Source organism: Pezoporus occidentalis, unplaced genomic scaffold, assembly GCF_034315485.1.
Source record: "Pezoporus occidentalis ecotype Australia unplaced genomic scaffold, CSIRO_AGI_Poc_V1 ctg42, whole genome shotgun sequence".
In the NCBI taxonomy this organism is placed as follows: domain Eukaryota; kingdom Metazoa; phylum Chordata; class Aves; order Psittaciformes; family Psittacidae; genus Pezoporus; species Pezoporus occidentalis.
In genome coordinates, this window is record NW_026915747.1 from 3,164,619 (window position 1) to 3,235,337 (window position 70,719).

A 70,719-nucleotide genomic window follows, 5' to 3' on the forward strand; every position below is an offset into this window, starting at 1 on the left:
GGAGATGGGGCAATACAAACGTCAGTGACAGAGGCTGGACACAAATGGCATTAGCAGTCAACTGGCTTCACATCTTACTGAATAAGCTGCTGGATAAGGTAACTTCCAAGCCATCAGACCATAACCTTCAGTACTCAAGTGCACCAAAAGAGAGAGGGTCCTTGTTTCTTCTTTGTCACTTTTAAAAAGAAAGAGAGGCTGAGTTGCTGCTGAGGAGTCCCACTGGGCCTTGAAAACACACAGAGCAATGGTGTCCAGAGAGGTGTCAAATGGCTTGTCTTGAAAATCAGAGACTGACAGATGTCCGTCAAGAATAAACAAACAAAACCAAACAGCAGATAACTAGGCGTCCTGGATATTACACGGAGAAGTTTGCTGTGCAGTTTCAGAAGAACCAATCAGTTGTGGAAGTACCTTTCAACACAGGTTGAAATTCCCCCTGTCAGATTCCTAAATGCAGCAAAACTTGAGGCCCAACAGGTATTCTGTTCTTTCCTTAACCAGTCATTACGGTTTGAATGCTGTGCTCAGTTTTTCACAATTAATTAAATAAATGCTAAACCTATGCAGCTGTAAAGAAACACTTGATAAAAATCACAGCTGAGAAGGTGAATGACTAATCCAAAGTAAACAGTAATTTGCATAAATTAAGAAATAAATACAGGGAGACATATTATTCACCGAAGAGTACTTCCCCTTGGAGCATTCTACAGCTAATTGCAAATCAGTGCAATGTCATTCCACAGTTTTCATTTTTGGCCCCAGCTGTGCTATTAAGCAATCTATCTGAATACAATGATGTCTTCAAGTGACAAAAAAATTAGGATGAGGCAAAGGTTATGGAAAAGGTATACAGCAATTTAAGAAGAAATATTGATGTGAATTTTTACTGCTGTAGAGGGGGCATGGGTTGGTTTCTCAGCTGATCAATATGCTCATAAATCATCTAGCTACTGACATAAAACATTTGCCAGTGATCCTAAGGTATTCAAGCTGAATATGACAAATTACAGATGGGTTTCACAGCAGTGAGCAGCTGGTGATAAAATGGTAGGTGATGTTCAATACTGATAAATAAAGTGATATATGTAGGAAAAAACCAATCCTAACTTCACAGCTATGGAAAACACCAAAACACCATTGATACCAACACCACCATCACCACCCCTACCATGAAACCTTAATTACATGCAGAATATATCCTGTCTTACAGGAACTCAGTAGACTTGGGAGGGGGGGGGGAAGCTACCATAATGACTAAATTTCAAAACTTTTCTGAAGCTATCTAACTTGCAGAAAAATATTATTGTCTGTAAATGATACAGTCACATACAGCCTGCTCTGCATAGAAGTGATTTGGACTGGAGGCTCAGGAATATTTTCCTTTAAAATCTGACTATATTAAGAGCACAGTTTTTAACAGTGCTGTCATGGAGACATGAATTAAGTGAGACTAATAATAGACTTAAACAAAATCTATTTTACAAAAGCAATTGAAGCTCCATCAACATTGGTGGATCACAGATTTGGGATGTCAATGCAATTGGTACTACAGAACTGACTTAATTCCCAAGTTTATAGAAGGGTAACCCGGAATGTGCAGCAACTCATCCAGTAAGGCCAGTGCTCTCAACCTCGAAGAGTTACCTTGTGCAGTGTCCTGACCCAAGAGGAGAGTCCCAACTACAGACTCACTGCTCCAAGGATGACTGACTTGACTGATCCTTCAGCTGGGATCCATACTTACCACAGGAACATTCATGTCTGGAGTGAACATCCTCCGGCTGGGTCTTCCCTGCAGACTGGCACAGGGGCATATTAACACGCATGGAACTGTTACAAAAAATACAAGGAAAGTGCCCACAGTTGTCTTTTTCTTCCTTCCAATTTTGATCAGTTAAATAACTAATAACAAAACCTCTCTTCTGTCCAGTATACAAGAAGCAGGGTCTGCACAGAGCATAAAGCTTTATTATTTTGTAATATAGTGCTAAACTGTGATTTTTCCATAAGAACTGAGGAATGAGATTGCAGATTTCTAAAAGTTCCGTGTTGTCAACAGTTCAGTACTCAGTAGTACTGGTTAAAAGCAGGCATGTAATTGTCAGCATTATCAGGTAGGGAACAGAGAACAGGACAGAACATCACTAGACCACTGCATAAATTAATGAAGCATTCATATTTGAATACTGTATGCAGTTCAAGTGATTTCCACCCAAAGAATAATGAAATAGACCTGAATTCTTCAAACTGAAAAAAAAGAAAATAAAATAAAAATCAGGAGGCAATAACATAGAGGTTCGTAAAGCATAGGGAGTGTGAGAAAAGTACTGGAGAAAAGGAAACTGTTCATTGTCCCTTTCAACATAATATGTAGAGGACAACTAGAGCTAGGTGAATGGCATCCTGATTGGTGACAGGCTTAGAGCAGACAGATACTTCACACATCACCTGATTGAACTGTGGAGTCACTTGAAAATTTGAGAATTTTATGTAAGTTCAGTAAAAGTCTTACGTAAATTTGTATAAGAAAAACCCTTCCAGAGATATTAAACACACACAAGAAAAAATAATTCATCATGTTCTAAAGAACAACTTCCCCATTGAAGTTGGGGAATATTACTTTATGCTTGTCCTGACTATTTGCAGATGTACCTGATGAAGACAGTACAAGCTAGACGAACCTTTGATTTGACTCAGTACAAACTCCCACATGTCCTTATACAAAGTTAGGGAAGCCAGAGGTGACTGGGTAGAAATGTGAAAAAGGTAGGGGTGCAAAGAAACTCTGTTGACAATGTGCATTGAATTCCTGGCTAACTCATCAAGATTGATTTTGGAGTGCTCTATAAGGAGGGATGGGATTTACAAGGGAAAGATGTAACTATTCTTACCTCTGTCTGTGATTGTAATTTCCCAGATGTTTAGTGGTGGACCTGACATTGCTAGGTTAACAGTTGTACTTCACGGTCTTAAAGATATTTCCCTACCTAAATGATTCTATAACAATGTTTTTTGCTCTCGAGCTCCTTAGCCCCAATTTCTCAGGTACCAGCCAGCTGGGCTGCAAGAACAGGAGAGGAAATACAGTGTTGTGTGGCAAGAGAATGTGTACCTCTAGCTCCAGCCCCACAGTCCTCCCCCAGGATGCACTTGATTTGGAGATGGCATAAAGGGAAGTGGCTTGCTTCATCATGTGATAAATGCCTGAAGGAGGAACATCTTTATCCTGGCAACCATGGAAAAGTAGATACTGTCACAAAATATCCAGTCTGCATCCTGCCCTGACTTATATCAATGGTGAACTAAAGCATTTAGGAGAACTAGCAAGGATGACAGCAAAAGATCATAATGTCCTGATCCAGAACCCATCAAAATTTGCCTAGTGAAGAACAGACTGATTTCTCATGATGTTTACTCACTGAACAAAACCTATAATTACCCACATTCCAAAAGCTGTCCTGTGTGTCTCATAGTCTAAAAACTTGTTTTCTACTTACCTGGAAATGAATCACTGGACTTCACAAGAGAATTAAGAGCTTTTGTGCTTCTGGGAAGTGAAACTCAGTAGTGTGCATATACTGCCAACCAAAAAATAGCACAAAAGACAAATGGAATCCATATTTGACTGGAATTTACTACTTATTAGTACAGATGACTTACAGATCAGAGTACTTTCCTTGGGCGGGACAAAGTCTGTTTTCTTTGTGAAAAAAACTAAGTGAGCTGTGAATGATGTTTCTGGCAGGCACAGTGGTTGTTATTGTCAAGTAGTGGTTCACAGGACAGATAAGTCACAAGAAAAAGTTTCTTGCAATGTTCATTCTTTGTCTCCCTTTGTCTCATACTTCACACACGAACACACACACACACCCTTCACAAAAATTCGCAACTGTCAGATTAAACATGGGATGGGAATTGTGCTTGTGAACTGTATTACAATGAACATTCTTTAAGTGGCCTCCCAATTTGCTGGAGTTTTTCAGAATTCCATAAGGTTGCCTATTACATTTAAAACCAGTTTCTTTACAGACCTTATGATATAGATGCTACCCTGTATGCCAAGTCTTACACAAACCTATATCCAGGAAAGACTTGATGCAATGGTTCTTCATTTCTGTGAGCTGGAACCAAAATATTAGAGTATTTAATGGAGTAAGATAATGAAACCTTTTGAGAATCTAAACCAAATTAGCCTCTGGTGTTTTGAGTCTTATACAAGAAACATAGAAGGTGAGTTACATTCTTTAAACATTACTTTTCTCTTGTAACGGTGACGGAGTATGACTAAGATGGAGTACAGCAGAGCATCCATTCAGGAATCACAGAGTTCTGTTTCATCTGAGGCAGTGACACAATGGCAGCAATTTTTTACAGCTATTTCGCATGATACCAAATGTCTCTGCAGCAAGCAGATAAGGACGAGTGATTAACAGCCCTCACAAGTTCATTTACATTAACTTTTTAATCTTTTCCATGGAGCAGATCTTAGTCTGCAATATCAGCTTGTGCAGACTAGGTTGTATATATACAGTTCCAGATTGGCTGTGTCCACAGCCCCTGAAGGGAGGGAAGACACCCTGCAGCAGAAGCTGTACCCATGCTTTGTCTCAGATGGGAAAAGTTAGTTTGCTCCAAATGAAAGCCTTGGACTGAGCTAATATGTATGTAATATGGATGATCAGAACCCTGAAGTAAACTGGAACAATAAAGTTTCACTCTAGGGACTCCGACATATTTTTTTAGACGAAGAAAATAACAGAATATCAGAGTTTTGTATTCCCCAGAGACTGAGGGTCATTTCACAATGCCTCTTCAGGCTTGATTTCCTGAAAGCTAGCCCTGTATCACATTTAAGTGCCTGATAAGGCCTTTGTAGCAACTGGAACACATTTACCTCAGCATCCTGTTGGTGTTTGTCTCTCCAAAGTATTGATTTAATCAGTTCCAGCTGGCTGTGATTGAAAGAACTGCCTCCTTGGAGGCATTTCACCTCACACGATACAAGAAAACATAGGAGGACAAGAGAGAAAGAGACAAACCCATTAATAATTTCACTCATGCAAGAAGAGATCTCCAAATCCATTTCTGGAGTACAGAAAGACAGAAGAACAAAGCTTTCTGAACTTCTGCTTAGACCTCATAGCAGCCTTCCAGTATCTGAAGGGGGCCTATAGGGATGCTGGGGAGGGACTCTTCATTAGGGACTGTAGTAATAGGACAAGGGGTAATGGGTTAAAACTTAAACAGGGGAAGTTTAGATTGGATATAAGGAGGAAATTCTTTCCTGTTAGGGTGGTGAGGCACTGGAATGGGTTGCCCAGGGAGGTTGTGAATGCTCCATCCCTGGCAGTGTTCAAGGCCAGGTTGGACAAAGGCTTGGGTGATATGATTTAGTGTGAGGTGTCCCTGCCCATGGCAGGGGGGTTGGAACTAGATGATCTTAAGGTCCTTTCCAACCCTAACGATTCTATGATTCTACCCTTACAGAAGAAAAGTCAGAAGATTGCTTGCTCATCAGTGAGGAACTAACACATGCTTCAGCTGTGAAGGCATAGGTTCTTGATTTGTCCCTGGCCTTTGTTGGATTTTGGGCATGCCACAAAGGCCTAATTTCCAACCCCCTCCCCCCGACCAAGGTATCCAATTCAAGAACTTGTGAGCTCATTTTCATGTGGAAGACAGATGTTGCTGCAGTGGAGCAGCTCCCAGGAATAAAAATTAGCAAACAAAATTAAAAGACAATGCAGCAAGATGGCATCTGAAGATTTTGCATTAATAGTTGAAGGACATAAAGTCAAGCAGAAATAAAATGTTGTTTGGATTTGGGTGCGGTTTTCACTGCAGTCCTTTTACTGCGAAGACCTGTTGCAGCACTTCTGGGAAGTGGGGATGGTGTGTGATAAGCTGGCCAGCAATAGCTAGCTGTTTGGTGAACATTCTCCTGGCAGTAGAAGCAGATGAAGCCTGAGCACCTTGGAGCTTACAAATAAAGGTGATCTGTAGCACACCATTAAACAGCTAGAAGTGTTTCTCTAGGATGAGACTTGAGGGTCACAAAGCACCATAGAAGTCAGCTACCTGAAAACAGGCCAAAGGATTTGAGTCAGGCTAGATATTTATGACAATTTTCTGCTCATCATCAACTCACAGAAACTAAAGAAACACAGGAAGGCAACCTCAGCTTGAATCATAAAAAACAGCCCACAGTTTCTGAAAGAAGGGACCCCAAATGAGGTAACTCGTTTGTCTCATACCTTAAATAAGCCAAGACAGAGCAGATTTGGTAAATGCAACTCAAAGAACACACAAATCCAGAAAAAAAAGCTGAAGTTTTGTTTATATAGCAAGGTGAAGACAGATTCCAGATTGCTTATCCTCACTAGTGCTGTGATCAAAATTATCTATTTTGCCTTTCAGTAAATCTTACTAGATTAAGCATATTCCCACACAAATACAGTTAAGTGACTTTCAGGACTCGGATACAAAGCCATTGTAGAGCATGGACAGAAAAATCTTGCATGGTCTAGAAGTATTCTGAGATATTCAGCCACTCATGGTTGTAAGGTTCATCAGTGTAACCTCAGTAGGGCACAGAAAAGAAACTGGGTAGATAAAGAGTACATCAACGTAAGAAGCAGAACATTTAAGGGTTTTTATGATGTTGGTATCTGCAGACATACAATCATGTCTTCCAGGGTAAACTGGGAACAGCCTAGTCTGAAGGCACTCAGCTGGCCAGGGTCTTGCAGATAAAGAATCAGATGAAGGAAGATATTCTGGATTTCACAAAGAATCTGAATAGAGAACAGGAGAGGATAAAGCCACCATAGAGGAAGCTGACTGCCATGAAATCCAACACTGCAAGAGAGGAAGAGATTCATTATCTTAAGTAACTAAAGTAGGAATTCTACTTCTAAAAGTAAAGGGGAACTGACAGGAATGCAAAAAAATGAGAGAATCAGCTCTGTCAAGTTCCAGTACTTTCAAAGGGGAAAATGAACATAAAAAGGTTGTATATGGCTGTTGTGTAACTCAGTGTTTCTCCATTGACTGAATCACACCTCTGCTGTCCCTCCCCAGTGTTGGGACTTTAGGACTGATATTATTGAAGAACTTAAAAAATATATTACAGGCTTTTTCCACACCCTCTCTAACTCATGCTCTGCACTTAGAAGCTGAGAAGATGACTTGCTGGTGACCGAACAAAACATGAAGGCCCATAGGGAAGAAGCCCATATGCACACTTACGTGGCTATTGGTTCAAAACCAAGAGTTTTTTAACTATATTGCCTACAATATGAAAACATCCAAAACCTTCCAGCACTCATGTGGAGACAGCAATGTGGAACATGATCCCATCCAAAGCTGATTTTGAAAACTGGACCCTTAGAAGTTAGATAGGAATTTACACAGCTTTAAAGGAGAATGATTTGGGTTTCGTGAGTCAGGAAATATATCTTACAAAGTCCACCTGTTGAAAGATGCAGTCTAAAGAAATTATCACCTGCTTTTCAGTAGATAAACTGTCCTGGTTTTGTTGTATCAGGTATATATTAAGAAGTCATTTAGTCCAATGTGCTGGCTCACATATGTCTGACTTTGTAGTTCAAGGCATGAAATCAGCAGTAAACTAACCCTTCCAAAGAAGTCATTATTTCTCTTCCTATTTATTTCTCTGAAGTAGTTTATTGTAAGTCCAGAAGAGAAATGAGTCAGGAACACAGCATGCAGACCACTGGACTAGACCTGCTGTGGCTGTTACTATGGCTTAGTGTGGTGATTCAAGCTTAACTACTCATTAGGGTGTGGTGGTTCAAGCATGCCACTCAACTATAACTTGCTGTCAAGGAAATGTATCCATGACTGCAAATCATAGAGTCATAGAATGGTTTGGGTTGGAAAAGACCTTAAGATCAAATAGTTCCAACCCCACTGCCATGGGCAGGGGCACCTGTGAGAGACTGATGTGAAATCAGACTCCACTGTCCATTGTCTCAAAGATTGGCATGAGAAGATGAAATGGGATTCCACTGACCATTGTCTCAGAGATAGGTGGGAGGAGTTGAGATAAGACTCCAATGTCTATTGCCTGGGAGAAGGGTGTGAGGAGCTGAACCTGGACTCCACCATCATTGCCTGAGAGATGGGTGGGAAGAGCTAAGACTCTTCCATCCATTATCTTGAGGATTGGTGTGAGGAAAATTGCTGTCCATTTTGCCAAGAATTGCTGCAGGCATGTGCAGTTGAAGAGCTGTCCACTAGACCGGGGAAACTGGCCCTCCAGGAATATGTGATGTTAAGAACAGAGGTACTCTCCCACCCCAGACTCAGTATAAAAGGGAGAAAAAAAACATCAGCATGAGCTCACCTTCAAAGGTACAACTCCAGGAGGACACTTGCACAAGGACACCCTCCACGAGGACACCCACCTCCGATGACTATTACGGACTCTTGGGGACACTCTGCTCTGATACCAACTACAGATCCTGAAGGACTCCCATCACCTCTGACAATGCCTACGGATCCCAGGGACACCGCTGGATCTACAGTGGTGACTATCTATCTGTCTCTGCACCCTCAATTCTTGCTTCATTTCTATCTTTTTTCTGATTTGTCCCATTGCTATATCTCTTTCCTTTACAATAATTTCCTTTTTTATAATAATTGACTTTTTGTAATAAACCAACTGATTGATTACAGTACTTGATCTCATTTGTGTCTTAATTTCACTCTTGGGATCAGGAAGGAAATGGGTCTGACACTGGGGTTTTCTCCAGTCGGACCCTGACAACACCTCACACAAGACCATGTCACCTAAGGCTCTGTCCAGCCTAGCCTTGAACCCTGACACGGATGGAGCATTTATGACTTCTTTGGGCAACTTGTTCCAGTGCCTCACCACCCTCACAGTAAAGAGCTTCTTCCTTACAGCTAACCTGAATAAAGACATCCAAAATGCTGCAGCAGCATCAGTCTGATTTCCCACACCAGACCCCTTGCTGGTGTAGCAAGTGAAAATAAGCCCCTAAATAAGAGGAGGAAAACTGCTTTATGTGGTGACTTTAAATGTTACTTTCAGGTTTGTGCAATGCACGAGACAGCACTGAAAGTCTTTTGAAGAGATTGCTACAAAGCATCTATCAGTGCTTTTGCTATATTTCAATGATATTCTGATATATGCTAGTATCTCAGAAGAACTGGTGCTCTGTGATAATACTACAAATGTACATATGAAATGAAAACCAAATAACTGTGGGTTATCTCAAAAGAGGGTGATTGGACTTTGCCCATAATAAGCAAGAGAGGAATTTTCTTCAAGAAAAGAATGAAGGCTCTACAGAAATAGGCAGGTCTATAGGCAATCACATAGGGGATTTTTGCATTTGGCTGTTATTACAGAACATTTACTTGTGCATCAGTCAATACTGGAAAACTGCTGCGTAGTTTGGGTGAGAAAAGAAAACATTTCAGTGGTCAGCAGATTGAAATGAATACTTTTATAGTTGGGAAAGATTCTCAGACCTTCTTTCAGGATTGACCTACCAATGTTTAAAACACCCTGTGGAAAACACAAACAAACAAACCAACCCCTTTATTTTTGCAGCTGTAATGTCACAAGGACAGTAGTGTTGGGTAGCTTAGTAATGCCAAACTAACTTCTCTAGAAAAGGCACTATGGCACCATGTGAGTGGAACTCCTTCTAGTGCATTAGATGTATAGCGTGGTCCAGTCACTATTTGAGAGAGTGGGAAGAGTTGGTCTCAGGTAGAGCAGGAATTTTGTATCTGAAGTAGTGTATTAGAAACAGGACTTTTAAAGATCAGCTTGAAAGTCAATCAGAAAAGCTAGAAGCAATTTTTCTCACTACCTAAATAAAATGAACAGACCTGAGCCAAAGTATGGAAATTCTATTAGGGATTATTTGCAAACATTGCCATAAGCAGGAATATCTTAATGGGAAGCATTTAGACTACATTGTCCATGCTCCTTCAAAAGCAAGTACCCAAGCAGAATGAAATATGCTTGGAAAGTATCTGTGTCTCTCCAGTGGCCATCATGGAAACCTAAAGTACTGCCTTTGAATGAACACTTTACTTTCAGACAATTAGTTTAAGTGATACGTCTGCTATAATCACTATTCAAGCTTTCATTTAAAACAACACAAAAGTCATGAGGACTATGGCTGGTCATATTCTCTTTGATATTTCTAGCACTGCAGCCAGCAAGAGAAGATGGACTGCAAGATATTCAGCATCAGTGCAGCTGAAACAGGATCTTATCATTGAAAGCATTCAGCTTCAGTACAGCTGTTGCTGCTTCAGAACCTCATACAAGCTTGTCATCGGAGGTGGTGTTTTTTCTTAACTATACTTAGGTTTTCAGATCCTGCCACACCGCTATCATTTTATTTCATTGTTAATCTGACGACATACTCAAAAGTTGATCTTAAGACTTCGCTTCAAAAAAAAAAGCACACTGTACAAATCAACCTTTCCTGCAGAAAAGACTTTTCCACTTGAGGAAACTGAAGAGAGTAATGTTATGATGCTCTCTCAGTTGAATGGCTGAATATCTTGTTTCTGGATGCAGTCTGGAGGGTAATGAAGGAAAAGCAGATGTCTGAATAGATCAGTGCTTCTACCTGACAGCCAAAGCAAGTAAGTAAATGCTTCAGGAAGTGTGCCTTGCCACCTCTGCTTTTGGAGCTGTAGCACTGCTGGAATAAGAATGTATCCAATAGATGTGTAGTCTACACAACGAAGCTTTGATATCAGAGGAGTCAAGCAGGATTCGTTCTCTTCAGGTCACCTCAAAAACCTTGTGTTTCAACACAACACATATGTCTCTTACAGATTATTTGTCTCCTATAAATTGCTCTTTGAAAATTTTGAAACAAAAAAACACACTCAGATGGAAAGTATTTTTTTATTGATCAGCTTCTTGTTCCAGACCCTCACTCCCCACCCATATTCTTGATCCCATATGAGCAATTCCACATGGTTTCAGGATTTGTTAATAATCATCTTTTAGTTGACTTTCTTCCTTTCTTTGTTGCACAACAGGAAGTAAGGATGTTTGAAGGGAGTATTTAGGGAAATAAAGGCCAAACGTGATAATCAGTACAGCATGTAATATTATTTTGAATAATTGAGTATAAATACTGATATAATGGAAAAAAAATACTTCAATTATTTCAACTAAACTGTTTCCTTCTAGGCTGGATTTCCACATGACAGTTTTAAATAGCTATCAAACCAAAGACATGTACCTCCTCAGACAAATAAGAAAGTTATCTCCAAGTCAAATACAAATGCAAACACAGAAAGCAGTTGTTAGATATATTTAAGGAATATGGTCTGTCATGGTGAATTCATCAGAATGGCATCAGAAAACAAAGGAAACTGCAAAGAATGATAATGTAAAGAAGCTGAGAAAACTTCCTCCGTTCTTAATTTCTCAGACACTTTTGCTTATGGTTTAAAAACAAAAGTTACAAATAAGAAAATCTGAAATACTTGTTCTATAGGTACACAGGGTACTATGACAATACTCATTTATAGAATATTGTATGTATAATATCGATTTAGAAGAAAATGTGAACCTGATTCTCTAAGTGATCTAAGACATTTTTTGGTTTTAAATATTAGGAAATAAGGAATCATAATTCATGTTCTTTTGGACATGTTAGAATAAGTCTAACTTGCTATATGCTTCCCTCACAACAATAATCTCACAGTAATTAGTAGAAACTACCAACATGAGAGATGACCATTTAGACAAGATTTGCAAGTTACACCAAAATACAACCTGATGTCGACAATATACTAAGGACCTTCAAAATGTGTTGTTAAATTCAATGCAAGGAATGCACACTCTTCATTCTAGGGAAAAACAGAGGAGGAAAGAACATTGGCTTTTTTTTCTCTTAAGTGTGAGAGAGTTCATTGCATTCATACATTGCTGGACTTAAATAATACATGTAACCATTTGTTTACAGCTTGTTGACTTGCCTGTCACAGTCCAAACAGCACTCGTATGAACAAATTAACAAATCCAAGATACTTTATTCTGAATGGTATCTCCTGACAAGGGAAAAGCCAAAGACTGCCTCCAAGCAAAGATGGTAGCACTTTGTCAACCTCATGACTTGTATTAACTTCTGCAAAGCTGCATCTTTTTCCCTCCTTTGAACAAGGAATTTTCAGAGCATCTCTACTCTCTTTGGAGTTCTAGGTTACTCCCACTATTCAAGGTTGTCTCCAAAAGGGTATTCTAAAAATATTAAAGAGCTCAGGGTCTATCAAATCATACACCCATGGACTGCATTAATTATTGATTTTTTTACAGTCTGGGAATAGGTGCTTTTCAAAGGGCTGTGGGAGTGAAAAGAAACACTGGAATAGCTGAGCAGACATGTCTAATGCGTGAAAGCACAGAGAGAACTAATCTGTCTGCAAATGTCAAAGAGAAAGCCGGGGGCAGGTGCTAGTAATATGAATCTCTGTCCTGGTTTCAGCTGGGATAGAGTTAATTTTCTTCCTAGTGGCTGGTGCGGTGCTGTATTTTTGACTTTATTCTGAGAATAACGCTGATAACACACTGATGTTTTAGTTGTTGCTCAGTAGCACTTACCCTGATCTAGGACTTTCAGTCTCTCACACTCCGCCAGTGAGGAGGGGCACAAGAAGCCGGGACAGAGCAGAGACAGGACACGTGACCCAAACTAGCCAAAGGGGTGTTCCATACCACAGCACGTCATGCCCAGTATAGAAACTGGGCAGAGTTGGCTGGGATGGACCAATTGCTGCTTAGGAAAAGGCTGGGCATCAGTCAGTGGGTTGTGAGCAGTTGTATTGTGCATCACTTGGATTTTTTCTATTTTCTTTGGATTTTATTCCTCTCTCATACAGACTCCTTTTCTTCATTATTATTATGATTATTATATTTTTCTGTATTTCAAATATTAAACTGTTCTTATCTCAACCCACAGGTTTTATCTTTTTCTGATCCTCCTCCCCATCCCACCAGGGAGAAGAGGAGAGCAGCAAGTGAGCAACTGCATGGTACTTGCTGCTGGGGTTAAACCATGACAATGTCATGCTCAGCAAATCTGAGATTGTTCCAGGGCTCTTGAAGGTTGTCTTCTTAATTTGTAAACTTCTTACTTCTACTGGCTGTTTGTGTCCTTTTGCCCTCTCTCTTTGGCAGCAAGGCAGCTACCTCTGATGCCAGACTGCACTGTGGTGCAATAGAAAAGAGAGCAAGAAGAGAAGGACCACAGGAGCAAGAGATGTTTTCAGTGAGGACAAGGAAAGGGGAGAGATGATAGCACAAAATTAACTCAGATGAAGTTTGCTAGTACAAAATTCTCTCAGACATCGCTTCTGTTCTTTAAAGAGGCCAGTGGTATGTTTTCAGGATTAACAACTCAAACAACTCACAAAGGTGTTTTAAAATATACATTGGATGGATACCTGTGTGCCATAGCCTTTGCTGGGTTTCCATCGCTATATGTCTGACCACGGAAACCTGAAGAAACAAGTTCAAATGTCAGTTGGCATTTTGGTTTCATTAAGATTCACATATTTATTCTCACATTAACTGATTTGGATTATTGTTCCATTCAGAATAGATAAGTTTATTTTTTAATACGTGAAATCATGTCTCAAAATGTTTGGCTACATTAAATGGAATCCAGAAAAATGGCCAAAGGAAAATAAAACTTAAAAAGAATACAAAGTTGTGCCTCTAAGCCAATGCTATTTAAAACAAAATAAATAAATTAAATATGTATTTTCCCATTTCCATCCTCTGTAAAGCAAGTAACACCAAGCCATTCTAATTCAAAAGCACAACTACTGGTAGAAAAATGCAATGGAATTCAGTATAATGCATACTAAGTGTCAGAAAACTCTTGCAGCTGGAAAGAAAGCAGCCTTCATGATGGTTAAGTATGCTGATCTTTTTATAATAGATACTGTTGTTACTGGAATCTTGGGTTTGAGTAACAAAATATAAGTTAATAACACCATGATGCTGCTTGGTATTTTTAACAGTGACATATTTTCACTATGCCATTACAAGATTATCTCTCATTTATTTAGACATTTTGTATAATCCAAATTGTCACAAATTATGGACTAATCTTGGGTTTAATATTCCCTTCAAATTTACGTGGATTGTTTTTCTTAACATCTGAGGTTCAAACATAACAGGATCCCAGGGTAAGAATTATCGCCCTTGGGGACATCATCTTCAAGAAAGTTTTATCATCTTCTGATTTGAAAAAGCTAGAGCTTGAGAAAATATCTTTGTCATAGGAAATAAACATTTAAGTATGCAAAAATCCTTAGTAGCAATGCTATTACTGTTACATTAAAAATCTTACACAATTACAGCAGTGATTTAGACCCACCTAGGTTTGTCCCATCTCTGACGCTAGTTTGTACCAATCTGCCTCAGAGGAAGGTTTTGGGAACCCTCTCCTGCTCAGCCAACAGAGATGGACTACATTATCCCAAAAATATAAAGCATGGCATAATTCATGAAGCATGAGGCTAATATTTTCTATACAACAAACACTAATCACATATTCTGATATTCTTGATACAAAGTTTCTCATCATTTTTCTGTATCCCTACAAATTCTGAATCAGAACAAAACTTGTGACAAAAAATTCCACAATTAAAGAAAATACTGTGACCCGAAAGTTCTTTAGTCAGTTTTCAGTATTCCGACATTTTCATTTAATACACAGACCCATTCTCTCCTACCGTAAGGTAGAAGGGCATTCCCAGACTTCCATCTCTGAACCCTTTCTGTATTTTACATGTCTTTGTCATACCCTTCAATTTGTTAAAAGGAAAATATGAACAAGGAAAATGCATCCAGATTACATGAATCACAACACACTGATTGATTCACCTTGAGCGGGCTTGTTACAAGTTTTTAAGTGGAGAAGAAACCAGAACTTGCATTATGCAAGTGCTTGCACAGAGAGCTACACTTCCAATTCAAGACTGCAAATTCAAGCACCCTCCTTTTTAGTGTCAGGCTTCCAAATCTGAAGCTATTGTTAACTGGCAGGTATTTCTAGACAACAAAGAACATCTGTCATAGGAATCACTATGTTTACAATGAACTGGGAAGGGAAGTTTGGGTGGGGGGGTTTGAGGCAATTTGGCAATGCTCAGATTGAGTCTTCTCTCAGCTTAAGTCCTTTTAGACCTTTTGGTTTTAAACTAGTCAATCCACTCCTCCTCACCATAAACCCCACAGCCATAGTTCACCCTGAACTCACTAACTTCTACACTTCCAGGGCTTTACTTCCAGGGTTTGGAGATTTTGATTCCATGAGCTCAAATCATAACAATATCCTCACTGTACTTCTGTAATGAGCGAAGTACTACTGTCCCATTTGCAGAGGTGAAGAATGAACAGTAGGGCTCTGCTGGAAACACTACAATGACAGCATTGTGTGCCTGCTTGCCAAGGATTGTTTTTAACTAATTACCTCATGTACCGACAGCAAGGTAAATAGAGATGTGGCATGCAGAATTTGGCGTGTGATGGAAAATTCACCCAGGAAGCAGAGAAAACAGCCAGCCACACAAGTTGTCCTTGCCCTAGCTAATTAAATGCTAGTTGAGGTATGAGTCCATTATCTATGAGGAAAGCTGAGCATATCCAGCTCACATGCAGACTTCTGCATTCAGTCAGGTGAATCACACTTTGATTTCCCAATGAAAATGCACTTCACGTGGAGTGCTCTCTTCTGTACAGTTGAGACCTAATTTTTCTTTTGTTATCATTCATACTTACCACAGTGGATATCACAGATCTGCAGTGGAACTGAATAATCTACATCTGTCCTCCAGCCCTTTTAAAAGAAAGAATTGAGGCTTATTCCCCTTTCAGCAGCACTGCTACTAAACACTTGTGTTGACAAAATGAGGTTGCTTTATTAGTTTACACAAATGACTACATTTTTTAATTTGTTTTTAAATATATGCATATGGAGATTGGTCTGTTGCATATTTAGTGAGTTTCAATCACTTTTAGGTTTTTAATGATAAAGCCAATCAGATTTTTTTTCTTGGGTGGGGGCTTTATTGTGACAGATAATGTCTTATTTACAAAATAAACTATTTATATAAGTAAACACCAGTTTTACCACCAGATCTGATTTTCACTAGGGAAAGAACTGTCATTACCCAGAAGGCTGTTGTCAGTCTCACTTTCACCTTTCCCTTTCTTCCTAGCACTGGAAAGTGAAGCTGACAACAGCTTGTCCTGGTGTCTGTTGAGAACACTAACTCCAGAGACAAGTAAACCTACCAGCTTCATGCTCATTTTCTATTAATGTTGTCCTAATAAAGTTCAGCTACAGAAACAACGTGCAAAAATGTCAAAAATCATTTGCTTAGCTCTGCTTTCAGGAGCACTAATTCTAGCCTGCTATGATGCACTTACCGTGCTGTTTGCTATATGTCTAACTTTCTTCAGCTAATGCCAATCATCTTTGAAAAACTCATCTAGGATTTACTTGGATCTTTCGATACCTTGGAACTTTTTATTACAAAGGAATGTATAAAGACAGGATTAGCAATTTCCTGTTGGTATCCCTTTATATGCCACTGACAAAGTAGCAAGATCATGGAGAGCAACTTCTTTGTTAATTAAAGTCATCTCAACAAGAGGTGGTGGCAGCACATCAAGCTATAAATAATGCTCTTTGCCAGCTCTGTTTTCACAGTACTCAGATTTGGCTGGGAAGGGAAAGCAGTGAGAGTGCCTGCTGGGTTTCCTTTTTTTGATGCTTTACTTTGTAGAGAGTACCAGGCAAAATCAGGACACATACCTGAATGCAAAACGCTGACCCACACATTTCCTGTGACATAGCAATTGATACAGAATCTCCCTAATGAAAATAAAGGAATTGAAAATTATTATTTTCCATACCCTGGAACAATGGAAATATATTGTGTCTCTCCAGCATTTTGGTTTGTTTGCCAGTAATACTACACGTTCTATCCTGTCAGAAAATTAATAAAGTACATATTCACTCTGGAAGGTCATTTATTTTCAGAGATATCCCCAGATCTCAATGACCGTAAGTAGTGGTGTAGTTTTGCCAAGCACAATTTGGGTAGCACAGGAAGAGGGCTAATGTTCCCCCATTTTATGAAGCACCAAAAGTCAGGACATCCTCCCTGCCATATCTGCTCACACCATGTTAGCCAATGACCATCTTAATTTCATTTCCCTGGTGTACATGAGTTGAAGGAATGACTCTTTCTTTACAGTTCTTCTGGACTTCCTACCGCATTGTATGCTAAGAATAAGTTCAGCCTTGGGGTAAAACTGTCCTACGTGACTGTCCTGAAACTTAATGTTTGATTGTTTCTGGTTTGTCCTCAAAATAATGCTAGTGTACTCCACTAATAACTATGAATCCTACACTGCTCTTTTTAGCGTGGTAAACTCCAAAAATAACTGGGGGCAAATTAGATGAATATGTTCTTTTTTCAAGCACAAATTCACAGGGATTGTGCAGAATGAATCTTGGTTTCTCACAGCAGAGAGCTAAGTCTTGATGAAAACTTTGTGTACATTGCTCATGGCGTTGTGACAGAAAATGTATGTAATTTATTGGGCTTCCATTCCGCTACAATAGCTGCGGATATAACAGCTTGTAAAAGAGGGAAGAAAACAGCATTTTTAAATGCATCAGTCCCCTTCACAAAACGCAAACTTCAAAACCTAGCTGTGACTTACTGGTACCCCATCTCACTTAACAATTCACGAAGGAAACCTTTAGGTTACTAGGACAGGCTCTTCATAGCACCACAATGCCCTCTGTGGTCTGTTGATTTGGAGAGCTGTTTCTTCCTGGGCTTTTCTCCATGATTATTCAGCTCTAGGATCACCTGCAGGAGCAGTTATATTGTTCCACTAAAGCATGTTCTCGGCTTGAGCAGCAAAACTGAGTTAGGAAACTTTGCTTTTAACAGCTGCTTTGTTGCATTCAGCACCAGAGGTGTAAGAGCTAAACTGATTCATTAGAAAATTAATTCAGCTGTCAGTGCCCACCCTTTTCAGTTTAAGAAACCCTTATTCATAAAGGCCTGCTTCGTATATACCCCCTGGTATGTACACCCTGCACAGTGAAAGCATCAGAGGTACTTCAAAAAGTCACAGCTGCAGCATATACCTGCATACAGTGGCAAGAAAAAAGTACAGCTGGTAAGTATCCTAAAAAGGAGAGAGGTGTAGGAGCTACAACATACTTCTCTCTTCAAAAGCACATCCCTCTACAGCAGAGTGAAGTCAATGCACACAGTCAGGAATAACAGTGGAAATCACAATATCTGGTTTTCTCAGCTTTCTCAAAGTCCATCATACGACATCTCATATACCTGGTCAGGGGAGCAGACAGCAGGAGCACACATTTGGGGGTGGACATAACACCACCAAGGAGCTGGCTCCTGAACCAGCTGGATACCTTTCAGCATGGTGGTCCTAGTAGCTCCTAGGACTTATCCTGCTTATATTCTCCTATTTGAAAAATAATGCTATGGCCATTCTTCTGCTCCTTGACCCCACATTCCAGATGTACCTCTTGCTAGATCACAGATCAGTCCAACAGGGTAACTCTGGCAGGCTGTGCTGAAGGGCAAGGGCAGGACAGCTTACTGCACTGAAAATGCATGATACGGGCTTAGCTGCAAGACAGGAATCACTAGCTGTGCCTGAAACAGAAATCACCCGCCCATAATCTCTTCCTTCTCTCCCCCAGCTTTGCTGGAAGAAGCAGTTGTGTACTCACACAGCCTGCTGGCTCAAAAAGCTAATTTGGCTGAAAACTTACCTTTTTTGAGTGTTGAGATTGTTTTGGCAGCTGTGGAAGTCAGAGCAGCTCAAGATCATCATGGATTTATGCCTCAAGTCTTACATTTCATGATGTGAAATTTGCCAGGTCAGATGTACCAGTGATCCATATATGAAACACTAACACTAACTTTTGCTATATACATAATACAAATAATATACCACAAAATGATGTTAAAAGAATATTAAGTTTCCGCTCAATAGTCACTTCCTTTGATGTGACTCATTTGACTTCAGGATCTTATTTATTTCTTGCTTCAGTGTGAGATCAGAATTAGAACTACAACTTTAAAAAAGTTCCGGTAATTGTTCCAATATGTACATGGGTTTATTAATGCTTTCAAGCTGCAGAGCAATAAACAGAATAATAAATAAATGAATGCAGTTAGATCTGTCAAAAAGTCTTAGAGTGTTTAAGAAATAATATATACAAACCACAGAGACTGAATGGTGCATCCCAAGAGATTCACATGAGGCCAGCTGCGTCCTGTTACACACAAGTACTGAGAATTGTGCCTTGGTTTGGGATGTGAAGAAAACTTGTATTTGTTCTGCAACTGCAGCAGTTCTCATTTTCCAAGCTGATATTAGAGGAAAAGACTTACTTTTAGATGTACAAGGACATACATTCTAAGTTGTTATATCTAAAATAAAAGCCTTTTTAGTTTGTTAAGTGCCATCAAGTGATATGCGAGTAATTTTTTTTGATTCCCACAAGTTACTTTTTATACTGATAAACACTTGATCTACTGGGGTTACATAGAAATAACAAGCTATCAAATCTCTTTGCCATAATTTATAAGCTACAGTGTTGTGAACACATCTCATTTGCTTACTAGAGAAGGCTCATAAAGAGTGACTGATTTAAATATTTTTCACAATTTAATATTATGTAATTAAAAAGTCTGTATTTACCTGGAAATTCTCCATGAGCAAATGGACATTTAACCCAAGAGCCTTGTTTGGTTGTAAACTGAAAGCAGAGAAATCTGTTAGGAAAACTAAATTTTTAGTTTCAGCCTGTGGCTACAGATTCATTCATACAGATCAGTGCATTCCAGAAAGTTGGAGAAAGTGAATTCACAGCTTTTCTTCCAACCCTTGATTTAAATTAGGTCCCCCCAATACTTCAGGTATTTATACACATGCTTATTTTACAGAAACATGTAGTTCCATTGTCTTAAAAGTAATCTAAAAGAAAGCAATAATATACCTATATTAACCTTATGTGGCATCTTTTTCTCAACTAGAATAATAAAAGACACTCCACTAAATGTAGTGTGTCAATCATTTTTATTAACAAGTACCTAATATGGAAAACCTTTTACATTAAGTGTAGTGCATACTTCAGAGTTTGCATTGACCTAAAACATTTTTTCCCTGCTTTTCTTAAGCAGAGAAAACAGAGCACACAATCTGACCTGTCCCCTATGTATTATTGCTGGTGCACTTCCAAAGAACCTCCTTTTAGTCCAATCTTTCACATTTCCTTCATTCTTACTTCCCATTCAGCAGAGCTATGAAAGAAAATATGGATCCTAAAGAATATTAGCAACTCAGTTTTTTAGAGCTGACGGGAAGAGGGCAGGTAATAGGTGGTTTACAAACAAATCCCTTTACCTTCATGCAAAGCCTTGGGTGAGTGTCCACACGAGAATATTTAACCTGCTTGAAAAGAGAGCAGTCGGCATTAGCTGGTTTCATTAACTAGCTTCACAAAAACAATTGCCCAAAATATTCATGGTTTGATTACTGAGACAGGAACTGGTTCGTTTCCTCTATAAACATCCCAGGAAATTAAGCACATAAAACAGTAAGAATAGAAACAATCACTACTTTGGAGTAACAATTTACTTCTTTTTATCTGTAACATGTAACATTTTATGCAGTCAGTCTGACCCATTAGAGCTCAATGAATTGATTCTGTGGTGGTGCTTGTGCAAAATTCTGATTACACAGCCTTGTTTCAGTCCCTTATTTACCACTCATCAACAACTCAGCGGAACATTGAGACATACACCCTCAAGTGCCGTTCCACATTCAGTTCAGAAATATTTTAATTTTTTGTATCCCTATTCCAGAAAAGCATTAAAAGTAATCTGAATTTTAGACATCCATTTAAAGTGACCTACAAAATGTGTTTTCCTAACAACTGTTTACCCACCAAGGGCTTCACCATAAAAAGCCTTGTCTCCTATGAACAATTATTACCCATGCAAGTGATCTTTCTTAATAAACACTGTTGCTCAAGTGAGTGAGCACAACACATAGCATTGTGACCACACACCTCTTTCCTGTAACTTTTTGATAAGAACATAATGTATATCCTCATGTATACCTACAAGATGGTCACAGAAGATAGTTCTGTAAGAGTTCACTCAGATATGGAGACAGCATTGCCATCAGCAGAGAAAGCCCTATCCTAATTTGAAGAGTTATGTAGCTTTTGGGCCTAAGTCAGTACATGGGCATAGTATTAGAGGATGGAGCATTGTGTAGATTTACTGGGGGAGCTAGCACTACCTGGGTAACCTCTGCAGCCATCTCCAGCACACTACAGAGAAGTTTTTCAGGGTTACTGCACAATAAATGAACCAAATTCAATATCAAAACTTTTAGAATTAATTAGAGGAAAAAGGAAATTCATTCTGTCCATGAATTAATATTCAGCCAGTAAAAGCAATGAGTAAATACCCTCCTTGTCTGTAATAAACTAACACTGGATTGTGTTCCGGGTAATGGAGATGAGCACTGCCAGCCAAACCTCATTTGAGGCTTTTTTATTTTTCTCCTCTTCAAGCAAAGAGTTGTGCTTGTTGTCAGCAGATGACAAATCCCACAGGGGCCACTCACATGTGTAAAATTAAATATAATTGCCTTTGCAAGATCAAAGTTTTGTTGAAAGCCATAAAATGGTGAATCTGAAGAATCACTAAACACTTGGCCAGGAGCTCCTAATCAAAAAGCATTCAACAGGCTTGAGTCAGTCCCCCCAGATCACGTCATCAGAATAATACTTATAAAATTTCAAAAAATTAAGAATTTTTATTGGATTTTATTTGCCTTTTGAGTTGTTACCTCAAATTTTCTGGCTCATCTCCACAAAGAGAGCAAAGCCTGAAACCTACTTTTCAAGACAAAAGCTGGAATTCTAACCAACCTACTTAATAAATCCATAAATCAGCATCATGAGACTTCAGATTGAAGTATGAAGCACTGAAAGATACATGTCATAAAAACCCTTTTCAATTTTAGAACATAAGCGCTGGAAGAACTCAGGGACCCAGAATTTCAACATGCCCAATTTTGAGACATCGGACCAGGCTGAGGAAGACACTTCAAAGAGATCTTAATAGGGTACAAAGCAATTCTGCCTTACCAAAGCACTGTCATGTCTCCAGTAATATTTAATGATGTTTAGCCTCACCTCACTTACAGTTTAGGCGTCTAAATGTTAAATATCCAAATCTGACCCAATAATAATAGACTCAGTTAAAAGAAAGAGGTACCTTCAGAGGGAAATCCCTCCTATCTTTCTTTTATGCCTATCTTCAAATGAAAAGAATTGTTCTCTCAGTATGTCTTTCACTCACTTTAAAGGGCATCTGACATGAATAGCATAGACTTGAACACCTATCTTTTAAAAATGTCAGGGCAGATGAATCTTGCCTTTACTATAAATGAAAAGCAGACCCAATTTACCCCAAAGAACTTAGCAGACATTAGTAGCTTCACAGTCATCTCCACTTTTTATTTCTTAGTAGTGAGTCAGTGAGCATTTTGAATAAATCATGTGGTTAGTGTACAAGAACAGACTGTGTTTATGAATAGTTTTAAGTCTCAGAGAAGAAGAGAGGAATTTGCAACTGCTTTTTTTTCCAAAGTCCAGCTCTTCACATTATGCCTTTGGTAGTGGCTTTCAATCTCACAGTTTGAATAAATCTGCACAGCTCTTACTTTCTCAGGAGAACTTCTGGAAGAGTTTTGTATATCTTCACAGTAGTCATTAGACTTCATTAACCTGCATAGGTTAACAATGACAAGCACAGGACAGGCTGGCTCCCAAGCTAGGGTTTGTGTCACTGGGTTATAAACAATATTATCCCATAGTGCCTTCGTATCTGTGCACAAAGAGTGGAAATGTTATTAAAGATGTCAAAGATGAATCAGAATTGTTCATAAACCTGGTACCTATGCATGTGCTTAAAACCAAAACCATTGCTTTTCCATTTCCTTGGTATTTTCACCCATCAAAACTGCAGTGTTGTCCTTCCTGTGACAACACACAGGTTTGTAACCTATGCTTCAGCTATCCCTGTAGTAGGCATCAGAGAATGACTGCAGTTGGAGGGGAAGGAAAAGACACAGAATAAAGAAGGAAGAAAAGAATCATGGGATCCATGATCCAGATTTCCTGCGCTTGCAAATCATAACTATTCCAAGCACAGGAAATAGGTAAAATTGGAAAAAAACAACCTGTGCCCCATGAGACCCGTTCTCAGGCTGAACAGCTACTAAGAATAGAGGTTAGGACTTCATACTGCAGATGGCCAATAGGCTTTGCTTTGATGACCTTTAAGCCAGATCTGACTACATGGCATATACATAGCTACAGACAGAGCTTGAGCACTCCTGTATGTGCTCTCTATTGCATAAATAGAGAAAATTTATTTATTCAAACTGCACTCCATTGCTATAAAGGAATGGTAGTGTCATAAACTCTATATTCTTCCACAATAAAATAAATTGGGAATGAAGACTGGGCTCAATAAAGAGGAAAATCTCTCCCTGAAGTCCTCTTCTCATAGCAGTATTGCAAAGCTGACCTCAGTGGCTTTTCCTTCTTCTGGCCAGTTTGTGTGTGATTTAGAAAATGTGGGAAATTACTGGAAAGTTACTTAGTGTTTATATTGGCATAAACTTGGTGAACAATTTGGTCTGAGAGTAAGTTCTTTAGTCTACCCACAGTGAAACAAAACAATACGATGATTTCCTTGAAGTTTTGCAATGTATGGTTTTAAGTGAATTTCAAATTGTGACATGCCACTGGAGCTACTCATATAAAAAGTAATCCCATAGTACTTGCCATTTTCAAAAGGGCAAAGTTGTATCCTCCTTGCATCTGGAATTGCCAGCCAGCCCTACAACCCAAAAAGTGGTCATTAGCTAGAGGTTCTCAGATACAACAGGTTTTAACCTTTTAGTCAGAATTAGACACAAAACCTTTCCGCCAAAGATAAAGATGTCGTGTTTATTAGAAAGATTTGGAAGTATTTTTTTAAAAGAAACTTTTGCACTAGATATCTATTTTATCGTTTGTCGTTACGGGAATTGGAGCTGATGAACCACAGGGATCCCTTCTAACACTATATTGTTACTATTTCTGAGTCATATATTTAGCCGCAGAAAGTCATATATTTTCCTGTAGAAAGTCTTCCAGTTTGATTTTCATTAAGTTTCTTACAGTGTCATTACTTTCCAGGGGTAATAAAAGACATTCAAGAATCTCAGTATCAGACCTTCTGGCCTTTGTAGTGGTAAAAGATGTATCCTTAAAATCTGAGGACTAAAGCGTAACCCAATCTGCAAGTATATGTGCATGGCTATTATTATAACCTAATTATTTAGATTAATGTGCAGATGTTCCTATTACTCACAGTTCCCATCTGTTTGCTCAGCAATCGTATTGTGGAATTCTCTGCATATACCCTGAGAGAAATAACATCTTTCCGGTGACCTCATACCTTTCAGAGTGGAATAAAAAAATCCCTAGGCTTGGAAAAGACCCTGTGGTTCAACTTGCATATTAAGGTATATGATTTTTGGTGCCTACAGCGCACACATCTGAGTGCGTGTGACTAAAGTGCCCAAATTACTATTACAATGACCAAATGGAGTCAAGCCAATGCAGTCTACAGTGCTATCCATCACATCTCAGAATAGCCATCAACATTTGGTTGGTTAACTGACTACATTAACTAGATCTCCATTGAATAAAGAGTCTGGACATCTAATTCAATTGTAGATATCTACAAGAGAACATCAACATTTAGGTGTCTTAATCCATGAGGTTTAAATCCTATCCCAAAATTCACTGAGAAACTAGGTTCACATGGTATCTTTATATCTTTTACCAAGATCATTTTAAATTGGGCTGGTGACTTTTTATAACTTTTTATGAAAGATACTCCAAAATCTCACTTCTCAGATGATCAGAAATAAAAAGTAAAAAGTCTGTAGCTATCCTGAATATATTCATGAAATGATGTTTTCTCCATTCTTGTGGCAAGAATGACTTTAGCTCAAAAAGCTGTTCTTTTTCTGTATAAGTGACCCTTCTGATATATATTTAGACCACAAATGTATTTTCTATTTTCATGTGTTTTACTATGCTAATGAAAACATGTTCTTTGAATCTTTATTATAAGACAGTCTCTCCATTCCCCAACCATTTTAGATTTTTTATGTACATCTTCCATTTGAATCAATCTTTCTTGAGTACAGATACAAGAAATGTAAACAGTATTCAAAGAAGGCCTTGCCTGTACTTTCCTGTTAGTTTAGAATAACGTAATGCACTAGACCTTTGTTCATATTTACATCATGTAAGCATGTTAGTTTAATCATCCTGCAATGAACTATTACACCCAAATCTTTTTTCCTCCACTGTTATTTCTAAATGAAGACTTGCATCTTACAACAAGAGCTCCTTCTATTAGAACAAGTGCATGAACTTACACTTCATATGTTACACTTTATCCACCTTTAGTTATGTCACATATAAAGATCTCTAGTCTCCTCCAGTTATCCCGACCCTCTCTCATTTTGATTACACCTCTCAACTGTGTTATCAGCAAACCTCTTTAACACATTCACACTTTTTGTGCCCATGTCATTGATGAAAACATTTATACAAAAACTGCTCTAAGTGTGGTCCTTAAATAACCTTCCTACTAGCACAGCCCCATTCAACAGGAGTAGTCAAGTTAGCCCTCCAGCTAGGTGTTATCTACCATACAAATCTTGTTCTCACCCCCAGCTTCTTCAGTTCCTCTTTTAGTTTCTCATGCAGTACTATATCAGATGCTATGCTGGAATTCAGTCAGATTAAATTTTCTTTCTTTTCATTGCTTAGAAAAAAAACAGTCAAATTAATCTTACACAATACTTTCCATAAATTAATGTAAATTGTCTCCCATTTTCTTATCTCTGTGTTTTAATTAGTGTTTCCTTAAAAAATATATTCTTCATTTACATAATCATAAAGTTAGACAAGCCTTTGTAAAAAACTTAGGTCTAGAACCTTTCTCTTACAGATTTTTCCTCCTTTCTTAGCACAAATCAGAGATAAAATTTCTTTAATCAGAAACTCAAGTATATAGTAAATTCCAGATTGCATTACCTCAATGCAAAGACAAGGCAGCAGCCGAGAATATTTCAGAGAAACTGATTTTAGTGATTCCTTCCCTTTTATCTGAAATTAAAAAGACAGCCATGAAGCCAGGACAGTAAATTAGTTTTAATAAAGCTAAATAAAGCTACAGAAAGCCATTTCCTATGACTATGACCTCAATGAGCATTTCCACATACAAATCACCTCCCATCAGTTCAACAAACTGCTTTGAGCTTTAACTCACCATAGCAAATGATCCTACATCTTCACATGTAAACCATTTGTGGCACAGGCGAATGTAATAATCTTGATCTCGAAGAAAGTTGGATACATTCACTGAAATAATTTTCCTTGCTCTGTCCACATTATAATCAAACTTTCCAGCTAAAAAAGAAAACTCAAGCATGAAATTCACATCTGTTTCTTTTTTACTTTATTATTTCTATTTTGTTATTTCTTTAGAAAAGGTACAGAATGAATTTTATAACTTTATATTCTGATATTCCTAAATATATTATTATTTTTTGAAATACAATCATTTTCATGAGAATAAATTTCAATATTATTCTGTTTAAAATTAGCATTGGCAATACTGAGAGGCCAGGACACTTACTGATTGTACCTCAACCTTAGTACTTGAAATATCATGTAGTTAATGTACAAATACCTGAAATATATACACTACAACTACTACAAAAGTTGATTATACTAAGGTTTCAATTTCAACTCTCTGGATGGCCGCACACATAGAGTTGTGGCCAACGGCTCAATGTCCAGCTGGAGACCAGTAACGAGTGGTGTCCCTCAGGGATCAGTGTTGGGACTGGTCTTGTTCAACATCTTTCTCGCTGACACGGACAGTGGGATTGAGTGCGCCCTCAGCAAGTTTGCCGATGACACCGAGCTGTGTGGTTCGGTTGATAGGCTGGAGGGAAGGAATGCCATCCAGAGGGACCTTGACACGTTTGTGAGGTGGGCTGATGCCAACCTTATGAAGTTTAACCATGACAAGTGCAAGGTCCTACACCTGGGTCAGAGCAATCCCAGGCCCAGCTACAGGTTGGGCAGAGAAGAGATTCAGAGCAGCCCTGTGGAGAAGGACTTGGGGGTGTTGGTTGATGAGAAAATGAACATGAGCCGGCTTCAGTGTGCGCTTGCAGCCCAGAAAGCCAACCGTATCCTGGGCTGCATCAAAAGGAGCGTGACCAGCAGGTTGAAGGAGGTGATCCTGCCCCTCTGCTCTGCTCTTGTGAGACCTCACCTGGAGTATTGTGTGCAGTTCTGGTGTCCTCAACATAAAAAGGACATGGAACTGTTGGAACAAGTCCAGAGGAGGCCACGAGGATTATCAGGGGACTGGAGCACCTCCTGTATGAAGACAGGCTGAGAAAGTTGGGGCTGTTCAGCCTGGAGAAGAGAAGGCTGTGTGGAGACCTCATAGCAGCCTTCCAGTATCTGAAGGGGGCCTACAGGGATGCTGTGGAGGGACTCTTCATTAGGGACTGTAGTGACAGGACAAGGGGTAACGGGTTCAAACTTAAACAGGGGAAGTTTAGGTTGGATATAAGAAGGAAATTCTTTCCTGTTAGGGTGGTGAGGCACTGGAATGGGTTGCCCAGGGAGGTTGTGAATGCTCCATCCCTGGCAGTGTTCAAGGCCAGGTTGGACAAGGCCTTGGGTGGCATGGTTTAGTGTGAGGTGTCCCTGTCCATGGCAGGGGGGTTGGAACTAGATGATCTTAAGGTCCTTTCCAACCCTAACGATTCTATGATTCTATGATTCATTACATAGAGAATATCATGGAATCATAGAATGGTTTGGATTGGAAGGGATCTTCAAAGCTCATCTAGTCCAACCCCCCTGCAATGAGCAGGGACATCTTCAACTAGATCAGGTTGCCCAGAAACACATCCAGCCTGGCCTTGAATGTCCCCAGGGAGGGTGCATTCACTGCTGCTACGTGCAGCTATGTCAGACAAATACAATGGTGGGGATGGTGGGGTTTTTTTATTCATGGGTGTGCCAAAATCAGGATAGCAGTTTGGCAAATTAATTTAAATTTATTTATGAGATCTGTCCACAGACAAAATATAAAACCAGCAATCTGAAAAGAATTAAAAGGACACAAACTGATTTCCAAAATTTTAAGTATTAAATAGGTTGTCAATATCTTTATCTGCTATCTAGAATTTCCAAGTCAATATAAAGAAACACACCTTCCAGGACATTACCTATCAACTACATGGTAATTATAAGTAATGGTAGTTGTAAGTCACTGTTTTTTTTCCCTGCTTATTCAGCTATGAAAACATTTCTCTGTATATGTCACTAGAAATATCTCACAGCTTTAAATCTTATAAAAGATCAACTCACCTGAACAAGCTGGAATATATTTTCCCACATCACTGTTTCTGCAATCTGCAAAATAGAAGCTAGAGTTTTCTTCAGTGCTGTTTTATTTATATAACTGTGTAAACAAACTGCCAAATTATCCAAAAGCTTCCCAACCAGAAACTTCTCTCTTATGCCTGTTTTTAAAAGCAGATTTGCATCCACTTCTAGATAAACACCAAAAAAGAAAAGTACCCTTGCCACACACAGAGGTTATATCACAACTTGCTTTAAGCAACTGTCTCACTGGTGGGGGATGTCTACTGGAAAACCTCAGCAGCAGTTTAAGGTGGCAGTCTCGATTATAACACTGCACTTCTTTACCTAGTACCTAACAGTAATTTAATTAATAATAATAGTTGTTGCTGTTGTTACTATTATTATTTCAGTTATCCTTCCCTTGAAAGCTACTCCTGTTGTTTACCAAGCACGTTCCTCTATTATAAACAACTTTGTATTTTTGCTATTCTGACTGCACTCTAGGCTCAGAAAGAAACACCTTATTTAGCTCCCAGGAAGGATTACAGCCCAGGCAATACTTTCAGAACTAATACCTAATATTTGTATCTCCAAAAATTAAATCTTGATTTAAGAACACTGTATCAGCTCGTAATATGCCTACTGTTTTCACCTCTCCTTGCCTAACTCAGGGCAGCACTTTGCTGTCATTTCCCACACAACTCTTTTCCCTGGGAAATATTTCCTATTTTCGTTTGTTTACTCACCCTTACTGTCTGAAGACTGTCTTAAAACTCATCTTTATAAAACCGTGTTTCCTCCCCCTCTTTATTCACAAAGTACATATCTACTTCAACAGTGAAACGGGATTTATCAAGAAAATGAAAGGCTTTTTAGATGCAAAAATGCTTTACTCCAAGGAAAGCGTGAAAGTGCTAAAATGTGCCTGATGCTGTGTGGAAGGGATGACACTCTACCAACGGGAAAGGGCAAGAGATACCCATCCACGGGCTCTGCAGATGGGAAGGCAGGACAGTCCCAGGCACTGGATCAAACATGGGGTCTCATTTCACTTTTTGCACCACCATTTAGTCTCCACTAGCCACACTGCGTCTTGGTTAGACCACAGCACTGAAACTATTTCTATATGCATATGGTAGGCGCTTTACCCTAAAACCGTGGAAAAGTGATACCTATCCTTATCTAGTTACATGAAATCAAGAGACAGAACAGCTAGCTAATGGAAGTAAAAGAAATTTCTTTGCATTTTCTTATTGAGTTTTCTTCAGCCTCTGAAACCACCTGTGGCCTAACTATGAAGAGAGGCAGAGGCTCAACAGTCTGCACAGAGAGCACAGAGAATTGAACCTGCAGGGAGAGAAAGAGCCCATGCCAGTTACAAGAAGGCCAATTAGGATGAACACATAGTGTAGTTCAGTTTCCCATGTACTGTTAGATATAAACTCTGGTCTCTCTTTTTTATAGCAAGTCAGACATTCATATGCATAAAATAAATCATCAAAATGCGGAATAAGACTGGTCTTTGCATACATGAACGACCATCAATTAGATCAGTGTATCCCAGAATGTGATTTGGCTTTGCATTTGGGCTTTTTTGGGGTTGTGTTGAGTTTTTTATTTGAGAAGATGTTTCTTGAAAAACATCTGGTTTAAGATGTTTTCCTACCTTCAACATAGTATTCCTGACTCAGCTTGACTTCACAGTAATTTGGTACTGTTTTCATGGTCACATAGATGTGTTGTGCTACATTGACTTCAATGCAATTGAATTGTATCTGTACCTGTTTAAAACATTTACAAAATCAAGTTTGTGTGTGACTTCCAGAATACATGAAAACCACTGGTCATTAGAGCTAAGCAAGTAATATTCTTTGATCATATTTATTTATATTTACAAGGAGCAATAAGCAGTCTCAGATATTGTAGCAGTAAGAATGTAAAATAATCAAGATTTCAAAGGGTATCATTATTTCTAATTCAGGATGTTGCTGTTTTCATCACTTCCACAAATCCGAATCTCTACAAGCCATCAATTAATCCTAAAAGCATACAGGTATCCAAGGCTTGTTGGACTTCGAAAGCAAAAACTTCTTTCACACTGCCAAAAGTCCCAATTTGCAGGCATTTTACAAGCACAAACACTTGCAAGATAGGGGAAAAAAAGTCTGTTTAAAGATTTAATGGCAGCATCAGCAAATGTGTTCACTCCAGTAACAGTTTGTGAAAGAGAAAATAATTTAGGTAACAAAAGTTGAGGTCCAGTTACAGCATGTCATTCTGACAGCAGTAACTATTAAATTTTATGTAGGTTTTCATGTTGTGTATATTCTTATTTGGTACCAGGCATTTGGAGGGGAAAAGGCGTCTTACATTACCATTCTAGTCACTGAGCTAAAACTAAGAAAATTTAATTAAATGTGTTTGTTGATTCTTGCCTATAAACTTAGCTTACTTTGAAAGCTACCAGTTGTTCAATGCTGGCCCTACATTGCCTGTAAGACCGTTTGATCATCAAGTGGTACAGAGCATAAACTGCAATTGCAGTTTGGAACAAGAACTTTATTTCACATGTGCAATCAGTGTAACATTTACAAAGCACATGAAGTAACACATTTTAATAACAGTTACCCACCAGTAACTGTCTTTTAAACAGTTGGTCAAGGATGGTTCTTATGTTTTATCCCCAGTTGTAAATTTTAATAACAAATACTTCTGGGTTTAATAAAGTAAAAAATTGTACTCTGTTGTTGCATTTATTACCATGAGTTTAGGACACAATGGCTGTCTTCTAGATGTGTAAATTCCACTTAGATGGTTGGACTCACATAAATCATATGTATGCATTTAAAATCCCTGTGGAATTGTGCTTCCTATCATTTGGAGTTACAAAAGTTTTCCCACAATTTGGTGGGTGCAAAAGGAAAGCTAGCAAGGTTGTTGTGAAAATTAGGCTTTGCAGAGGAAGCTTCTCTTGCAAAAAAGTTAAGTGGAGGAAGTACAAAAATGGTGGAGAATTCAACTTACAGGTTGTAAAAGAACATTTTGTTAGTTTCATCTAACAATGCTGAAGCATACATTTCATTGCAGTTTTCCACAAAATTAATAAAAACAGAAAATAGGAGACATAAATCCTTATTTTCCCAAAGTCTCATAAACATTTAAAAGAATATCAACCCAAAATAAAGAAGTCTACCTTTTTTCCATTAAGCATCTTGCTTTTTTTCCTAGCAAACCTCACGTTTATGCACTGAGATTGCTGTGTGTCCAGTGAAAGAGAACAGATTTCCAGCCCACGGATATTCTCTGAAATGAGTTAGGAATAGATTTCAAAACCATAATTTGAGCATCTTTAAGAAAAGGAAAAAAGAAATTAAAATATATCATATTGTAAGCTTTCCTTCTGAGTGAAAAGCACATGTGTTTTATCTTGTTAAAAAAGGGACATTATATATAACACACAAATGGGAGTAGGAGCAAGGATTTAATACAGATTACTACAAATTAAAACTTTAATTATGCAAAATCTCATGCAAATTAAAAAAAAAAAAAAAAAGCACAACAACAAAACAAAACCAAACCTATTAACTCTGAGTGAAGCACACCAGGAAATATCTAAATAGCAACACACTAAGCACACGAATGGTGAGGTGTTAGTAAAAATAGACTATGCCCCAAAAGTCTGAGTGCTTTCATTTTACTTTAGAGCAGAATTGTAACTTCAGACACATAATCTGTTTTTTCCTTCTATTGGGGCAGTCACTCACATCTGGGTTAGCAGGGCAGAGAGAATTAGTGTGTGTGTGTGTGCATGCATGCATGTCAGAGCAAGAAAGAAAAGGGCAGGATTATGCCTGGGGCACTGGTAGAGGATAAGTGTATTATGTTGGAAGGAAAAATTCAGTTGTCTTTAATTCACTATCTCAGTTCTCACCCCCTTGAGAGGGGCCACAGCTTTATCCTGTTTTGTAGTAACATGGTTTCACAAAAAAAAATCTTTCTAATTACATGAAAACAGCTTGGACACAAATATTGCAATATGGAACAAAATTTGGCTGAAAATCTACAAACAAAAAGTAAACAGAAATATTCAGTAGCAAATCTGCTTCCTACCATCCAGACTCAGTATTCCTTTAATGTTTAAATGAAGAGAGCATGGGCTTCCTTGGGCACATTTCATCACTGTTGAGATCTTCATGCTTTTCAGTACCATGGAAGGTAAGGATGCAGGAGCATCATGGCAGAAGCTGTTAAAAATATCACCTGCAAATGCAAAGAAAGAGAAATCTCATTGTGCACAGGATACCTGAGTCAGAGAAAGCACCAAAGATAAAGCTCCAGTTCTACTGAAATCAATAAGAAAGTCACCACTGACTTCAGCAAAGCCAGTAATTTACTTAACACTTTCACATGGACAATATAGCTAGTTGGCTTCACTACCAATGCAGGGGGGATTGGAAAGAACTAAATTGCACATGGGGTTTGATAATACATTTCCTGGCTTAGGGAAGTGTTAACCCATAAGAGAAAGGAATCGCATTTCTAACAATTAAAGCTAGAAGAGCACACCTATACTAAAAGTGATTTTAAATAATCATATCTGCTAGATCTTGGCTAGGCTAATAATCCATTTAAACTTTTTTCAAAACCATTACCTGTATCTTATTAGCACTCTCATAGATAGCATTTTAATTTTAGATTTAGTTAATGCTAAATTAAATGCTAAATGTTAAAATATCCCTTTCACACAAGAGGGCACCATTGTATTCCTAGTCCTGGAAAAGTCCCTCACACCTACAAGATTTCCTTCTGCTTTAGGCCAGAACAGCAAGAGCAGGATAAATATTATCCAGGCTTTCTTCAAGGTGCAAACAGTAGGCACAGAACGTAACTACTATGTCTCATTTTATTTTCCTATGGAAATCCCCCCCAAAGAGGCCCCAGATCTCATCAGTGAATGATATTTTATCTGCTTTTATTTCTCAGACTGCCCTGCACAGAAATCAAGTATTTATGTATGAATTTATGTTGGTACAGTGGATTTACAGAATCATAAAATCAAATAGGTTGGAAAAGACCTTTAAGATCATCAAGTCCAACCTTTAAATTTAATCCCAAATGCATTCCTTGGCAGTCTCTATATCACATACACTGCTTTTAGTCTCAAAAATTAAGAGATTCAAGAAACTATCAGAACAAATAGCCAGGGAATTAGGGTTTGCCCCTGGGCTTTGTGGTATGCAATACAGCACACCTCAGTTTAGCTGCAATTACTTCATAGCAATTTCTTCGAAGCATTTCTTACCATTCCACTTTGGTACATAGCATGGAAGTCAAAAGTCAACCAAGTAAAACAAAGTATTTTACTGCATATTCTCCTCTCCCCATGAGAGGCTGTAAGAACAAAAAAAAACACTCGACTCTTGTTATTTACACTGCTTAACATACTCCTAGGAGGAGTTCAACTAGTATGGTGAAGAGCATAGGATGAAACAGCAGCGCCACAACACTATGCTCACCATAAAAGACAGGATAACACTCTTAAATTGTTAGGAAAGGGTGCATCCCTCAATGCCTACCCAAGAATTGTCAAGCATGGATGCCTGTTGACTCACATAGAAGACATATCCACAGTTCTCACAGAGAAAAGGTAGGGTGTGGAGGAGGACAAGCAAAGCTTATCCATACTTACCCCTTCAACCACTCCAGTGAAGGAAAGTGCTCTAAATTTAAAGACTGAAGGTCAAGGATCAGATACTGATACATGCAGGATGTGAAGACAGGCTGACATAAGGCTTGAACATGTCGGGCCTTAAGGTGCCCTCACACTTGGTATCAGGAGAAATAAGTCCTTCATGATACACATCAAATGTCATAAAAAACAAACACTTCACACCTGAATCTCCTTTCCATCATCTTGGTTTTGAGCCATTAAGCATCTTTTGGAGGCAACAGGATTACTGATATGAGCCAAGTGGAAAAGAATGGAAAAACAATGACACTTTACCTCAACTGACAGTAGAGTCAACTCTTGATTATCCAAGGTAATCTTGGCAACAAGAGAAGACAATTTGTGCAAACCAAAGAAAAAGCACAAATCATTCAAAACATACAAATGAGGCTTTAAGAGCAGAGGAGTACATAGACGTTTGAAGAATCTGTAAACCTGCTTCCACAGAGATGAGACAGGCTTATAGTACAGTGCACAGCTGCCAGATGTGAGCACTGTATTCCATGTGCCAAGAATGGGTGGTGTAATAATCCCGAAGGTATCAGGATGAAGAGCTGCTGTACATCACCCAATCAATCCACCCACAGTTAACTGGGAGGCTATTATACTGCAGAACTACCTGATAATTATTATTAATAATGTGATAAGTGATGATTAGTTTTAGCTCTGTCTCTTTCCTCAGAAAGATCCTTTCCTGACTGCATTGCATGACATGCAGTTGAGATTACCAAATGGTATTTAGGAGTGATTGTTTCTGCTCAATTCTTTGACTGTTGGTGTAAATTTCTCGATCCAGGACTATAAACTAGCCAATACCCACGTCTGTGTAGAAACAATTTAATGGAAGAGCAATGTGTATATATATACAGTGACACAGCTGACAGTTCTTTACAAATTATTCTGTCTGAGTGAATCTGACTATATTATTTGACCCTACTAATTTTTAGGAGAGACTATCATGACTTAATTGAATTTGGTCCTTAGTTATTACTGTCTGAGGTAAAGTATTACCAGATGTCTCAGTCTTGGAACTACCTCAGAAGAATTCTAAATCATGACTAGGTGCATTACTGACATTAGATTAGTATCAGGCAGATGCCAAAACACAGTTTTGGGGACTATCCATAAGCAGGGACACTGTCCTTCTTCACAGTTTCTGCCTTCAAAGTCAGAACAAATAAGCAATACACTGGATAAAATAAAATGATTCTTCCACTTTGGATTTTTTCCATTATGATCCATTTTGAGAGTTGCAAAAGTTGCTGCAAAACTCATTATTAATAACTTAAATGGATCATATCATGCATGAGGATATTAGTTTTGGATCAAAAAGAATATATGATACAAGGAAAAGCTGTCAGAAAATAATTTTAGTTCTATAAATCATCGCAGTATGACACTCATTTCTGACTAATTCTTCAGTAAACTCTTACCTTATCATCATTTAATCCCCCCGCCTTAGTTTCCTCTGGAACATACATCTCTTTCCTTTTCTCACGAGTAGCTTGATCTACACCCCAGAAGACATAAAGATACATCTTGCTACACAAACCATCTGCTGGATAAATCTTGCCTAAACTTTATGAACTATAACTGTAATTAGCCCTACATGAGAGAGGGATTGTTGCTGTAATAAAAGATTCCTTAATTATGGACACATATAAGCCCAGGCATAAAGAAGCCAAGGCTTATCATTCAGCATGTAGACACTTTCCTTGTACTTTCGCCATCAGCTCAACCACAGCAGATTATTTTTTTATCTGATGATGCAGCAATCAACCCAGAACTGTCACGACAGCAAAACACACCTTATGTATACTTGGATAATAGAAGCCAGAGCTGAGCAATGAATACGTAACAGAAATTACTAGATGGATAATTTGAAGCCTCAGGCAAGAATATGAAATTGGAGAACAGCAAAAAAAATTGCAGAGGAAACACATTAACAAGTCCAGGCCAACACCCAATAGAAAATCCTAACTGTTTTTTGTTCTGTATTTCTCCCCTACAGGAATTATAAGAATCTGAACTACTTAGGATGCTGACAGTGCTAAAACTGTGAACATATCTAAAGGACACTAAAACTGCTTCAATGGAGCATCATTCCATGAGTATAAAATATAGTAGCATTTCTAACCTATCTGCATATGATTTACTACAGTATCTGATGCATCTGTGTGTTAGGATGGTTCAACAAAACCATAAACAAACTAGATATCCTCTTCTAAAGATAACCACATGGTGCACTTCAGTTAATAAATACCAAAATTGACTACTTAAAAGTACTTACACCAATTACGAAATTGATTAGATCTCAGACTGACAGCCTCTCTTTCCCAATAGATTTCAATGCACAGTAAATTAGAAGAGTTTCACAGGTGTACGTTCAGAAACATTTCAAATTTTCAAGGATATTGGGCAGCACAGTGACAAGCCGTGCCAAATGTAAGGCTTTTTAAAAATCATAGACATATTGATATCAATGTCTGGATATATTGCAGTGAATTTCAAATACTACAGTAGCCCTTAGGGACTACTAATAGTGTAGAAGAGCAGGCAGGAGAAGGCAGAGTAAAAGCTACTGCCAAATACCACTCATCTCATAGCTGTGAATTCAAGGAAATAATCTTTTTGTGGCAGCTAAAAGCAGCGACTACTGAAAAGGTGTCCTATTATACAGTTAAGGTCTTTTAAGGTAATTTTATCTCAGTAAATAATAAAAAGAATTACCATGGAAAAGGAAATATAGAAATGAGTATACACCCATTGTTGCACAAGTGAGTTGGGATGAAGACTAGAAAAATGTCTTTTCATCACCCCCATAAGGCTGAGTCATCCGGCGTGTTACTTGTATTAAAGATAGCTGATAAGTCATCTTCAGGCAGCACTGAAAACCTACAACCAGGTCTGCTTCATGTACATCATCTTGAAAGATAAGATCTTTAGCTTACAAACTCTTCTGTGCCCAAAGTGTATATCCAGCTAAGAGCTAAACATCTATTTTAAGCTTATGTGCATCATATGCGTTACCCTGCACCTGCGTGACCCTGAGCAGGGGTTTTGGAGCAGATGACCTCCAGAGGTCTCTTCCAGCCTCAACCAGCCTGTGATCTAAGCATCTCTGGCAGTCAACAGAGGGAGAACCCCTTTCACCTCCCTCCCAGCACATAAAGACCTTGTCCTAAGATGGGTGAATCACCACCTCGTGGTACATGTAATGAGTTTTCACTATCTAGATCTAAATTTGTGTAACACCCAGCACAGATTTTAACTCATAACCAACAATATTGCAGGTGTCCTTCCCTTTGAGATCAAGGTTGAAGGGTTTGGATTCCTCAGCCTGTGCTGCCCAAGGGCATGAAGGCATGCTTCAGTGAGGCAGAGCAAAGGTCAGTGTCCCTGTTTCTTCTCCAGCCTTCCATGTAGTTTGTGTAACTAGGAGCTCAGCTGCCTAATCCTAAAGAGATTCATTCTCTTTAGGAACCAGCCACCAACGGTTCACTCTGCTCACCAGCAGAAGACTTCAGACTTTTTCAGCTGGGACTTTTAACTACACCCTTCCACAGCCATGTCCTTTCTCCCCACTTCAACACGTGTCCCATAAATGCCATGCTTTCAGAGTAAGACTCCCGGCACTGATATTCAACTCACACCTCATGCCATAGCATCAGCATTTCACACACTTGCAGCTCCGCATTGCAGCTTCTCCCTGCCTGTGGACTCTGCCAAATGCATCCAGGAATGGCACGATGGAGACAAGCAGAGCTCAGAGTTGGGCCTCCAGCTAGGAGGGAACAGTCTACAGGGTACCTGTCTCATACTTCCCTGTCAAGTGACCATGTGCACTAGAGGAGTGATTCATGGATGCTCAGGTTCAGGTAATTCAAGAGCTGTATTATTACTGTAGGTAATAATGATAAGTAGAAGCAATAAAAACATATGAAATGACTAAGCAAATTCTCCCAATGATCATCTATGGTAAGGAAAATTATAAAGCAACAATGCACAGTCATTATTAACCTATTATTTATAGGAGCCTACCAATTTGCAGTGTTTCGTAGAAAGAAACTGGTGGCAAACATCTTGGCAGGACAGGGATTGGATGTCACCAAGTGAATTTATTAGCTGCAATAAATTATCTTTATCTTTCAAAACCAAATGTAGTAAAAATGTGAATGAGGTATACTCACTGGAAGGCTTGCTTTTACAATGAATCCCCTGCAAACAGAAACAAAAATATTATAAAAGCTGAGGTGACAATAAAAATAAATATTGCTTAATCGTTGTACACAAATACAAACATACCTTAAACAAGTAAACATACAGTCCACAACAGAAATAATTTTTGAGATTAAACAAAGATTTTCAAATACATTGAAAATGGACATCACTACTCCGTATGACAACCTGATATATGTGGGGACACAAGATCAGTAATATCCTTATTTTCAAGTATTTCTACTGAGGTGCAATTGTTCTAACAAGTTTAAGTGTTCAATCAAATACAGATGTCATTTCATCAGGTACTGCTATTCACAGTGACCAATAGCTTATTCTTTACAATGGACTGCTTCTTACCAGGGCAAAGAAACCAAGTGACTTTTTAATGGAAGATATCTAGAACACTAATGACTATTATATGATTTTTTTAGAGGATCACACTAGGCCAGTGGAAGGAAGTATTACAGTAATTGCAAATGAAGTTTAGAAATAAGACTTCCATTTTTAGTTCTTAGAACTATCTGGCTTGGAATCCTGAAAATAAAATTAGGCACAGCACTTAGGGTGCTCAGGCGGGAAAGTGTTTTTGTAAGAGGCAAAGTGAATGTGACAGTGAGATTTTAGTGAGTTTCCAACTACCTTTCAGACAGATTACATTCATTTTCCCAGTAAAAAAAAGTACTTAACCACACACTAAAATTCTGTAGAGTATAAAAATAACAAATCTTATTTTGACTATTATGCATGGTATACTAAAGAAAGGCTATTACTTAGCCAGCAAATACTGTTTTCTGCTGTTCTGGCACTCAAGTTTTTGATGTAGCACTTTTATACCAGTATTACTTTGTACAGGGCAAAGCTTTCTGCTTCCCTCTAAAATCAGTGTCTCATTCACAGAGACACTTTTGTCACACACACAAAAGGAGCAGGCACCACCTTGTCTCCTCTGCTCTCAAAGGGACTGGCAGCTCTCAGCCTTTTTAAAACATACTAAGTCAATAAAACAACAACCTCTGAGGTTTAGAGCCAGCAAGTCTCTCAGTCCTGAAGTTCCTGTGTTGCAGACAAACAGACTGCAACCCAGGTAAGCGTTAGCACGCCATAAAATAACTATTGCTTGGTCATCCGTGAGGCATTCTCATCCACGGGTAATTCTGTCCTCCTCATAAACACAGCTGTAGAGCAAAATCATATTATTGTTCAGGTGAGAAATGACAGCATGTTAGCTACGCTGTGGCAGCTGCCTAGAGCACCCAAGAAGTGTTTTCTGTCCTTCATTGTTGCTTTTAAGTTCTTAGCTAGGTAATTTTGTTTTTAAAGGAGGCCTTTAGAAAACCAGTCAACAGGATCTAAACTGTACCAGTTCTCATTCCTCTGTCCTTTTGGCACTTTTATTTTTAATAACTTCTGGAGGTAAGTTTTCACCTTTTACAACTGGCAGTTTGTCACTATGACTCATAAAAGTGCAGATGCATTAAAGGTAGCATTTTAAACCACTCATTATAAAAAGACAAAGATGGTCCTATATTTTCATAGACTGGAGATTATAAAAATTACTTGTGACATTGTTAAAGGTATTACTTCGGCTGCTTCTACACAATACTACATCAACACTCAAAAAAGTGTGGCCTGTTGTGATAGGACAAGGGGTAATGGTTTTAAACTAAAAGAGGGGAAATTTAGACATAAGGAAGAAATTTTTACAGGGATGGTTGTGAAGCACTGGCACAGGTTGCCCAGAGAGGTGGTAGATTCCCCACCCCTGGAAACATTCAAGGTCAGGCTGGAGGCAACTCTGAGTAATCTGGTCTAGTTGAAGGTGCTGCTGCTCATTGCAGGGGGGTTGGAGTAGAAGGTCCCTTTTAACCCAAATTATTCTATGATTCTATCACGGAAATCAAACTTCTTTGCATAACTCTTCTAAAACTGGGGTACTTCTATTTCAGTGGTTTCATAAATTCCTTGAATTCCCCTGAAGGACTGAAAAATGTAACTGATGCAACCTCATTTCTGCTCTAATATGTTCATAGAAATATTTGTCATATATTAATTCTGCCCCCCACAAAAGAACTTCATTGGTAGTTTGCTGATTCTCCTAATGCACAATGATCAACAGAAAGAAGACCACAGCTTCCTGAATAATTCAGTGCAACACTAAACCAATAAAAAAGGAACATGCCAGCTCATATAAAACTACTGGAATTTTAACTGCTGTTTCAAAGCCCTAATTTTGAATTCATTCTAATAGAACCCTGCAGGAGTATGCAGAAGGACAATCTGAATTCAGCCTCTTAACTTGAGGTTCTCCATGGCCTTAGGGTGTGGAACAGACAAATATACAAAATGACTGCAAAAATTCAACTGATTGGGTAAGGAGCTAATTTTCTTACTGAGAAAACCTAACTGTTGGATCAACTCATTGCTGAGCCACTGCTTACTGGAAGAAATTAATCTTTCATGAGGTTGATAATTTAGCAAATTACTTCTGTATTTTTAACTTCCCATTTGGCAGCTAAACTACTGAAAATATTTTGGTTAGGTGGCTTGAGAGAGTTCCCAATTGCCAGTTAAAATTTCTTTGAACATCATCTTTAAATTAAGTTTTCCAACCGTTCTGTCTGGTTACAATCAGGGTGCAAAAATACATTAGAAAAAAATAAAGATCTCACTGAAATAAACAAAAATCTCACAAAACTCAGAGGATTCGGCCTTTTATTTAAGGGCCGGTGCTTTGATGCCCCTGTTATGACACTTGAAGAATGCAAATTACATGTAAATAAATTGTCTTAAGTTACAAACATGGAAAAAAAAGAAAATCACCCAGTTCCATGGGGCTGTGGGATGATGCAGAAATCCACCTGTACCTTCTGGTCTATCTTAATTAATTACTGGTTTATACTATTGCTCAGATGAATGCTACCATCTGAGCACTTCCCAGTACCATCTTGCATTTATTTTCTCATCTTCTCCATGGGAAAAAAAGAAACATATCCATAAGTGATTTCTGTTCTGGTAGGGAGATGTTTTGTCCTTCCTAAGCACTTGGTTTTGTTCTGGGTGAGGCGTTGTGGGGAAGGTTTACATAAAGAATCAAACATTTGCACAAACACTTGCCAGTTACAGAGAGCATTTTGTCACAGCTAAATTCCTCCTTTTTTAACAAGTGTTTCTTTTTATTGTACAATACCAAGGGGGAGGGGTGGAGGCAGTATATTCTTTTATAATCCTTTTGCAAAATAGCCAAAAGAGACCATTTGTCTCAAAGAAGAGCTCAAATAAATTAATCAAGTTCCTCTCCCACTTTCTATATCTTTTGTTTTCAGGAATTTTCAGTGATGAATGCAATATAAAAACATAACACACTAAAACCAGAATGGAAATTTTCTTCCTCTTTCACAAATGCCATGGGTGTCTTTTATGCAAAAAATAAGATCCTGATCATGATAGCACATTTTACTCCTATGCAGAATGCAACTTTGATTCCTATCCGCTTTGGCAAAGAGCCTAAGCAAAATATACTTACACAATGCACAAACAGTTAGGGATTTTCCTATTTCTCTAGGGTTTTCCCCATTTGTGGTATTACTCAACTGTAGCTAGAGGTTATCTGAACAGACACCACCAACGTGCAGCACTCTGAATAGAAGGTGTGGTGCCAACTTTTTAGCTAGCACAGCAATTTCTCAGTCTAAGCCAACTGTAATATCAAATTCTTTTGTTTAAAGACTGTAGAGAAGAAAGTGAGATCAGCAGAGAAAGACTTGGATTTGGGGGCACAGAGAGCATTTCCATAAATTAAAATTGCCATGGATAAGAAACAAAGATTAGACCTGTTGCCCATTTCCTCTCATATCTCCAGGCAATGAATCAAGTGCAGAATTGTGGAAATTCTTCCCTGAATGTTCTGTCATGTAGGAAAGAATCTGAGGCAAATTCAGTTTCACAGTTCACCTGTTAGCACTGTTGTACCTTGTCCATAGAAGAGTTGGTGACAGCTCTTCCATAACTCCACAAGGAATAGTACTATTCCTGAATATGCCTTAAAATTTGTTCTTTAATTGAGACAAGGTTGTTAGACACTTAACAATTATCCATTAAGGTGTCTACATTAAAGTCAGTGTACGTAGAGTTGCCCTGGGTTCAGCAGTAGCTACTACTGCTACTGTTGAACCCAGGACAAGAGTGAAGAGTTCTTCCTCCTTTGAGAGATCCTCAGTGGCAAAGCTATTATCTGCATTTCTACTTTAGTTTCAAATAACAGAGAGGGCAGAGAAAAAGAACACACCATATTCTGATGTTTCCTTCTATTCCAGAAATTTCTGGTTTTGGCCACCATTAACAGTAAGCATGGGACTGTGCGTGTTATTACAACACAGGGAAAGTGTAGCCTTGCAACAACTGATGCTCAAATTGTAGCCAAAAGGCTGATAAAGATAATTAATTTAATCATGTTCTTTTTTCTTTCCAGTCCAGAGGGGATGTTCTGCACAGATCCATCTTGTTCAGCACAGAATTAGAAAGGATGTCCCAGATCACTGGGTCTAGTCCCCTAATAACAGCATCATCCAATCCCCTTCAAAAAGTGGTGAAGCTTCATTTTAAAACCAGTCAGCCTTTTGTGTGCACTATTCCAATAGCCAATGCTATTTCAGAATCCCTGTTCTCTGCCATCACCAAATCTTAATTTCTAATGTAAACACAATAATGGTTAGCTTGTACTGACTTCTCATTGTGCCCATTATCTTTTCACTTAAATAGATGATTTCCACCCTGGAATTTTCTTTCCATTTATCTTCAAACCTTTTCTCATCTTTTTCTCTGTGACTACAAAAGCCAAGCTCATTATTCCTCTCTAATAAAACAGGCTTTCCTTCTTACCATCACCTTTCTCAGCAGCTTTTTCTACTTTTACGCATTTGTCCAAATGGAGTGACCAGAACCACACACAGTTCCAAAGCCAGTTTCCCACTAGGGTTTATTTGATATGTGGGAAAGTGGTAATCTTTGTCTCAATTGGAAGCACCAAAACCATGTCATATCAGTAGTTATCCTCCAATACAGAGATGGAGCTATTTACCGCTTTCTATGTCAGCAATCCAGCAGCAGCCTTCTTTTCTCCATCTGCTCACCCCATTTGTTTCATGGGGGGGAAAAGCCTAAAGATACTGGGCCATAAGAGTTCTAAAAGCTTTCTCATGGCCTTTAGTGAAAAACTTGAACATGCTGATGCGATCTCAGTCGCCTCCATAAACAAAAAAGTCTTTGAGCAGTGGACAGCCGCAGTTATATGGCTCTATACAACATAAGAACTTTGAATGGAAATGAGAGGAAACGAGCAGTATCAAAAGCTTCTCAGACTACCAAAAATAGTTGTAGTTTCTTTCACAGAGACATTCAGCCCCCAAAACTGTATCTAGGGATAACTTCACAAATGGAAACAGAGTATGTTTTAGCTTTTTCCAGAGCTATTTGCACAAGCAAAGGAGACAACAGCTTTGCACTTTACATGTCCTTGTTGCTGGTGGGGACTGGGACATCACAGGACTATTCTCATTCTATTCTTATAAATGTTACCACTGTATTTATCTTCCCAAATATAAGGAAACAGGATTCTTTACAGTAAGAAAAAACACATGGATCACATAATGATTCCTGTCCCACTAAGAGAAAATAATCTTAACTATATCATAGTCAAGAATTCATACAAAAAGACATGTTACTGGAAATGGGTGAAAAAGAAAAATAATAGGCTTAGAGAAATTCTGGTTATATTTATTGAGAAACAGGAATTATAATGATGAATACACATAATATGATAAATTAGAACTGTTAAAAATTCATAGCGCTGCTGATGCAGTGTCCCCAGAAGAGCTTTTCTCAAAAGGAGCATCTGTATTTGTTTTGATACCATGTGGCATTACTTCCATTGCCAAGGTAAAACTATCTCTCTTACTCTTGATCCTTCTTAATTTTTGGCATACCACAAGGTTGTTCTTCAACTTTTACTGACAGCGTGGTGATCAGATACATGTAACAGCACGCAATGGGATCAGCTAAGCAATCATAGAAGGAAACATTTGGACTGTTGTCCATGCAGAAAAGGAAGAGGCACCTGAACTTACAGCAAAGCTTTATTTTGGACTACTTTGAGCTACTGCTCCTACAGGAGTGCCTGGATGCTGCTGGATTTTTTAACAGAACACCAAAACCAAAACACTGAATCATGTGTATGCCTTATCCAGCTCCAAGTCTCTCTCTGTGTGTTCCAAGCCAAACAAAAACAGTCCCATGACTTTAGTGCAGCGCTGAACCTGAGAGGTCAAGTACTACTGAGAAGTGGGATCTTATGCTCAGGCTCAGTAGAGTGCCAAAAAGGTCACACACTTTTTGGATGAGAGCTGGCTTGTGTCCAGCAGAGCAAGGTAACATCAGCCTGTGCTAATGCCATGCTGATGTGCTCTCAGCTAAACAGTGAACTGACAACAGGGAAGATACTACTGGGGCTACTGAAGATTATTGGACAACCTTCAGTAATGCTTCACAGTGGTCTAAAGCAGAGCCTTTTACCAATTTTTGTCTCCTGCATTTGCCATTTCACATGCACATGCAAATGTATGGACCTATCCTCCAAAACCTGCTGCTTGTCACAAGGCCAGCGCTTCCATAACCATCTAGCAGTACTTCAGTAATGTAGGAACACGACTGACACAAGACCCTCAGGCCCCTTTGATTTTTGTCCTTCTCTTTACCTGCTACTATGCAAGTATAACAGAGATTTCTGTCTTCAAGTCAGTATTATTTCCTCCTGCACCATACTGAAGCAGAGAAATCCTGTTCCTGTATTTTAACTGGACTCTCATGTACTTTAGCTAGACTGCATGCAGCATATAATACCTTCTGACCTTTACTGTGGCTGCATGGCTGTACCTCTTTTACAGAGCAGGACAAGTGAAAGAGTTGGCAGCACAGTAATTATATCTTTGAGAACTCTTTGCAGAGACATGCATTTATCCTATAAGTGAATATCCAGACAAAATAATATTGCTTCGAGGTCTCAAAACTGGGAAGAATGCCCCCTCGTATTTTTAAGTGAATTGTATGTAAAAATAACATGATACAAAAAGGATGTATATGGAAACCACTTGCTTTTAAATTTATTGGACTAAAGGGAGCTATGACAGTCTGAAATAAAAGCTGCCTGTTCTATTGTATGCTTCAACTACAAGACTAGAAGCAAAACTTACTTGAAGCAACATTTTAGGAAAAAAATATATATATATGCCAATCATTTTGATGTCATGCTTCCTAAAACATTCATAAAAGTTGTTAACAAATCAGAATTTCATACAATAGACAAAGTAAAATTAAAATGTACTTTGAATGCCATATCCTCAGCTGGTATAAATCAGCACTATCCCATGCAGAGAGTGTCAAAAATTTCAGACTACTCAGCTACTTGAAAGGAAGACTAATCTACCAAATCAGCACTTCTAGTCTTAACAATGAGACAGGGACATTCTAACACAGCATTAATGGTTAGTTCAGTGAATGACTGGAGATCTCACACAGAGGATGATAAAATAAAAACAAAGAAATCTAGGCTTTAAGGGGCCTCTGGAGGTCACCAAGTCCAGCCTCCTGCTAGAAGCAGTACTGTCACCAACACCAGATCACATCAGCCATTTCTTTTACCATTTCTTGAAAAACTGGAGGACACTGATTCCACAAGCTCTCCAGACAACTACAGCTACCCCATGCTTTGAGGTTAGCATGGAATAATGGTCTCTGTAGCACAGAAAAGGCTACAAGAAAAACCCAGCTTGAGGAGTGAAGAGAAGAATGACGAAGGGTGCAGAGCATCTCTCACATGAGGAAAGGCTGAGGGAGCTGGGTCTGCTACTAAGTTTGCTACACTGCCCAGTAAAGGAGAGGGTTTCCCAGGCCTCCTGTCAAAGCAGTGATACTGCATATGGAGGATATGAAAAAAATGGCCTGGGAGAAGGACAGGCAAGATGTAATTTTTAAAGCTGAGTGTCCTGGGCTTAGCAGTAGCAGTCAATTTGAAAATTGACCACTGCTGCTAAACCCAGGACACTGAATGATTTCACCGTTCAAGTGGGAAATCTGTAAAGCCACTTATATTTTATTTTCAGCATTCTTCAAAAAACCACCCCAAAACCAGAAGCTGAAACTTCGGAAGAGTGACTCAGCAGCTACTCTGAAGAAAGAATGTCAAAGTCTGGCTCCTAACTCAGGTGCCTGGGTTGTGGAGACTGGAGGTGAGACTAACATAGGGCTTAACTTTTTCCCTTGCCTAACTTGAGGCAGCACCATGGTGAGCATGCAGGTTTCTTATACTGCCCTGACAAGTCACTAATGCTTTTTCATTGTCTCCATTTAATCTGTATTTAATAACCTGGAACAACAGGAAAGGAGCAGGGTCATAGAATGGGTGAATGTTGCAGAAATGCTGGGAGCAGAAGGGCTTAAAACCAAAAATTCACTTGCTAATCCCAACCCTGCCAGCATGAATCACAAATACCAAAATTTAGAACTATAAAGCACACTTGCCAATAATTTATTATAACAGTTTCAAGACTTTGGAGGCCGAGGCCACGTGTCAGGTCTGACACCCTTCAAAGCCATGGAAATATATGCAGGAGCACATTTCTGATTTTTTGTAGCTCCCATACATAATGTGTTTCTTCCTCTTCTCCTTAAACAGAAGAATTTCAAACTTAAATAACCTTGAAACTACCCCTGATTATAGCTTTTCCTGATGGGAAATATTTAAAATGTTGTCTTTGGTTTTATTCTAGCCTTAGCTTGTTACATGATTGTGTAAGGCTGTAAGGCCGTACGGCTGTACAAATGATACCTCAGGTCATGCTAGAAGCAGCGGTGAAGTAGTTTCTGATGGCAATCCTGAGAGTCCACTGCATTCCTTCCTGATGCCACAGTATCAGTTAAGGAACTGTTTCCATTAAAGACTTAATGACTAAGACACCCGGGTAGCTCTAACTGTGCTTGCTTCAGTTACAAAAACACTCTAGCCACAACAAAATGAGGAAAAGACTAGTACACAAAGGTGAAAACATACATTCATTTATTTTGCAGCTGCACACTTGACATTTTTTCACAGGATTACTTCCTAACTATTCCTATTTGTATTATTATGGCAACTGAAAGTCTTAATCCTACAACAGAAATCTTGCACCAGAGTCCCTCTATACTTGCCTTTCCTCTCCTATCAAGAGCCACACAAAGCCAAAATATTTTTCCTTGAAAGAGCTAGCAGTGTATGTACATGAAAGATTAAAACACATTCAAAAAATGCCATATACAAAAGCTCTACTGAAAGTATCTATACTGTGCATTCCAGCTGAAACATTTGCAGTTCGAGGTAACCAATATAGAAGCCAGTTAGGAATAAATTTGGAAATGCTAAGGAAGAATAAATAATATAAAAGACAAAATAAAAAATAATTACTCAAAAAGTCATTACACAGTCTATTTCTTTTTTTACTGTGAACTTCTAACTTTGCTGGGGGCTGAGGACCAAATTATGGAATAATTATGTTTGGCTTTATCTTGTGTACCTTCCAGGTACTGTAGTTGCTAAAGTTAGCACAGTCCAACTAAAGAAGGCAGAGGTCCAAAAGAAGGGCTTCCAAAGAGGCAGGATTCTACCAATGTTTCAACAGCAGCATTGTTTCACCTGACTCTCCTGATCATGCTGTTGTCCCTAAAGGCAGAAACAATTCCTGGGCATTGCCTCAGCTTAATAAACCCATCGGTGTTCAGTACCTTCATATATTGCTTCACTCTATGTCTCATTTTTAATGATAGCTCTTACTCACTGAAAACCACCTATGCCTCACATTTGGCTAAAAAGTATGTGGTTTTTTTCCCCTAAGTGGAAGAGAAAATAATCATAGAATCATAGAATCAACTAGACCTTTAAGATCATCAAGTCCAACCATTACTCCAGGACTGTCAAGTCCACCCCTAAACCGTGTCACTAATGGCCTCATCTGCATTGAATGGTAACACAGATGAGACCATGCTGCAAAAATTATTCTATTTTATCTAAATATATTGAAAATGAGGGAAAATACAGCTAGTGGAGACAGGAGAGCTATAGCTCCTTTAACCCCTGCTCCAAATTCTAGTAATCCCTATAAGCTCCTAGAAGTATTTCTTCCTGGAACAAACTGGTAAGAGCTAAAAAACCTGCTTACCTATTTTCTGGTCCTCTTACACTTAAAAATGCCATATTATAGATAAACTAACACACCACGGACCAAAACTAAGCATGAAGCATGATACTATAATGAGACTAGCAAAAATTATTTTTTTTTACAAGGAGATAAATTATAATAGAAAGATATAGACGTTTGTAAAGTAATGCAGAAAACTGTCACTGCAGTCATGGAAGGAAGAACAGCAGGTCAGGGAGATGAGGAAGTGGGAAAAAGATCAAGGAAGTTTGCATAAGTGGAGATGAAAGGGAAAAACAAAACTGAAGACAGTGAAATGTGTTAAGTGCAATAAATTCTATTTCCTCAAAGTTTTTCCAAGAAAAGACAATGAATGCACATCTAGTACTGTACAATGTTGTTTATATGATTCATACTTTCTGAAAATATGCAGGCAAGTAGAGGCAACTCCAAGACAATCAGTTTTCCAGAAATGATTGAAATTTACCACACATACTCAAAGCAACTAAGTTGAAACATTTTCTTGCAAGAGCCACAGATAATCTGCAAAGTAAAACTGAAACTCTTATCTTTTTTGCATAGACACTTCCTGAGGGAGATTATATGTCCCATACAGTTTTCATGGTGAGTTCAGTACTTTGCATCCTGAAAGGGCAGGATATGCCATACAGCAAGCGCAACCTCGGCTCTGTTGACTGTTCCAAAGGAATAAGCTAAATATGACTTGACAGACCATCTTTACATCCCACAAGAGAGAAAATTATGAATGAAAGCAGAGATATTGGGGTGAGAAAGAACTCAAGATGCCATCTACTTTACGTTTCAGCCTTAGGAAGAATGACCTTTATCTGAGACATAACTGAGATTTTCTTAGCATGTGTGGAGATCTCTATAAGCTCCACAAGCAATCCATTCCAGATCTCATCATCATTAGTTACTGTGACTTTCCAGCTTATTCATGACCTCAGAAAATTCTAGACCACTGAATTCCTGCAGCTGTAAAAGCAGGGTCAGTTTTGTGATGTGTCCGTATCATAGAGCTGGTCTAGAACTTGGTCACTGACACACTGCTGTTCGGGATATATTCTCTGCTTTGTATTTTTAAGATGGCAAATAAACCCCTGGTTTCAAACAAAAACAAAAAACAAAAAAAAAAAAAAAAAAAAAAAAAAACAAACAAACAAAAAAAAAACCACCCAAAAAAAACCCACAAAAACAGAAAGCCAATAAATGCCAAAAAATGAAAAAAGTTCCACAAAGAAAAATATTTTCCTGAGAGTATGAAGACTAATACAAAAACATCTGTGCCAGAGTTGATATATAAAACCTAGGCATCTCTTGCAAGGATGATGGTAACAAAACACACAGAACTTCAAATAACATCTCCTGATTTGAACAGCCTTGTAACCACAGCACACAGGAATTCAGGGCTCCTAGAAACCAAATTATTTGTAGTTAGAGTAGGGGGAAACTTCTTTCTTAGGTCCAAATTACCTACCTATCTGGGAATGAGGTGAGCTTTTCAATGCTGAACCAAAAAGTCACAAGAGTATCCAAAGCTATCCTTCGAAATAAGTGTTTAAACCCTCTTTTTGTTTCTTCTCATTTTTTACCATCCCTGGTTCTCTCCCATGCATAGGCATTCCGGCAAGAGAGGAATACCAGGATAGTATAAACAAACATGACAAAGTAACAGGTACAGCATTGTCAGCTTCAGCAAATGTACAAATTAAGCTAACCCTAGACCTCACTGCATGAATTCCAGCCAGGCCACACTACATGGTCTCATTATAGTTACTACCACTCCTAAAAAAGATTTGTCAGCCTAGATTTCATCAAATTACAAGTAGCTTTCCAACTGCAAAGCAGTCAGATAACAATATTCTGCAGCTGTGGCAAGCACCTACTCCCAGATCTCCATATTCATCACTGTATGCTCAAATGGAGCTGACGAACATCTTCCCTCCCTAAGATCAGGGCTGAGTGAGATCTGTGAGCTAACGTTCACAGCCAATAATAAAGGTCACCTGCTCCCATCTCCTGCTGAGCCTGCTTATATATCCCTTTTTTGTTGGTCTGTTTTTTTTTTTAAATCTACTTCCTGCTACGGATACTGATTGCACATATTTATGTGACATATGATGGTGGTGAAGATTCTAGCACTGCCTTGTGTTTCAGTTTCAGGATACCTTGTCAGGTCCAGTTCCAACACCTGTTAATTTTGTGACCCCAGCTTCCATGACTTTCTTGTAGTGCCTCAGCTCCTGCTACTCCAGTGGATTACCTCTTTCAAACATTCTAACTTTTCTCCAGAGCTCTCAAGGAAGGAAGAGGCGAGAAAGAAAATAAACAAGAGCTACTGTTGCATTTTGTGCAAGTTGGGACTTGCAGGGCTTTCTCCATCTCCACCACTCCTGAAAGTGTTGGTAGATGCTCTAATAATGAGGAACATTGAAGTATTTTGTAAGTCCCTGCTTGTATCTGTCACCGGCTGTTTTCTTCTCAGGGGGTGAGGAAATGGGATGGCATAGGACATAGCAGGAAACATGGAAGTTAAGTGTCATATATCATTGTTAAGCTATTTCTGACCTTAAGAGCAAATGTAAAACACAGTTCAAGAGATAAGTCACCTTAACACACTGAAGTGCAGCTGTCCTCTCAGCAGAGGAGGCAAGCAGGGATATCTAAGCAAATGGGTTAATATCACTCTAATACAGTGACTCAATATGATTGTTTTGACTAATGAGTACTTAACACTTAATCATAGTATTCAAAGCACTTAACTAAAACATGTAATTAAGACATCACACAGGAAGGTCAGCACTATTTTGTACTTGTGAAAACTGGAGAGAGGAAACTACTTTAATAGGGCCACACAAGTGAGTCAGTGGCAGGCAGGAGTGCAAAACCCAGGCTTTCTATGTAGCGCATGTTCTTGTGGATTATACTCAACAAATATTAGCAGAGAGTACATTTTATATTTTTATGCATCTCCTCTGGTCATCAACTATGTCAATGAATGCACAAAAAAGTCTGTGGTGAATCATCGTCCTATGTCAGGACTTCACACTGTATCTCTCTCACTCATTCTGAGGAAGCCAGGTCTATGATCAGTCTCTTCAGACATTTTCTATGTCTGAAAATAGATTTTCAAACATATTTTAGGAAACAACTGAATTATGTCACCTAGATTATCAGGCCCATTTTTTAGTGGCTTGGGATCACTGTCAAAATATGAATTGCTTACCGTAAGAATGCCAAAGTATGCCAATCTATGCCAGCTGAGTTAGTGGCCTAAGGGCTGGTTTTTGCACTGTTTTTGCAGGGTGTAGTATTCAGCAACAATAGACTGATCTCTGGCATAAATATCCACTAAAGAAACACCACGTACATCAACTGTGAATACCATGAACAGGGAGCAACTATATCAAGAATTTGTTGCCAATAACCTTTATAATTGCAGGGAAATCCCGGATTCCATTTTGGGTTTCCTTCTTTATCCATGGACTTTGGAAACATTACTACATTTAATGGCAAACAATACAAATACTATTTCATAGTCTTCTGGACAGCTTTTTAAATGTAGTGCTCTTGATCTTTACCAGCTGTTCAGTCAAATTTGGTGTAAGCCTGTTTCTTTGTGTACAGCCTGCAAACAATGCGGATTGTAAAATGAGTAGGGCACAAACCCAATTTCAATTGCAGGCTGGGATTCCCCTATGCTTTTACAGGGAAACTTGGTTGATAACTGTGTTTTCTATTGGGTGAGGCATAGAGACCAAACCCACTGTATTTAACCTTTGAATACCAGAATACCACACAAGTTCTAAAGCCAAGCCATTAAAATAAGGAAGGAGAAATAAATCATAGTGCATAATAAAAGCTTGGTTGTTCCTTTGTCATAACTCAACCCACAATTGTATATTTTCATGCTGTTTAAATTTTCATTTACTTGCATAAACATCCAATGTTTTTTTGTCTTTTCCTTTCGTGTACTGAACAGAAGTACAGCTTGTGGTATAGTAATGAAACCTGGATGTTGCCTTGTATAAGGCAATGCAAAGATGTCTTGCTGAATACATATGATAAACTAAGAATGACTCATAAAACTATAATAAGATCTGAAATCTAATCAGTGAAGGGTTTTTAAGTCACATACCTCAAAACAGTTGTGTCACTATTTCCCTCTCGCAGCCCATGCTTAATAGAATGAACAACTCAAAGTGAATAACCAAAGTGGAGTAGCCAAGGAGGTCAAAACTGCTTACATATATTCAGGAGACACAGCCACCTTAAAATCTGATCTGCTGGTCAAACTCTAGGGTTTTAGTTATTAATGCTGCTCAAAACCTTCTGACAGCACCCACAGTCCGAAAAAAGTAGCAAAATGCAAATCAATAGCTTTTCATTCCCCTATTGCTTGATGAAGAGTCACACAACCTCAGGGTTGACTCTGCAGAAGAGAAATCCACTTATATAAACTTATCAGAAAACTTCATAAAGAAAAAAACAATTTTCTGTAATACTTGTAGCAATAGCAGCTACAGAAAACTTATGGTGGTTTTAAAATTACAGTATCTCACTATCACATTAAGCAAATTGCTATAAAACATGGCATTGAAAACAGCACACATATTGCACATAGACAAGGACAAATTTTAAACCCTGGTTAGTGCCCCTATAAAGACCATTGAGGCAAAATTATGGAGGAAGTTAAACAGCTCCCTTTCAAACTAACACAGGTAAGAATGGGATGGAAGCCACAAATTGTGGTCAGTTTTGTAGGGAAATTGAAGTTACTTCCAAAGGAAAAGGAAGGAGTTTTCTCTAACAAGCTAGTAGTGAGACTCCTAATTTCATGTAGCTAAAATGCTCTGCAGTAGACTGAAATGCTGTGCTGGCAGTAATTTATCCTGTTGAGATCATTGTTGTTTCCAGTGAGAAAACATTTTTGTCTTAAAAAGTCATTAATGTGTTCAAGATTCCACAGAATACAACTAGCAAAAACATCACATAGAGAACATGAACTGAATCCTGTCTTTAACATTACAGATGATTCATTGATTCCATTATAGTGGAAACAATGTATTTCCCCTGTAAACTAAAGCAAAACAAGACAAAACAAACAAACAAAAAATCCCACAAAATGACAAAAAAAAATAAAATACAAACCACCAAAACCAAACAATACGACACCTTTCTCATTTATCCAACATTCATTTAATACGTTGTAGGACAAATCTATATCTTAAGCATCCAATGAATCAATCTTCTTACATGCATGCCTATGACAGGGAAAGATGCTGTTTAAGGTCCTCAGAGGTAAACCCTATCCGCTAGAGAGAGCCCCACCATAAAAAGGCTGGTATTGTTTTTCACATGCTGAGCCTGACAGTCACACACTCTGTGGAGGGATAAATTAGAATGGTTAATCATCTCTATTTTAAACTCTCATTGCAGCAGACTGAGGAGCATAAATTATTTAAAATGCACGTTTGCATTCATAAATGTTAAGTATATTAAAATTCTTTAAAAGTCCTCAGCCACATCTAGAGATTAACATCTTACGACTATACTTTATGAATCTGAAAACATTATTTAAGTAGATAGTCACTACAGAATTTAAATGTGGGAATATTAAACAACTTCAAGGGAGGGGTCCCTCAACCTAGTGTTTTATAAGCATCTTTATTCCTGATATTTTCTAGGATAAACATATAAAATATAGAATAACTTGCTGAAACATGTACTAACTTAATATCTGTGTAGTACCACTTTAGGATGCCTCATTGCCTCTCATAAACACTGGCATATTCAAGAAGTCTGAACAGACAGCCACTGTCTTTCATGCCATCAATTCTGCTTCTCTGGAGAAAGTACATAGTTATCATTCTCAACTAAGACTAAAAGTCAAATACACTATTATTTTATTCCTTATTATTATTATTATTTATATATCTTTCAGATTATTCTTACAGTTTCAAAATGCCAACAGAAGTAGGATATCTCCACACTGCCCCTTTGTGGGGATATTTGGAAACATACAAATTTCAAATATACTAAAGAGATGGCATATGGTTCAGACTCCACTTTATGCACATACATAAGTAATTAATTTAACACTGCAGTTCCATTCATCCCACAAAATTAAACCCAGTTTTTATGCTTTCTCAATCTTAATTCATTTTTTTTTTCACATGAAAGTCAGTATTATGTATTCCCAACATAATTAGCAGTTTCTGAACCCTTCCATCCCTTCCTCCTTCATCTCTTTGGCAGCACTGCTCTTGCAAACACTGGCTCTCCAAAGCAATGAATATGAACTTAGTAAATTTTTTCAAATACAAAGGACAGATTTAAAAGGTACTAACAACAGCAGCTGGAAATTTTGTAAGATACATTTCTTACTCCCTTCCTAACAATCAGTTTTGCCACTTTGGACACTTGATTCAGAATGAAAGAAATATAAAGTGAATGTTCAGGACAGCTGAATTAGTCTTCCATTTTTCTTTCTTGCTTTTCTCACTATTATTTTGGCAACATACAACTACTAAATTAATAGCTGGCAAATAGGAATAAGCAAGAGATTACCTGAGAACATGAAAGTCCACATTCTTCAATCCTGGGAATAATCTGACAATCAGAATTCCAAAAAAGAATTGTTAGAAGAATCTGAACATGAATATTTATCATCCTAAATTGGAAAAAAAAAAAAATAAGAAAGCAAAACCTCAGAAGAAACCTTCTACTCTGACAATTCTCCCTCTCATGCTAAAACTTTAATATGAATTTTAGTCCCTCCCACAGCACTTCTGGACTCCTCCCTCTAACACATTTCAAAGAAAGAAAATTGCTAGTTGTAGGAAACATAAAACACGTTCAACTCATGTCCCATTTTGAAAAACGGGAAACATGAATTTCTGACAATCACAGTCAAAGCATTTTCCTTCTGGATTTTACCATGGCAGCTTCATACCAGTTTTAACAAATTTCTTTTCTGTAAATTCTGTGTGTAAGCAGGAATTTTGTTTCTAGAGTGATGTACCAGGCAGGTTCACTGGAATCCAAATGCATTCTTACATCTACTTGTTTTCTTGGTTTTCTGATGCATTAAATAAAAAGAAAAACAGCTTTGCCAAAGCAGCTCAACATCACCAGCTCTAAAAGCAGGGTGCAAGTGAGTCCCAGCACTTCAATAGCTGTTAGCACAACAAAATGCCCAGGAATGTCTTTCTGGGTGCTGCCTTACATAGTCCCACTACTCATCACAAGGAACAAGTATTCCAAAAACACATTTTCTGGTTCACATGGCTCTATGTGGTGTGTTATGCCCATAGGTGAACTAGGGAGTTATTACTCCATAGGGAGGGCTTGCTCACAACTAAGCGAGCTATTATTTAGTAGGACAGTACCAGAATCCAAGTTCTCGGTGCTCTTGCAAAACCTTTCACAACAGTTAAAGTAGGGAATACACAATTAACACCATCTGCTAGGATGTGATTTCACCAATGTTCTTTTTTAACAAACAGGTAAAAGACAGTGTCTACTCTGCCAATGTATCTACTGTACTTGTATTTTAGATACTTTCATGTGAGTCCAGTTTATCAATTTTCCAGTAAGACTTCATTTTTGGAAGAAAAAGAGCAGTATCAATCACAGTACTGATCAAATACACCAGATCAAAGATCTGCCCAGCCCACTCTCTTGTGCCTAACAGGATTACAGTAGCAGATGCTTAGGAAAAATAAGAAAGAAGTTAACTATGCTACTTCCATGGATTATTTTAACCTATATGCTACCAGTTCCAATGACCTGGGTCCTACAGATTTCCTGAGCTGAAAGCCATGTGCACAGTACTGTTTTTAATAGCTTTTATTGACCTTTCTTACATGAATTTATACCACAATTCTTTGCATCTATTTATCCTTCCAGTTTTCAAAACTTTTGTGGCAACAAGTTACACAACCAAACTATGTTTATTTGTTTTGTTTTTAAAACTGCTTCCAAATGGTTCAGTTGGGTTCCCCCCTTGTTCATGTTTTAGAAAAAAAATAGAGAATATCCATTCTCATCTCACCTTTGCCAAAACAGCCACAATTTTATTGATTTCTAGTATATCACCCAATTTTTCCTAAGACTATATCCCTTCATTTTTACTATACTGTTTTCTGAGATAGCAGGTCCCACACACAATATTCAGGAGTGAGCAGATCAAGGACCTTTTACACAATAGCACAGTGATGTTTACTGAATGATCAGAGTCATGATGTTCCTCTACCAAAAAGACATTTTGACTCTGCTTAGTGGGTCATTTAGCAGCATGTCTACTGCAAGCAAGCCAGTTTCAGCACACTCCACAGTTTGTAGTTTTGCAGCCTCAATTTCCATTGTAATTTATGGGTCCCTGTAGAATACTGTTTGACTACTGTTTCAGATACTAGTCTAAATCTTTTGGATTATTTGTTTTAAACTTAGATCTGAGACAACTCCTCCAACTCACTCTTCAGTAGCTTCTCCTGTAATGAACTCCACTGCAAGCAAGCAAGCACTTCATGTTTTTTTACTGTCATTGCCAGAGTCCGACTGCATAAAACCCAGTATCTGACTTACTTGTTTTGTGACCCCGAGAGTGAAATTAAGATGCAAGTGAAGTCAAGTACCATAATTGATCAGTTTCTTTTATAAAGATGATTATTACAGAAAGATAATTATTATAAAAAATGAAATTATTATACAAAAATCTAGCAATAGGACAGATCGGAAAAAAAAGACAGAAATTAAGCGAGCACTGAGAGTGCAGAGAGATAGTCACCACTGTGGGTCCATAGTCATCATCTTCAGTGGTGGGTGTCCCCCAGGGTCCATAGTCCTCATCAGAGGTGGGTGGCCAGAATGGTGATTAACTTTTTCCCCTGTTATTATGTGCTGGGAGGAGTACCTCTGTTCTTACTGTCACGTACTGCATGTTCCTGGTGGATTACGTGCATCCAGTTTTGCTGATCTTGCAGCCAGCTCTTCAACTGCGCATGTCTGTCAGCAATCCTTGACATAACGGGCAGCAATTCCCTACACCAATCCTTGATGGTGGAGTCTTAGCTCAGCTCCTCGCACCCATCTCCCAGGGAACGGATGGTGGAGTCCCATCTCAGCTCCTCACAGCCATCTTGGATATAGTGGACCTCAGCTCCCCACACTCATCTTTGAGACAGCGCGTGATCGAGTCTGATTTCAGTTCAGTCTCTTACAGCCATTAGATTGCTTGAGAAAAGAGGTCCTTTCATATCTCCATTACTAATCAGCTTCATAGATTTTTTTTAGGTGGCTTCCTTCTCATCTTTGGTTAAAAAGGGTTGGGATTGACCTTTCTTTAAAATACCATGTTGGGGGCTGCAAAAGGATGTTTTCTCACAGGTGGCATTTTGGGGAATACCTTATATATGTACTGTTACTTTTAAAAACGCTCCTTGTGCCTAGAAAGCTTCTAATCTTTCAATAGCTCCTTTTAATTTCCTTTTGAAGACATATTAATTTTATATAGCTCCTTTTTTAATTATGCATTAACATAACACATTTTTTTGGATATTGAACTCTGTCAATATTGAAGAACAGCTTTTTGGGTGCCTGCCCGGAAAGAAAACAAGCGTTCTTTCTCTTCCTCTGGGGTCTGTGATTACTTGCCCCAAGCAACAGTCCTTTGTAGTGTTTACAAATTAAGTTTCTGCATCCAGCCCTGAGGTAACACTCCTTGAGTTTCCATAGAAATGAGTGATGTTACTCACTTTTTGCATTTTCTTCTCTTACTGTTTCTGGTATTTCTTAGCACACCCCTGTCACCTTCTGAATAAAGCAGTTGGTAGCATTGCTCTAGCAGTACATTCTTTCAAGCAGAAACAGTGTTTCAGTCCAGACAGTTTCTGTAATACCTGTTATTAAGTTCAGCAGGTAACAACCTTATTGTTATTTGCTTCATTTTACAGTAAGCTTTTTTAAAAAGATGTCTAAACTAGCACAATCTATTTTATCATTCCTACATCGTTTGTGTCCTGGAATCACAGTGTTCATCCATTGCTTTTATTATGTCATGTTATGGAACCCCCATTATGGCAATATTCCCACTAAAAGCTGGGCAGTATAATGGACCAATGCCAAGCTGCTTGAAAAAAATACACAGGAGCATCTGTGCACATGAAATGTATATGGGCACTGGCTGCTGGGCTCCCTGCTCAAATGTGACTCTAATTATTGATGAGAATTATTGAAAACCATTTTTGATAACAGATTTCTTTTATTCCTTGTTCCTCACCACACCTCACCTATATTTGATCAACATTTGTCTTGTGCTTGATGGTTTTATCATTTAAATTTATTACCCGAAGAACAAATCATGGCAAAGTACATACTTGCCTTCTTCTAACAATGTTCCCTCCATCTTAACGACTCTTTAAAAAAACCTTAATATGAAGTGCCTCCTTTTGCCCTTTGGTAATTTAGACACTGTGCCCTAACGTGTTATTAGAGCACTGGTCAAGGATATAGAAAAGCCAAAATCTAAACATTTCTCCATTCAAGAAGGTTTGAGTCCAAATCTTGCACATTTCAGGATGGCAGCCTGGCTGCTCTTCTTTGTTTGTTTTAAGAAAATGCAGAGGTAGACCCTGGAGTACAGAGTAAAATCCAGTATTTCACATCCTCCATTTTCTCTTGGGTCAAGCCTGATCTCAGAACCATCAGCCCAAGTCCCTTCTCCTTAATTGCTCTCTGGCTTCATCAACTTTGATGCTTGGCTACATATTTGACCCATTGCAAGAGAGACCACTAATATAATTCTGCTATTTTTCAAGTGAGTTCAAGGAGCGTATTTGGAAATAAAAGTTAGGACGTATATCACAGACATACCTAAGCAGCCACACATGGTTTTTGTCACTTGTGTAGGAGTTTAGGCACAGAACTCCACACAGATTTCTACCTTGGCTACATATTCACTGACTTTGTTGAGAATACCATGTCAGTGTCCAGGCTGGAAGGCATGTCCCTGTCCCATCCATACTGGATAAGTCCCAGCCTCCTTTTGAGCACAATAGCCACATTCACACTACATTTTGCAAGAGTATCCTGTGGTACAGCACTACATACTTTCATGTCTCACCAACACAGACACACATATCTTATTATTAGAGCTGTCTTGAGATGAAGTACCATGGCCAGTACAGTCCCATGGCTCCTCTTTTAACTTAGTATGCCAGTCGTGCTGCCTGTACCAGGCAACAGACATCTTGCCTTAAGGCCACTCACATCAACCCCAGGACAGCTGAGTGTTTATAACTTAACAGCTTCTTGTCATGTTAGGCAAGCTCTGGAGCCGAGCTGTGTGGGGTGCTACTGTCATCACACCCAGATATGCACAATGATTCAGAACTACTTGGGAGCTGCACTTTTCCAGGAGTGTGCCTACATCTCCTGTCCAGAGTGAGCCTGCATGGACAAGTCAGGTACTCAGCAGAGGGTATAAGCAGGGCATATAAATCCCACAGAGCCACAAGACAGGTTGGTGAAGCAGGAGCTGTGCTGTACTGCTTTCCCAGCATATTACAGCTTCACTGTCTAAAAACAATTGCTCCTTATTTCAACTACATGATCCAAGAGGACCCTCACTCTCTTCCCCCACCCCATTCCTTTCCTACAAGAGTGACAAGTATTCAGCAATGATGGCAAATGTTACAGTAAGTAGCACCTTAGGAGCATTGCCAACAACCTGTAGAATCAGTCAAAATCCTAACCCTAACACAAAACTGCAGGTAGAGGCTGGAAATGTTATTCATGCGTAAGTCTGCAGTACATGAGGCAAACAAAATGCTCAGTGTGGTGCAAGAAGGCTCCTATTTCACCTGGATTATGCTGTACTATAAGCAGGCACTTAACAGTTAGACCCAGTTTGATGATATTACACATTTTGCAATTATCCTGCATTTGTGCTCCTGTGGAAAAAGCAACTTTCAAACTATGTCTTTCAGCAGAGGCAGGTCAGTGCACCAGACACCCAGGGATTAATTCCTATTTATGTACTATTAAAATCAGTGTATACTGCATTAGGCCACAATGTTTGGTTAAGAGGTGGCTTACTTCCAGGTAGAACTACTAGCTGTAGTATTATGTCCAGTGATATTGCTTCCCTGACAAAGCCAGTTTTTCCTGGTGAGTTTTTCAGTGAGTAACCAAGAGTTCCTCCTCGTATGTACTTCTCCTCTGACCACCCACAGCAGCCAATGGAGAGGACCATGGGGAGCAACTATTTCCTTGAAGCTCCTGAACAAGGATGGAGAGAGAGTAATAACTGTGTACCAACTGCACTGCTGCCATCCTCCCTGCATCACTTAGGGTTGGGGAAAGGAATCAGGATGGAAAGAGTGAAGTTCAGCCTGGGACAGAAAGGGAGGAAAGGTGGCGGTTTAAGGTTTGTTTTTCATTACCTCAATCAATTTTAATTGGCAATAAATGAATTTTCTCCAAGTCTGTTTTCCTGTGACAGTAACTGGTAAGCACCCTCTCTGTCTCTATTGTGACCCACATGCTTCCTTGTCCTATTTTATCCCCCTGTTCTGCTGGAGGAGTGCGAGCACTTGGAGTTTAGACCTTAGCTAAAGTTCACCCACCATAGGTATCAGACAGGCAAGGGGGTCCATGCTGGTATTTGAGAGGAAACACAAGCACAGGGCGCCTATGAGATGAGTGTGCTTGTCAGCACACACCAAGCTTGACCAGCTGGCAAGTAGCAGACCTATGGACCAGGTAAGAGCACTTGGGATCTGGGCAGGGGTAGTGGACAGAGAAGCCATGCTGATGCTCAAGGGATCCACAAATGTCCCTGTGAATAGAGTGAGTGACGGTGTGTGGTTTCACTAGTGAGCTTCAATCTTGATGAGCTGAATAGGATGAGATTTGCCTGTCTCCACTTACATAAGTCCTGCGGTACTATACATGGGTACTGTTGAAGGCACTGCCTCCTCATGGCTGTGCCAGTGTCCTCTGCATGTGTGTCTCTGGGACATATGCTCAGACTTGCTGCTGGTCAAACCTGCAATCAGAAAAGCAGCAGTTGTGTCCATCAGCCTGGGACAGAGACCTCTGGGCCTCAGGACAGCCCAGGCTGGGCTCCAGCAGCCAGGCAGGAAGCACCCCCATCCCCAGAGCTGCTGGAGGGGCAGCCTCTTATAACACATCCCTTAATAGACACTTAGCACAATGAATAGTTTGAATTGGCATATACAGAATTATCTACATGCAGTTTTTGACTTACTGAGGGATCGCCCGTTGCTGTGTTTTTTTCACCCACAAAGAATCTGTGAACTGTTACCATTCTTTTCCATCCAGATCTGTTTATAGAAACAGCCTCAAGCATATGCTGGGTAAGACAGGCTGAGCAACCCTTGCAGCTGAAGGGGCAGTGCTGCTCTTTCTCTGCAGACTCCCAGCAGCACTGGTCTGACACTTAAGATGATGAGAGGGACTCTTCATTAGGGACTGTAGTGACAGGACAAGGGGTAACGGGTTCAAACTTAAACAGGGGAAGTTTAGGTTGGATATAAGAAGGAAATTCTTTCCTGTTAGGGTGGTGAGGCACTGGAATGGGTTGCCCAGGGAGGTTGTGAATGCTCCATCCCTGGCAGTGTTCAAGGCCAGGTTGGACGAGGCCTTGGGTGATATGGTTTAGTGTGAGGTGTCCCTGCCCACGGCAGGGGGGTTGGAACTAGATGATCTTAAGGTCCTCTCCAACCCTAACGATTCTATGATTCTGTGATTCTATAACTGAACTCTTGCAAAAAATGAAACTGCCTGTATTCTGAGCTTTCCATACACAGAAAATTTGCTACAGATTACTGACTCACAGATCTATCACTTTTGGTGCCAGTCAGCAGCATCAGTTTTTGCTCTAATAATGCTGCTAAAACTTTAAGGGTTATATTTAAAATATTGCAAGTTTGTTAATGACAAATCATCTTCTTCAACATCATTTTATTCAAGTCTTGCACAGTTCTATGAATTAAAAGCAAATAAACAGACAAAAATAAATCACCAAAACCTGGAAATAAACAAACCCCACTTTTTTTTTTCAAAGACAAAAGTGCTCTAAATGACTCCAGATGTATGGACAGAAAACAGTTCTATCACTTACCGACTTGTTGTCTATCTTTTTGGGATTAGGGCAGGCATTCGTAGATAAATACTTTTATTTATCTATGTATTTACAATACAGCTGAACAAAATGAGCTGTAGCATTTACGTATTTTCTCCCACTTGAAAATATTTCCAGATATATTTATTCTGCTCATTAGTCCATCTACCTTCAGAGAGCAGAAGTCGTAAAACATCATTTCAGTCAGCTTCTGCTTGAAATTCAGCTTGAAAATACTTGCTATAGAGATGCACAGTATATATAAGCCATCATCATTCAAGTATAAGCAAGTGCTCTTAGATTTCAAATGGCTGTAGCTGCTTAAGCTGCAAATTAGGCACTTACTCCTCAAAAAGGAATCTGAAGCCAACTTACATACAGGTTTCTCTATATAGTACATGGAGACTGTGCATAGGTTGAGAAGAGGGGCTGGAATTGCAAGCATCCTGAGCAGATCTGCCTAGTGCTAGACTATTGGGAAATACTAACAAGAGGCCATGCTTAAACCCCTTGACACCTCAAGAATTCATTACTGCAAAGAGACTTTTATGTTCACTTTTCCACAGTTCTAAAAGGAAATTATATTGCCCCTTAAGGCACTTAAACATTGGAAAGAAAAATTAAGCACGGCATTTTTCATTAACAGTGACTGAATTAAAACAAATGCACAAATTATATCAAAGCAAACACTAGATACATATATAATCTGTGGTGGCTTCCACTTTTACATCAATCAGCTATTTCATCCTATTCATCTGTGAACTGACAGTTCAGAGACAAGAAATTCAAGTTTAAAACCCCTCTAAGCTGAGAACACTGGCTTGAAGTACTCATCCTCTCAAATGAGTGCTCTGGTCCTAAGGCCAGTACATAAATCACAGGCATCAGCATTTTATTTAAAGCAGTCACAGCCACTTTTTGACCAGGATCTGATCAAAACAGTGCATTAAACATGCTCCTAGAATAAGGCTTTTAGGTGGATTGCCACCTAGTTATTCCTAGACTCTCGAGGAAACCTACCTTTCAGCTGGTATTAGGAGAACTGCCTTAAAAGAAAAAGCTGGAAAGACTAGAGGCAGCTAAAAAAGCGAAGAAACAAAGAGTGGATATGATACAGATGTACAATAAACTACACAAATCAGTTTAAGACTCATCCTATGTTATTAGCATTATACTCAGACAAATGCTGTTCATGACAGTTAAATATTTCCTAAATGGGTACTGGAATATCTGGTATTTTAGAATACTGATGTAAAGGTCAGTTAAAGGAATGCATTCTTTGAAAGGGAAGAAATGCATGATCTATTTTCCACAAACTTGCTTTTTTTTTCTGCTTTGCTTTTACAAATAGGTGGGAAAAGGTCTGGATCTGGAACACCCCATGTAGATTATACAGTACAGCTGGGGAAATCAGTGTGCCCAAAGGATTTTGTCTGCACATCTTTTACTTTCTCTAGTTGAGAACTCTTGTGCATGAAAATGAACACTTTAAATTTTTCCATATTGACATTTTTTGTCATAACCTAAAGGTACTACTGACTACTTTTGGCAGCTGGTTGAAAAGACTCTCAGGTATCTTTGATTCTGTAACATTAACATTAGTGGTGGGAACAGCCTTCTGTCTTGAGACTTGTAACATTAATTGAAAGCAGATTGAAAGTACTCTGGAGACAAAGAGAAAGATCAGTGACAGTCAAAATATTAAATACTGTACAGTCTCATAAACTACTTCTAAATGCATATCAGACAATATGGAAAACCTAAAAACTTAAGAACATATGTATACAATAAACACAAAGTAAGAGAAAAAAAACAAACCTGTAAAGTATCAGCTTTCTTGGTAAACTATTGCTAACTAATCCTAAAATCCCTCTGGACATATTTGTCTGTCAGTTGCATCTTTCCTACACCTAGTAGGTAAGTCTACCCTTGGCATTGATCTGGTAGTGAGCCCAGCACAATGGGACTTGGATCTTTTATCTAGCTCCTCAAACACAACTCTAGTGAAAACAGTAAAACAACTCCACATAGCTATACAAACTGAATACAACTAAATTCTATTTTTAAGTAAATTAAACATAGAAAAAGTACCAAAAATGTAGTAAAATTAATAACATCTTTAGTAAAATTGAAAATCACACACACACCACACAGAATTACTTCATTGCAACAAACATTTTGGGGCTGAACTGTACACTATAGAGTTCCCAACTGACCGATTCACTTGAAGTCATTGTCATGAGACCTGTATAATATGGGAAGAAGGAATTTGTTAGGTTTCACAAGAAGTCATAGGAATGTTCTCTAACATATAAAATTGACTTAAGTGCTCCATATTAAACTGAAACTACAAGAGCAATAAAACATTTCTTAGACTTTAAAGCAATTTCCAGAATGCACTGTCCTTGACCTGAATGTAATGCTGTATCCTCCATACTTTTTCCAGAGAAATTAAAAGTTTTCTGCATCCTTGCTTTCTTCAATCCTGAGAACAACCCTGTTTGCATTTTCTTGTACCTGCATAAATAATTTTGTGGTGACTGGGGCTGAAGGAGATTTGGTTGGTGCTGACTTTGGTCACCCATGGTGTTAAAGTCCTGCACAAGAATAAAATCTGCCCCATTATACTCAAAACTGTTCTTTCTGGATTCAAAGGTATATTGAGTCATCCCCACGGTATTGTCAACCTTCTGTTTTAAAAACTATATTTGAATTAAAATAGGAACTTGGGACGCTTACTATGCTTAGGAAAGTATAAAAGTAGTAATAATAACAACCACCAACTTATTCCTTCACCACTAGATTTACACTGTTATATTACAAGTAAACATGTACAACTGTGTAAGAGGCTGCCACAACAATAAATTCAAATTGCAACCATTTTGGTTACATCTGTGGGGAAAAAAACAAATAACAAAAAAAAACCACAACAGTATTTGTCCCTTAAAAAAAAACAACTAAAAAAATACATTACTTAAGAAACACCTTTATCTGTGTCTACATCTCTCTTGTTGATTTTTTTCTTTGGCCTCCCGTGGTATTCTACTGCTGGCATCTAAATAGTGCACTTGAAAAAGAATACAGAAGCTGCTGTATTCCAGAAGTCCTCTAAAATAAATCACACCATTGTGAGTTCTGTTTCACTAAATCTAATCAATCCATTAATAACTGTAAAGGAATTCCACTGCCTCCTTGCCCTCTGGAAATTAAACATTGGTAAATCAATCCTTTGACTAACCCTCAATCTAGTACAGAAAAAGACATTCAGTTTGGGCAGTGGACTGGCACCAGCCTCCTTACTCTAAGGCATTTGTCTGAACTAGATCAAGCTCTAAAATTAAAACCCTGCCAAGTTCCTCTCCGTATGTCATCAATCATTCATTGATTTGAAATACATCTTAAGAGACAGAATGCTATTCACATGCCATTTACAGAATTTTAACATTTACTTTAAAAGTTCTATATGTGTGGTCTTGCACATTTGGAAGAAAGTAAATCTGTGCCCATACTTTCTGAACTGTTGCATAATCTCTTTGGGTTTATACTTAGCAACAATACCCCTAATGAAAAGCACAAATTGGACTCGGGAAAGTCCAGTGAAACAACCCATTATTCTGGGTGGAAGTGAAAAAAAAAGGAGAAATTTTCTTTAGAGACTATATGCACTTCCTAAGATCATCCCATGCACTGTGGCCATTTTCCACTTTAACAACAGTAAAAATTTATCAACAATATGTTTCCCCTAAGCTTTTAGTGTGCAAAACCAGCAGTGGTGACACCGGCCAGGGTTTAAAAATCTACAGCTGCTTTACTAATCCAGGTGGCTGATCAACAGAGCTCTGGCAAAGGCGAAGCAAAAGAACATACTCTGTAAACTAGGTGTACAGTGCATTATATGCCCCTTCAAACTCTTTGACCTCATAACTGCTCTGTGAACTGTTTATTCACAGTCAAGTATCATGCATCTTCCTTAGCACATTATATCAGTAGGGTAAGACTATTTTAAATTAGATACTCAGTTATAAATTCAAAATACTTGTTTCCTCTGTAATTCTTTGCTGTGCTTGAAGTATCTGTTATGGGAGCAGTACCCTTCTGTGGCAGGGAGACTCTTAGCCTGAAAACATAAAAAAAGAAGGCATTGTCTTCAGGGGCTGAAGCTATCTTCAGCTTTAGTACACATGAGCAGCATAGCTATTAGAAAAGTAACAAACAAGTTGTGCATGCACTTTTCAAATAACTGACAGGCTATGAGCAAGACCCACAGGCTGATCCATCTCAAAGGCACTGTAAAAATTACAACAGGCATGGAACTTGTGCAACTTAATACAAGAAGGTCACTTTCAAAAGCTAGAAAATTTCATTCTTTTCCCTCATGCACTAGAAAGAAAATGTTGCCTCTTTAAAGCCAAACTCTTTAGTTAAGTAAGTTATGCTGAAATGCTGGAGTAGATAGCTGTATAACAAAGGAATCTACCTCAGCTTTCTGAAAGCTTCTGAGGTAAATAAGGCATTTTAAGGTTTAACATTTTTGATTTTTTCCAATATCATGATAAGAGCATTTCTCTGCATTTACAAGCATATCTAAACCAATAGATTTTGCTTATACATATGTTCTCAAAGATGTGAAGATACACAGTGAAACATCAGAAAATGTATGACTGTACTTGATGTTGCAAGGTGTTGATTTTTCTGAACCCAAATCAACACAGTATTTTAGGATCTGTTTTAACGGCATGTTTTAATTACTTCAGTAGAGCTAAGCATGCTTTATATGGTACATGCAAAGGCATTTCAGTAGATAATGGCCAAGTGTTCAGTACCTTCCTGCATCAAGTTGTAGGTATATAAAAATAGTGCTGGTTAAACAGTTAATCATAAACACTTTTCATACTTCATGTAAATACCCTAAGAATAGGGAAAGAGGGTAAGAGGATTTGCTTCAGCATACCAGTGTAAAAAGGATCCCATTTCACGCTTTTATGATACAATCATACAGATAAGCCAATTCTAGCTGCTTGGTGCCGCAACAAGCAGTTCTGCTTCCTTCAATCTCAGCCCTGTTTGTCAGATTACCTGCTAATTTGATTAAATTTGTTGACCTATTAAAAAAATAATCCATCCCAATGAACTGAACAGCTTCCTTTGGGTTGGCCAGAAAGCTCAGATACACAAGAGCCTAGAGGACAAGACGGGAATGCATGGCTGGAACTAAGCATTGGAGAGATAAGCCAGCTTACTTCTCTCTCCTTCCTTCCTGGGTCTTTCATCCTTTACATTCAAAATTTCACTCTTCCTTCTGCCATTGCACAGACTCTGGCACTCATTTAATTAAAAATGAATGAATTTAATTATTGCAAGAATAAAAAACAATCTATTTGCTGCATTAAATCTAGTCTGAAATGAAATGAATACCTAAATTGACTCAGGGCAAACAAACAGCAATGGTGCAGGGCTGGGAATGGACACTGGGGAAGGAGAGGACATCAAGTAAAATACGGCTTTAAATTTTAGTCCAGCACATAACTCAGTTCAAACCATCTCACAAAACTACAGCCTCAGTAAGTAACCAATCTCCTTTGACTCTCTCCCTAGTGAACAGAGGAAGATAGAATCTGAAGCCCCCTGGAGGTCCTTTTCTTCTATTCATCACCTAGAGAACAGAACTTAATTTCCAAACCTGGGTACTACAATGAAAGTAACCAGAAAGTCTGACAATATGAGAAAAAGCTGCAATGCAGCACAGAGCTGAGAGGCCTCAGCCTCCTGCCACCCAGCTGCCCCTTATGCAGTGCAGGAGAATCAGTCCAAGCCCTTTGCATGAATGTTGCCACGCTTTCTCAAAAAAACCAGGTCTGAAGCCAAGAAAAGATTTAAAGCAAACCAAGATCTACCCCTAGAATGCCACTGTTTATGGTTGCCCTCTTTCTCTTGTCCTTACTCCTCTGCCACTGTTAAACCGTTGTTGAGATATTAAAATTGCAAGTTACTTCTCAAGCACCTGAATTACTGTCTTCTATCTGAAGCCAACAATAGAGCCAACTTTTAATTCTGAAGCCAAATCTAAAAAAAGCTACCTGAAATCTCACTGTACATATTAACATACTTGGCTTTGTGCAAAAACATGTAATTGAGAATCTAATTTAGAAACATTTGGGACATCTCTGCAATATTTACATTCATGTTTGAATACAAAAAAGCTTCTTATCTCACTGGTGATCAAGTTTACAAAGAAATTGAATCCTTTTCTATGTAACCCAGCAGCACCATTAATTGCCATCTGCAACTCGGAAACCATGCAGTTTCACCAACCTATTACCTTCAGCTGTGAAAGAACCAGCTTTTCCATAACAATTCAACATCTGGTTATAATGCAAATATGGCAGTTACAGCACACTTTCTTACAGTCAAGAACAAAGAGATGCCTTCATTTCTTATCATTCTAGAGTTATATAAAAAGAAAACTTGTATTATCATCATACAGGTTTAAATCCTTGGAAATATTAGACTGGGAAGAGTTTTACACACTATTTCTGTATAAAGTCACAGAAAGGATTAACTACTGTAATCACTTAGTCAGAAGAACACGTTTTTCTTGGAGTATTAGACTGTCTTTATAACATAAAGATTTGATATATGGGGCACACAACAGTCAATGCTGGCAGAAAACACGCTGATGCTGGTAGATGCAGATGTGCAGATTATTTATATATAGGTACACACTTATAAAGACTGCCCAAATCTAAATAACATGTAGATCCCACCTGTCTTTGAGCCATACAACATTAGAGTGCTCCATAAAAAAATATCCCAAGACACTCATCAAGCCATCATAATACTTTAACAAAGCCAGTCATGGAAAGTGACTGGGCTAAGTGTAGGCCCAAACACACCTGAAGCCCTCAAACCATCTCTCTTCCCTCCTCCTCAAAAGTTCTTAAGTTCACTCAAAACCTGCACCTGAGCAGCAGTTCATGTTTACACACTGTGACTACGAAACAACCTCAAGCTAATCTTTTAAATACAATTTAGACCACTGTACTGCCTATACACTGTCTGTACTGCCAGAGGAACTCATCATTTCACCTGCTCTCCAGACACAATGAAGCTTCACCCCTAGAAAATATGCACAGAATTTCCATCCCCCATTGTGGACAATAAGGAGAACGACACTGGCTTCTGCAAGTACGTAATAAGACAAGGCATGACCCACAGATGTTGATTTCAGGAGTATAAATGATCATTTTAACTGCTTAACGGCTGCAAATTTGTCTATCATTACTAGCTCTGTACTTACCCATGAAATTCAATCTGATATATAACACCTGATTCAAGAAGGGCTACAGATCCTTCTCACGTTTATGCATGCCTGATTTACTCCAAAATGATATGTTGAGCTGATACAGTGCCAAGTTCTTTCCAGCATAAACAGGCATCACTTTCTGCTAGCCTTCAGGTAAATACCTGTCATGTGTCTTGTTCTCAGCAAAATTTAGCCTGTTGCAACTGTAATAGCAAAAAAAAAACAAACTCAAAACAAACAACATTTTCTGACAGGGAGAAAATAAAAGAAAATTAAAGAAACAGTTGTTATGACAAATATTACAGGTAACAAAGATACACTTCAAAATAGAAAAACAATAGGTATTTAATCTTACCATCAAGGCGTGAATGTAATCTGAATTGTTAACACAAGTTGCTTCTTATCACAACATATTTTTC

The 70,719-nt window shown here is 38.6% G+C and overlaps 1 protein-coding gene across 7 annotated transcripts; it reads right to left on the reverse strand.

Annotated features, from left to right (window-relative positions):
• Nucleotides 1-10,916: 10,916 nt before the first annotated feature.
• Nucleotides 10,917-57,449, reverse strand: IL17REL (interleukin 17 receptor E like). 7 transcript variants are annotated; one of them, XM_062634217.1, is made up of 19 exons: nt 55,558-56,852; nt 55,419-55,460; nt 38,577-38,604; nt 35,820-35,896; nt 32,769-32,918; nt 31,852-31,961; nt 30,325-30,439; nt 28,662-28,706; nt 26,533-26,672; nt 26,298-26,369; nt 23,982-24,036; nt 22,853-23,016; nt 20,516-20,563; nt 19,811-19,868; nt 19,331-19,476; nt 16,866-16,925; nt 15,827-15,884; nt 13,480-13,534; nt 10,917-11,886 (listed from the first exon to the last, which is right to left on the reverse strand). In XM_062634217.1, exons 5-19 carry the CDS (start codon nt 32,866-32,868, stop codon nt 11,859-11,861), a joined length of 1,254 nt encoding a protein of 417 aa, XP_062490201.1. In that variant the 5' UTR covers nt 32,869-32,918; nt 35,820-35,896; nt 38,577-38,604; nt 55,419-55,460; nt 55,558-56,852; the 3' UTR covers nt 10,917-11,858. The 7 variants fall into 7 exon arrangements, 5 of the variants coding, with proteins under 5 accessions (XP_062490201.1, XP_062490200.1, XP_062490198.1 ...); XM_062634216.1 differs by lacking the exon at nt 35,820-35,896 and having other exon boundaries at nt 55,558-56,851; XM_062634214.1 differs by lacking the exon at nt 35,820-35,896 and having other exon boundaries at nt 55,419-56,855.
• Between the last annotated feature and the right edge of the window lie 13,270 nt (nt 57,450-70,719).

Excerpts from the sequence above, each read along its gene's own strand:
- IL17REL (XM_062634214.1), bottom strand. The coding sequence starts at position 55,520 with ATGATAAATATTCATGTTCAGATTCTTCTAACAATTCTTTTTTGGAAT. Across the intron at positions 19,869-20,515 it reads ACCCAAGGCTTTGCATGAAG|TTTACAACCAAACAAGGCTC; the intron begins GTAAAGGGATTT and ends CTCTGCTTTCAG. Across the intron at positions 11,887-13,479 it reads GCAAAGGCTATGGCACACAG|AATGAAGAGTGTGCATTCCT; the intron begins GTATCCATCCAA and ends GTTTTTCCCTAG.